This window comes from Arachis ipaensis, chromosome B4, assembly GCF_059453495.1.
Source record: "Arachis ipaensis isolate K30076 ecotype BB chromosome B4, ASM5945349v1, whole genome shotgun sequence".
In the NCBI taxonomy this organism is placed as follows: Eukaryota; Viridiplantae; Streptophyta; class Magnoliopsida; order Fabales; family Fabaceae; genus Arachis; species Arachis ipaensis.
This window is the reverse complement of record NC_142439.1, coordinates 14,411,756-14,483,844: the sequence shown is the minus strand read 5'-3', so window position 1 is coordinate 14,483,844 and position 72,089 is coordinate 14,411,756. Positions and strand designations below refer to the sequence as shown.

General features: G+C 32.6%; 3 protein-coding genes and 1 non-coding gene across 4 annotated transcripts; 1 reads left to right on the top strand and 3 right to left on the bottom strand.

The window, feature by feature from the left end:
• The first annotated feature begins 3,531 nt into the window (after positions 1-3,531).
• LOC148566729 (small nucleolar RNA R71) lies at positions 3,532-3,639 on the top strand. Its single transcript, XR_015882634.1, has one exon. It is a non-coding gene; the product is annotated as a small nucleolar RNA R71 (small nucleolar RNA).
• Positions 3,640-21,353: 17,714 nt separating this feature from the next.
• Positions 21,354-22,834, bottom strand: LOC107636048 (uncharacterized). Its single transcript, XM_016339583.1, has 5 exons — positions 22,633-22,834; positions 22,390-22,578; positions 22,128-22,290; positions 21,579-21,951; positions 21,354-21,473 (listed from the first exon to the last, which is right to left on the bottom strand). Exons 1-5 carry the CDS (start codon positions 22,832-22,834, stop codon positions 21,354-21,356), a joined length of 1,047 nt encoding a protein of 348 aa, XP_016195069.1.
• Positions 22,835-31,568: 8,734 nt separating this feature from the next.
• Positions 31,569-32,084, bottom strand: LOC107638873 (uncharacterized). Its single transcript, XM_021120816.2, has 3 exons — positions 32,073-32,084; positions 31,726-31,993; positions 31,569-31,621 (listed from the first exon to the last, which is right to left on the bottom strand). Exons 1-3 carry the CDS (start codon positions 32,082-32,084, stop codon positions 31,569-31,571), a joined length of 333 nt encoding a protein of 110 aa, XP_020976475.1.
• Positions 32,085-54,347: 22,263 nt separating this feature from the next.
• LOC148566728 (uncharacterized) lies at positions 54,348-56,877 on the bottom strand. Its single transcript, XM_088485841.1, has 2 exons — positions 54,752-56,877; positions 54,348-54,648 (listed from the first exon to the last, which is right to left on the bottom strand). Exons 1-2 carry the CDS (start codon positions 56,512-56,514, stop codon positions 54,348-54,350), a joined length of 2,064 nt encoding a protein of 687 aa, XP_088341967.1. The 5' UTR covers positions 56,515-56,877.
• Between the last annotated feature and the right edge of the window lie 15,212 nt (positions 56,878-72,089).

The following is a 72,089-nucleotide window of genomic DNA, read 5'->3' as shown; positions in this document are numbered from 1 at the left end:
TCCTGGTGCTCCACCCTTAGTTGTCCCATGTTGGAACTTAATTCTCCTAGGGAGGTGTTGATTTGCTCCCAATAGTTTTGTGGAGGAAAATACATCCCTTGAGGCATCTCAGGGATTTCATGATGAGGAGTTTTCTCATGCTCTTGTCCATGAGTGGAATCTCTTGTTTGCTCCATCCTTTTCTTAGTGATGGGCTTGTCCTCATCAATGAGAATGTCTCCCTCTATGTCAATTCCAGCTGAATTGCAGAGGTGACAAATGAGGTGAGGGAAGGCTAACCTTGCCAAAGTAGAAGACTTATCCGCCACCTTGTAGAGTTCTTGGGATATAACCTCATGAACTTCTACTTCCTCTCCAATCATGATGCTATGGATCATGATGGCTCGGTCTATAGTAACTTCAGACTGGTTGCTAGTGGGAATGATTGAGCGTTGGATGAACTCCAACCATCCCTTAGCCACGGACTTGAGGTCATGCCTTCTTAGTTAAACCGGATTCCCTCTTGCATCTCTTTTCCATTGGGCGCCCTCTTCACAGATGTCCATGAGGACTTGGTCCAACCTTTGATCAAAGTTGACCCTTCTAGTGTATGGGTGTGTATCTCCTTGCATCATAGGCAAATTGAATGCCAACCTTACATTTTCCGGACTAAAGTCTAAGTATTTCCCTCGGACCATTGTAAGCCAATTCTTAAGGTCTGGGTTCACACTTTGATCATGGTTCTTGGTGATCCATGCATTGGCATAGAACTCTTGAACCATTAAGATTCTGACTTGTTAAATGGGGTTGGTGAGAACTTCCCAATCTCTTCTTTGAATCTCATGTCGGATCTCCGGATATTCACCCTATTTTAGCTTGAAAGGGACCTCGGGGATCACTTTCTTCTTGGCCACAACTTCATAGAAGTGGTCTTGATGCACCCTTGAGGGGGAATCTCTCCATCTCCCATGACTCGGAGGTGGAAGCTTTTGCCTTCCCTTTCCTCTTTCTAGAGGTTTCTCCGGCCTTTGGTGCCATTAATGGTTATGAAAAAACAAAAAAACTTTAGCTTTTACCACACCAAACTTAGAAGGTTGCTCGTCCTCGAGCAAAAGAAGAAAGAAGAGAGTAGAAGAAGAAGAAATAGAGGAGATAGAGGGGGCTTAGTGTTTCGGCCAAGGGAGAGAAGTAGTGTGTATGTTGTGTGAAAATGAAGGAGTGAAGATGGGCTTATATAGGAGTGGAGAGGGGGGTATGGTTCGGCCATTATGGGTGGGTTTGGGAGGGAAAGTGGTTTGAATTTGAATGGTGAGGTAGGTGGGGTTTTATGAAGGATGGATGTGAGTGGTGAAGAGAATGGTGGGATTTGATAGGTGAGGGGTTTTTGGGGAAGAGGTATTGAGGTGATTGGTGAATGGGTGAAGAAGAGAGAGAGAGGTGGGGTGGGTGGGGATCCTGTGGGGTCCACAGATCCTGAGGTGTCAAGGATATCTCATCCCTGCACCAAGTGGCATGCAAAAATGCCCCTTTCTACCAATCCTGGCATTAAATGCCAGGCTGCTGCCCATTTTTGGTGTTTAACGCCAGCTTCTTGCCCATTCCTGGCATTAAACGCCACTCTGGTGCCCATTTCTGGCGTTAAACACCCAGAATGGTGCCAGACTGGGTGTTTAACGCCCATTCTGCTACCCTTACTGGCGTTTAAATGCCAGTAAGTTTCTCGTCCAGGGTGTTCTGTTTTTAATTCTATTTTTATTCTATTTTTGCTTTTTCAATTGTTTTTGTGACTTCACATGATCATCAACCTACAGAAAACATAAATTAACAAAAGAAAATAGAAATTTAACATAGATAAGTAAAAATTGGGTTGCCTCCCAACAAGCGCTTCTTTTAATGTCAATAGCTTGACAGTGGGCCCTCATGGAGCCTCATAGATGTTTAGAGCAATGTTGGAACCTCCCAACACCAAACTTAGAGTTTGACTGTGGGGGCTCTGTCTGACTCTGTATTGAGAGAAGCTCTTCAGACTTCCTCTCCATGGTTACAGAGGGATATCCTTGAGCTTTAAACAAAAGGGAGTCTTCATTCACTTGAATGATCAATTCTTCTCTGTCAACATCAATTACAGCTTTTACTGTGGCTAGGAATGGTCTGCCAAGGATGATGGATTCATCCATACACTTCCCAGTCTCTAGGATTATGAAATCAGCAGGGATGTAGTGGCCTTCAACCTTTACCAAGACATCCTCTACAAGTCCATAAGCCTGTTTCTTTGAATTGTCTGCCATCTCCAGTGAGATTCTTGCAGCTTGTACCTCAATGATCCCTAGCTTCTCCATTACAGAGAGAGGCATGAAATTTATTCTTGACCTACAGAGCCTTCTCAAAGGTCATGGTGCCTATGGTACAAGGTATTGAGAACTTTCCAGGATCTTGTCTCTTCAGAGGTAATCTCTGCCTAGTCAAGTCATTCAGTTCTTTGATGAGCAAGGGGGGTTCATCCTCCCAAGTCTCATTACCAAATAACTTGGCATTTAGCTTCATGATTGCTCCAAGATACTTAGCAACTTGCTCTTCAGTAACATCTTCATCCTCTTCAGAGGAAGAATACTCATCAAAGCTCATGAATGGCAAAAGTAAATTCAATGGAATCTTTATGGTCTCAGTGTGAGCCTCAGATTCCCATGGTTCCTCATTAGGGAACTCCTTGGAGGTCAGTGGACATCCATTGAGGTCTTCCTCAGTGGAAATCACTGCCTCTTCCTCCTCTCCAGGTTCGGCCATGTGAGACGTGTTTATGGTCTTGCACTCTCTCTTTGGATTCTCTTCTGTATTGCTTGGGAGAGTACTAGGAGGGAGTTCAGTAACTTTCTTACTCAGCTGACCCACTTGTGCCTCCAAATTTCTAATGGAGGACCTTGTTTCAGTCATGAAACTTTGAGTGGTTTTAATTAGATCATAGACTATGGTTGCTAATTCAGAATGGCTCTGCTTAGAATTCTCTGTCTGTTGCTGAGAAGATGATGGAAAAGGTTTGCCATTGCTAAACCTATTTCTTCCACCATTATTGTTGTTGAAACTTTGTTGAGGCCTCTGTTGATCCTTCCATGAGAGGTTTGGATGATTTCTCCATGAAGGGTTATAGGTGTTTCTATAGGGTTCTCCCATGTAATTCACTTCTTCCATTACAGGGTTCTCAGGATCATAAGCTTCTTCTTCAGGGGAAGCTTCCTTAGTACTGCCTGGTGCAGCTTTCATTCCAGACAGGCTTTGAGAAATCATATTGACTTGCTGAGTCAATATTTTATTCTGAGCCAATATGGCATTCAGAGTATCAATCTCAAGAACTTCTTTCTTCTGATTTGTCCCATTATTCACAGGGTTCCTTTCAGAAGTGTACATGAATTGGTTATTTGCAACCATCTCAATGAGTTCCTGAGCTTCTGCAGGCGTCTTCTTCAGATGAAGAGATCCTCCAGCAGAGCTGTCCAATGACATATTGGATAGTTCAGACAGACCATCATAGAATATACCTATGATGCTCCATTCTGAAAGCATGTCAGAAGGGCACCTTCTGATCAATTGCTTGTATCTTTCCCAAGCTTCATAGAGGGATTCTCCTTCCTTCTGTCTGAAGGTTTGGACTTTCACTCTAAGCTTGCTCAATTTTTGAGGTGGAAAGAACTTTGCCAAGAAGGCATTGACTAGCTTTTCCCAAGAGTTCAGGCTTTCTTTGGGTTGTGAATCCAACCATGTCCTAGCTCTGTCTCTTACAGCAAAAGGGAAGAGCATAAGTCTGTAGACCTCAGGATCAATCCCATTGGTCTTGACAGTGTCACAGATTTGCAAGAATTCAGCTAAGAACTGATGAGGATCTTCCAATGGAAGTCCATAAAATTTGCAATTTTGTTGCATTAGAGAAACTAATTGAGGCTTAAGCTCAAAGTTGTTTGCTCCAATGGCAGGGATTGAGATGCTTCTCCCATAGAAGTCAGAAGTAGGTGCAGTAAAGTCACCCAGCACCTTCCTTGCATTGTTGTTTTCGGCTGCCATTGCTTCTTCTTCTTTGAAAAGCTCTGTTAGGCCCTCTAGAGAGAATTGTGCTTTAGCTTCTCTTAGTTTTCTCTTCAAGGTCCTTTCAGGTTCAGGATCAGCTTGAACAAGAATGCCTTTGTCTTTGCTCCTGCTCATATGAAAGAGAAGAGAACAAGAAAGTATGGAATCCTCTATGTCACAGTATAGAGATTTCTTGAGGTGTCAGAGGAAAAGAAGAATAGAAGGAGAAGATAGATAGAAGAGAATTCGAACTTATCAAGAGGGATAGAGTTCGAATTACATATTGAGGAGGAGTGTTAGTCCCTTAAATAGAAGGATGTGAGAAGAGGGGAAGAATTTTTCAATTTAATAGTAAAAGATTTTGAAAGAATTTCGAAAAATTGATTGAGATTTTCGAAAATTAAGTTTGGGAAAGAAATTAAGTGATTTTGAAAAAGATTTTGAAATTAGAAATTAAAAAGATATGATTGAAAATTAATTTTGAAAAAGATGTGATTGAAAAGATATGATTGAGAAGATATGATTGAAAATCAAATTAAAAAAGAAAGTTTTAAAATTAAAGTTGATTACTTGACTAACAAGAAATTAAAAGATATGATTCTAAAATTTAAAATTTGATCCTTTCTTAATAGGCAACTAACAACTTGAAAATTTTGAAGTAAATCATTAATTGTAGCAGAGATTTTCGAAAATAATAATAATTAAAAAATGGAAAGAAATTGATTTTGAAGAGATATGATTGAAAAGATATGATTTGAAAAAGATTTGATTTTGAAAAATTATGAAAATTTGAAAAAGATTTGAATTAAAAACAAAATCTTCCATCTAGTGTCCTTCTGGCATTAAACGCCCAGAATAGTATCCATTCTGGTGTTTAACGCCCAAAATGCTACCCTTTTGGGCGTTAAACGCCCAGCCAGGTACCCTGGCTGGCGTTTAAATGCCAGTTTTCCTTCTTCATTGGGCGTTTTGAACGCCCAGCTTTTTCTGTTTGATTCCTCTGCTGAATGTTTTGAATCTTCAATTCTCTGTATTATTGACTTGAAAAGACATAGTTTTGAAAATATTTTTGAATTTTTGATGATGAGAAACAATAAAAATGCAACTAAGATCAAATGAACAATGCATGCAAGACACCAAACTTAGAAATTTTGTATTAGAGGCTCTAACAAATTGAGAATGCATAAGAAAAATAACAAAACACAAAAAAAAGAGAATTTAAAGATCAGAGCAAGTAAATCATCAAGAACAACTTGAAGATTAATGAAGAACATAGTGCATGTAATTTTCAAAAATTAGAAGAATAAAGGCATGCAATTGACACCAAACTTAAGACTAGACACTAAACTTAAACAAGAAACATAAAATATTTTTAATTTTTATGATTTTATAAATTTTTTTGTGATTTTCAAAAATTGAGTGGAAAAGAAAATAAAGAGATTCAAAATTTTTAATAAGAATTCCAGGAATCATTGCAATGTTAGTCTAAGACTCCGGTCCAGGAATTAGACATGGCTTACTAGCCAACCAAGCTTTCAGTGAAAGCTCCGGTCCAAAACACTAGACATGGCCAATGGCCAGCCAAGCTTTAGCATATCATTACTTTCAACAGCAAGATTGATAGATATCAACAAGCTCTTGTGATGATAAGTTGAAACCTCGGTCCAATAAGATTAGACATGGCTTCACAGCCAGCCAGACTTCAACAGATCATCATGAAACTCTAGAATTCACTCTTAAAAACTCTGAAGAACAAAATAGAATTTTTTTTAGTTTTTGAATTATTTTTCGAAAATAAAAAGTAAGAAGCATAAACATAAAATAAAATTACCTAATCTAAGCAATAAGATGAACCGTTAGTTGTCCAAACTCGAACATTCCCCGGCAACGGTGCCAAAAACTTGGTGCACGAAATTGTGATCATCAACAATGGCGCCAAAGGACTTGGAGCTCTCAAACGTGAATCACACTTTGTCACAATTCCGCACAACTAACCAGCAAGTGCACTGGGTCGTCCAAGTAATACCTTACGTGAGTAAGGGTCGATCCCACGGAGATTGTCGGCTTGAAGCAAGCTATGGTCCTCTTGTAAATCTCAATCAGGTGGATTCAAATGGTTATGGAGGATTGATAATTAAAAGATGAATAAAACATAAATTAAAGATAGAGATAGAGATACTTATGTAGTTCATTGGTAGGAATTTCAGATAAGCGTATGAAGATGCTTTGTTCCTCTTGAACCTCTGCTTTCCTATTGCCTTCTTCCAATCATTCATACTCCTTTCCATGGTAAGCTTTATGTTGGGCATCACCGTTGTCAATGGATACTTGCCGTCCTCTCAGTGAAAATGTTCTACGCACGCTGTCACCGCACGGTTAATCATCTGTCGGTTCTCGATCATGTTGGAATAGGATCCATTAATCCTTTTGCGTCTGTCACACGCCCAACAATCGCGAGTTTGAAGCTCGTCACAGTCATCCCTTCCCAGATCCTACTCAGAATACCACAGACAAGGTTTAGACGTTCCGGATCTCAGGAATGGCCGCCAATAATTCTAGCCTATACCACGAAGGTTCCAATCTTAGATTAGAAACCCAAGAGATACACATTCAAGCTTGTTTGCATGTAGAACGGAAGTGGTTGTCAGCCACGTGTTCATAGGTGAGAATGGTGATGAGTGTCACATAATGATCACATTCATCATGTTCTTGGGTGCGAATGAATATCTTGGAGAAGAAATAGACTTGAGTTGAATAGAAAAACAATAGTACTTGTATTAATTTATGAAGAACAGCAGAGCTCCACACCTTAATCTTTGGTGTGTAGAAACTCCACCGTTAAAAATACATAAGAACAAAAGGTTTAGGCATGGCCGAATGGCCAGCCTCCCAAAGAGGGTTCAATCATCAAAACATGATTCCAAGATGATCAAAAGATGAAAATACAATAGCAAAAGGTCCTATTTATAGAAAACTAGTAGCCTAAGGTTACAGAAATAGGTAATTAATGCAGAAATCTTCTTCCGGTCCCACTTGGTGTGTGCTTGGGCTGAGCATTGAAGCTTTCACATGTAGAGACTTTTCTTGGAGTTAAACGTCAGCTTTTGTGCCAGTTTGGGCGTTTAACTCCAGCTTTTGTGCCAGTTCCGGCGTTAAATCTCAGGCAAAGTATGGACTGTTATATATTGCTGGAAAGCCCAGGATGTCTACTTTCCAACGCAATTAAGAGCGCGCCAATTGGGCTTTTGTAGCTCCAGAAAATTTACTTCGAGTGCAGGGAGGTCAGAATCCAACAGAATCTGCAGTCCTATTTCAGCCTCTGAATCAGATTTTTGCTCAGGTCCCTCAATTTCAGCCAGAAAATACCTGAAATCACAGAAAAATATACAAACTCATAGTAAAGTCTAGAAGAGTGATTTTTATTTAAAAAATAATAAAAACATAATAAAAACTAACTAAAATATACTAAAAACATACTAAAAATAATGCCAAAAAGCGTATAAATTATCCGCTCATCAATGAGGCCATTTAAAACCCGGTTAATTAATAAATAATTAACTCATAAATTATAATTTATTCTAGGAAATAAGAAATGTGATTTTTATGGTTCAATATGATAGAGAAAATTAAAACAAAAATTTCGACACTAATTTCAAAAAATTTGGCCCAAGAATGGGCCGAACTGGACGAACCGGATCCGTATTGGGCCCAAGGCAGCCCAAAACACTTAACGAACACCCTCTCACCTCTCTCAATCATCAAACACACTGCAAACAGATTGGGCAAGGGAAGAACACAATTCCCAAACTCAAACCCTCACTTGATCTTTAAATTTTTGTAATTTTTGATCTGGAGCTTCGATCGCGGCACCGTTTGCGGCCATGCAACCGCGGCGTCGAGCTCTAAAAATCCCATAAAGTTATTTAATAGGTAAGCTACGAATTGATTTCAGTTTTCCAGCCCTTAATTTTGAAATTTATTGGGTAAAAGTGTTGAGATTTTAAGCCCTTTGATGTTATAGAATCCAATTAGCTTGAGAAAAATGCTTAATCTTGCCTCTTTAGTCTGTGGATACGGTAAAAATTCTCAACCCTTATGAAATTCTTGATTTATCGTGTATGGGTATTGAGTTGTTATGTTTGAATGTGATATTGTGGATTAGGTAGTATATATATATATATATTGGAGCTTGATTGAGGTTTTGGGAAGTTTGGAAGTGGACTTTTGGTGCTGGAAAATCTATTTGGGAGGTGTTGAGCCTTGAAAGCTTGAGGAAAAAGTGAAATGGAGGTGTTTTGGGTTGAGCGGAGAATCGGTTAAGGTATGGTTTTGGTTTTCTGTATCTAAAATGTAATGTAATGTGAAAACTTAGGCTAGTGACCCTAAGATAGGGATTGAACTGTTGATGTTGTTTGGTTAAAAATGATTATGTATGCGGGTAATATCCTTGGAGATTTTGTATTGGTGCACTTGTTGATGAATATATGAATTGTTCAAGATATTGATTGGGTTGTGTATGATGATTGATGAATTTGAATTTGATATTGAATTGGATATGGATATTGATGAGTTATATTAACGAAAATTTTGATAAAATTACAATTTAATAATTTAAAAATTATTAAAGGGTATTTTAGAAAAAATAATTTAATTATTAAATTTTTTAAAAATATTTTGGTAAAAATACAATTTAATCAATAAAAATAATTTATTAAAGAGTATTTTGGTAAGCAAAATTTAATGACAAAAAAATAAACTTTTTGCTAAAGAGTATTTTTGTAAAAAATACTTTATTTTTTCTTGAAAAATGAATAAAGTTAACATTAGTTAACACAAAATTTAAAATGGATTAAAGAGGAAGTTTTTTAAAAGTTATAAGAGAGTGGAATGTACATTTTACAAATAGAGGAGATGAGAGTATCATTTTAGCATCTCTCAGGAGAGGGGAGTGGAATTTAAAATGGTTTGTTTTAGTGTGTTCATTTATTTTTTATTTTATTATAAAATGGTTATTCCGGTTAAACCTATAAACTAATGAACTAGTAGCTAGAGCGGTTCGATGGCCAGTTCGGTTTTCAAAACCTTGGTTTATATCGTCGGATTGGAACGACACAAAATCTGATGGTAAATTTATTATCGGTGGATTAATTTTGTTTTTTGCAGATAAATTTGACGACACTCGACGTTTTTCCTGTAGTATATTTAAGTCACGTATATTAATTATTTTCTAATTATGATTATATATATTCATTCAATGATTTTTTATTCTTTATTATTAATATCATGCTATGATGCACGGACACAGGACACGACACTATATGAGACATGCCGACACACAAACTTTAAAATCTTATAAGAAACAGGACATGCATATATATAAAATATAAAGTATTTTCTATATAAATCATAATGATATTTTGATATTTTAATGATACTAAATCATAAATTAATTTTTTTAGTTATTTTTAATATTTTATTTTTATTATATAAAGTATTTAAAATATTTTTGTTTAATAAATAATATCATATATTATTTCTAAATTTATTTCAAGAATTCATATTAAAAATAAGGCTGAACATGCTGACATGTGATGGTATTTAAGTGTGTTCAAGCGTGTCTAGAGAAGAATTTTTTATTTTTTTTTTCGGACACAGTTGGACATAACAGACACGCGTGTCGAACGAGTGTCCATGAGTGTCGTGTCCAAAATGTGTCCGACACGTAGACACGACAATTTAGCGAAGTCTCTGTACTTCATAGATTGTACGTGTAATTTTCATAAATCATGGTAATCTTCATAAATCACACTGGACAATAAAATTTTAATTATAGTAATTAATTTGATATATTAATGCTAAATTAATCACACTGGACAAATAAATTTTTAATTAATACTAAATTAATTTCATATATATTAATTATAGTTATTAACTTAACTTTTTTATGCCCATGATTATTTTTTTATATATGTAAATATATATTATTTGACAACTAAATTTTAACCCAATGATCCTATTAGTTATATGTTAGTGAAAATTTAACTCAACTAAATATATCATATTGGATAAGTAAAATTTTTAACTTTACAGTTGATAAATTTTAACACAACTATTAACTATTCTATACAATGTCAATAAAATTTTTTAGTACAATTAATAGTATTATATAAGATTTAGTTTTTGTTTGAGTAATAATCTAAAATATTATTTATTATTAACATATTTTTTAACTTAATTATTTTATTTTTTATTAGTTATAATGAGAGTCAATAAAAATAAAAATAAATTTAAAAATTGAAAAAAAGAAACTTCATATTAAAAAATTTAAAAATAACATAACAAAAAATAATTGATGTAATATATAAATTGAAGTAATAATAATTTAAAAATTTCTAAAACTAATATAATTCAATGTTAATATTAGAATTAAATTATTTAAATAATATTTAAACTATTCTAGACCTTAGACATATATTAGAGTCACTCTTGTAACAACAACCAACTAAAATAATGTTATCAGTTTGAATATTTAGAATCCGTACAAATTTAGACCATCTTCTTGTTAAATAAGTTTTATCATCTGCTATTTATAATTATGTACTATGACAAAGTATAGAATAGCCACAGTGAGCAACTAAATTGACATTTATGCCCACCAATGGCATTGCGTTGACGCACGAGAAGGCTAATGGTAATTTCAAAAAAAATTTTATAATATGTTATAAAATTATTTTTTATTACTTAAAATTTAAAAGAAAAAAAATTTAAATACAGTACCAACCTTTGAAATTGCATCTCCAAATCTAATACAATTATTTGAAAACTGAACCTAAATTGAGAAAACTCAATCTCATTATATGCTTAACTTTAAAGATTTTCTGGTAGACATAGAAAATATGGAGGGAATGATTGGAAGCCATTGCTCAATAAAAAATCGAGCTCCTTTAAAAATAATCTAATTTTACCCATTTTCTATTAGGTTGGTCATAATATATGAGTAGATTCAACCATTCTTAAATAAAATAGAGTTCATTGCCCCTTTGTTAAACTCTTACAACCATGTAATTAGAACTCGAATCAATGAAACAACTCGATGTGGTATTTGATAGATGTCACTACAACAATATAGATTATTTTTGAGGGTTATATGTGTCAAAAAAATTAAAAATCGTCAAAAAAAATTTTTTGATACTATTTTAATTATGAAAATATGTTAATAAAAGTTTTGTCAAAAATAGTATTTTTAACATATAAGTAATTATGAAAAAAACTTAATCTTATTTTGATAAATATTGGCCGTCAAAAATGTTAGAAAAATTTGAGAATATATTTTTTGTGATACTTATTAACCATAAAAAATACTATTTATTTTGACACTTATTGACCATAAAAAATTCTCAACAATTTTTTTTACAATTATGAACCGTGAAATATACTATATCTTGGATATTTTTTGACAATTTTTTACTATAAAAAACTCAATCATATTTTTTTTGACATTCATTATTATAAAAGTTAAGGTTTCACCTGTTATTTATTTTTAAATACAAATTACTATAAGAATAGACAAAACAAAAATTCTACCACTATGACAAGAATATGCTTTCACTTTATCATACATAATCATTGTATAAAATCAAACAAGAACTATGCAATTTTGATCATTGATCATGATTCAAAACTAGTACAAATAGCATTCCTTATTTAGCATTTGACAAGTATATCAACAACAATTAACACCAAGTATCAAAACCAATACTCAATATCATAATATCATATTAATGTTCTTTTTTGTATAGTGCTATATGAATCACACATAAACTCATCAAAGTCTTGAGCATTAATCAAGTGAAGTAGGATTGTTATCACTTTGAACTATAGGCAACCTTCCATCCAATAGTTTCTCGTTGCCATATGATCTATATTTTTCTTCAAATCTTCCACCTCTATTTTAGAGTCTTCATATATTTTTTTCTGTGTAACACCCTACCATACAGAGTCTTATGCTTAAGTCATAAGTCAGAGATGGCAAGGTATTACGACCTCTAAAAATTAAAATTTAGTACATATAGTAGTGTGAATAAAGATTATAACTAGGAGCCTTTGAAGAAAAAGGGGTAAAACAAAATCGCAACTCGAGAGTGCAATCCTCCGATCGAAAACGCGACGAACAAAGGATAAACCAACGCGAGATTATATATATACAAAGGAGTGTCAAAAACATGAATATCAAAACTCATAATCCGGTTGCGAAGATAACCGGTCCGAGCATAACAATATATATAAGTAAATAAAATAGGAAACCCCAAAGAAAACCCAAAGGGACATAAATACAAGAAAACCTACTCTCCAAAATCCCCTCTAAGAGGAGTCATCACAGTTTGTATTATTCAGTGTAGATAAAGGTATCTAAGCATAACATATATACCAAAAATAGAGACCCAAGAACAAAGGATCTTCGCTAATCCAGAAGTCTCCAGCACGTCTCAGCGAGAAGCCTCACGTCCTGCATCTGAAGAAAACCACAAAATCTGCATGGGTGAGAACCGGAGGTTCCCAGCATGGTAACAGTTCCCACATATTTAACATGTAATATCAGAGGAAAGCCGAAGGCAATCCTAGAACTTCCACCAGATAAATCAAAGCTTATAATCAGACTAAGCCAAAAAGGGCAACTGACTAAAGATTCTTCAGTCTAACTGATACTTCCCTTTCCAAATTCTTCACACCTCCCAACCACCAGCAGGAGTATAATATGGCAAACACAGTTATATCAGACAAGAGATATACAAATAGGAACAAATAAGGTATTTAGACAATTTGCAAGTAATATGCAGTCAATTAGACAATCTCAAACAAATCACGTAGTATGAAATATGATGAATGCTTGTCCCTAATGGCTAATGATATCATCTATCGGTTATATAGCCAACCCGACAAGTCCTGGTAGCTAACCATTGGACTGTCCCTCTGTCGCGCATCCCCAACTCGAGTTATACTCAACATAATCGTGATCATAATCATGATCCATATCCAACACCCAAACTGGTGTATATTCACGGGGGCAAGCTCATCCGAAACTTTCATAGTGTCCGACCACACTTACGACATAAGGTCAGCAGAGTATCGAGTCTCCACCTGGAGCACGTGGTGGCTAGCCACTGCTTTCACCCAGGAAAACTCGTACCTTAGATAGTGGAAGTGCAACATTCATATTTCATTCAATAGCATATATGCATTTATACTCGGCCATAATCAATAATGGCTCCGCCGTAACTCGGCAACACACTCAGCCATCCGGCTCACGGTTCAATCCAGAACCAGCCAATGTATCAACAAATACAACCTATCGGCTCATGGCTCATACAGCACTTCCACCGCCATCGTCCATATCTCATATAATCATCTTTGATCATCATTGATCATAACTTTTTCCCTTGCTTCATTCGCAGGCTACCATATTCCCTAGCTCTTTTCTCACTGCTAGCCATATCATAATGATTTAAGACATAAGGGGTGAGATCAGAGGCTTAGAAGTATGAAATTTGGCTTTTAAAACTCAAAAATAAACTTTGGGATGAAAACAGGGCCACGCGTACGCGTCCTTCACGCGCATGCGTGGATGGAAAAACAGTCAAAGGACGCCTACACGTCAGCCACGCGCACGCATGGGTACGTTTGTGCCACACGCACATAACTGGCACAGTCCTCGCACAACTCTCGGGAATTTTAGCTGGGCAACCATTTTAGCACATCGATGCGTACGCGTGAGCCACGTGCACGCGTGGATGGCGTTTTTCCGAAAACAACACATGCGCGTCAAGCACGCCTACGCGTGGGGGTCATTCTGCTAACAATTTTTCTAAGTTAAAAACTACAGAATACACAGATTAAACCCCCAATCTTTCAAGGGACATAACTCCTCCATTTTAAATCATTTTTCGCCCGTTCTTTGAACGGTATAACCACCCCGAATCCAATTTCAATTCTAAACAAATTTGGCACAGAATGGGAATATGGAGTTTAAGTTACGTCCCATTAAAGTATGCCCAAAAACCACATTTTCATACAAAACCACAAAGTGCCATTTTCAAACAAACCAATTTCATCCTTTTTAGAATCAACCAAAACATGTCAATTTTAACCCTTTTTGAAATCAATCAAAATATACCAAAGATCAACATCAAGCCTCCTCAACTCACACATTAACACTTTACCACAATTTACAAAACTACCATCCAACCATTTTACCCACTTCAATCAAATGGCTAAATTACCAACACATTAACATGGCATACATCATTCCTCATTCCAATTTCCAATAATACCATTACCAATTAACCAACATTTCGTATAATCACTACCATGCTCACTCTCAACATGGTTATATTCATAATTCAACCCCAAACATTCATCACACATATATCACAACATGCATTTTTCTCATACATCACACCATCAAGGCATCAATATACATAATCACGTATATGACCACATCATATATCTCAATCATTCAACAACATCAACAATTCAATGCCTATCTTAGGGCCTCTAGCCTAAGTATTTTCTACCACATTACATTTTAGATACGAGAAACCGAGACCAAACCTTAGCCGATTTTTCCCGCTCAACCGGAGCACTACCAAACCACTTGTCCACAAGCTCTCAAGGTTCCAACACCACCAAGAACAGATTTTTCAAACACAAATCTCCTTTCCAAACTTTCCAAAATCACCAATCAAGCTCCAATATACATATATAAAATGCCTAAGCCACAATATCACACCAAAACACAAAAGCTCAATACCCAAAACCACAAATTTAATATTCTCACTAGGGTTTGAGATATCTTACCTCTTTCAAGGTTCAAGGAGACAAGATTAACCTTCTCCTTCAAGAGAGTTGGGTCCTATAATATCAAAGAGCCCAAAATATCAACATTTTCACTCATGAAATTCAAAAATTAGGGATGAAGAACTGAAATAATTTCGTAGCTTACCTCAAAAATAAAGTAGTGAGTTTTGTAGAGATCTCCGCAGTGAACGCGTGGCCACAAACGGTGAGGCAATCGGAGCTTTAGATCAAAAGTTATGGTGGTTTGAAGATCAAATGAGAGAAAGAACTTGAGAGAGTGTTCTTCCCTCTTGTGCCTCCATTTCAGCGTGTTTAGTGTCTTAGAGAGGGGAGAGAGAGTGCTGAAATGAGTGTATTAGGTTTAGTTTAGTTGGGTCAAGGGCCCACTATGGGTCTGGTTGGCCCAGTTTGGCCCGTTCGGTCCAATTTTGGTCTGATTTCTATAAAATTGGTACCGAAATTCTCGTCTCAATCTCCTCTATTATATTTAGCCATAAAAATCACATTTTTGGCTTTTTAGAATAAATTCTTATTTATGGATTAATTAGCCATTAATTAACCGGATTTTACATTCTACCCACCTAATTGGGAATTTTGCCCACAAAATTCAAATTCAATTACCTGAGAATAAGTGCGGGTAATCAGCTCGTATCTTCGACTCTAAGTTCCCAAGTGTGTTCTTCCACACCGCCTTGACTCCATGCCACTTTGACTAATGAAACCTCTTTTCCACGCAACCGTTTGATACTAGTATCATTAATTTGGACTGGAGCCACTGGAAGCGTCAAATCTTCTCTTAACTGAACCGATTCAGGTTCTAACACATGGCTAACATCAGGGGTATACTTTCGAAGTTGCGACACGTGAAACACGTCGTGCAGGTTTGAAAGATGAGGTGGTAGAGCCATCCGATACGCCACCGGTCCAACCCTCTCCAGGATCTGAAACGGACCGATGTATCGGGAATTCAACTTCTTCGCTTTAATCACCCTACCTACTCCTGTGGTTGGAGTAACGTTAAGGAACACATGGTCTCCTTCCTCAAATTCTAAGGGCTTTCGCCTCTGATCGGCGTAACTCTTCTGGCGACTCTGCACCGTAAGCATCCTATCTCGGATTTTCTTGACTTGTTCAGTGGTCTCAGCTATTATCTCCGGCCCCAACAAGCCTTTCTCTCCCGCTTCATACTAGCACAGTGAAGATTGACATTTTCTCCCATACAAAGCCTCATACGGAGCCATGCCAATGCTCGCATGGTAGCTATTATTGTATGCAAACTCCACTAACGGCATATATCGATCCCAACTCACTGGTTAGTCTAAAACACAGCTCTCAACATATCCTTTAGTGTTTGGATTGTCCTCTCGAATTGACCATCTGTTTGAGGATGGTAAGTCGTACTTAAGCTTAATCGGGTTCCAAAAGCTTTCTGAAATGCACCCCAAAATCTCGAAGTGAAACGAGGATCTCTATAAGAGATTATAGTAGCAGGTACACCATGAAGTCTCACAATCTCTTTTATGTACAACCGTGCTAGCTCCTCAAGGGTGTAAGTCATCCGAATAGGTAAAAAGTGAGCCGACTTCGTCAGTCGGTCCACAATCACCCAAACAGCATCAAAACCGGTCCTAGTCCTTGGCAATCCCGACACAAAGTCCATCGCAATGCTGTCCCACTTCCATTGCGGAACCTCTAAAGGTTGCAACATCCCAGAAGGTCTTTGATGCTCAATCTTTACCTTTTGACAAGTTAAGCACTTTGAGACATATTCCTCCACATTATTCTTCATACCCGGCCACCAAAACATCGCCTTTAGGTCATGGTACATCTTAGTACTCCCCAGGTGAATAGAAAAGCCGCTCTTGTGTGCTTCTTTTAGGATATCTTACCTCAAGGTGCCAACATTTGGTACAATGATCCTATCCTTGAGATATCTTACCTCTTCCAAGGTTCAAGGAGATAAGATTAACCTTCTCCTTCAAGAGAGTTGGGTCCTATAACATCAAAGAGCCCAAAATCTCAACATTTTCACTCATAAAATTTGAAAATTAGGGATGAAGAACTAAAATTATTTCGTGACTTAACTCAAGAATAAAGTAGTGGGTTTTGTAGAACTCTCCGCAGTGAACGTGTGGCTGCAAACGGTACGGCAATCGGAGCTCTAGATCAAAAGTTATGGTGGTTTGAAGATCAAATGAGAGAAAGAACTTGAGAGAGTGTTCTTCCCTCTTGTGCCTCCATTTCAGCGTGTTTAGTGTCTTAGAGAGGGGAGACAGAGTGCTGAAATGAGTGTATTAGGTTTAGTTTAGTTGGGCCAAGGGCCCACTATGGATCCGGTTGGCCCAGTTTGGCCCGTTCGGTCCAATTTTGGTTCGATTTCTATAAAATTGGTATCGAAATTCTCGTCTCAATCTCCTCTATCATATTTAGCCATAAAAATCACATTTTTGACTTTCTAGAATAAATTCTCATTTATGGATTAATTAGCCATTAATTAACCGGGTTTTACATTCTGTACATTAAAGCTTTGTTTAGAGATCAGAAAATATGAATGATCTAGTGGTGAAAAAATTTGGCAAAATTAAAAATTACTAATGAGTTTCTAAACATTTCAATAAAATTAAGCCACAACTCTTAATTAAGTCATTAGACCTATTAACAACAAATTCAAAAAAAAAATGATCAAATGATGAGTGGTCGGATGTAACATGAATTTAGTCCTTGGTTTTTGCTGGTTTTAGGGGGATATGGTCGGTTAGTTTCTAGGGCTTAATTAAACAACATTATAGTCACTGACTTTAATTTCTTTTGTTTTTTATTTTTCCTAAAAGACCAAAATATATGTATTCTGATCTTTTTTCTCTTAAAATGAACATAAAAATAAAAATGAATATTACCTTCCATAGCTCTTAATCACACTCATTTTCTTTCGAATAAAGCTACGAAATCAACGTGTAACTCTAGTTTTATTATCAGACATGCAAACATAGCTTTAGTCTCACTTAATCAATAGGATCCACTTAGTGAGTTAGAAATTAGTTGTATTTCTAAGACAATTTTTCTTTTGAATACAGTTAGAGTGATACTTTAAATTAATTAATCAATTCCTATTTTCTAGAAAAATATAAAACCAAAGAGAGAAAAGAACACTAAAGAGAAAAAAGAAAACACGACCGCGCTTATTAACTGAAGATGAGTTAATTACTAATTAACATAACCTTCCCCATTGAAGGGAGAAGTATACTACTGTTTCTTTAAAAGAATAGCAAAATTTCTCTTATTAACTGCAGCAACAACAACAACAAATTTGATCACAAAAAATAGCAGAGGCAAAGAGGCAGAGCAGAAAAGAGAGAATGCGTAACAGAAGCACAAGTAGAAGCCTATTTGTTATAGAACACTACTTAAACAAGTCATGAAAAATGTTCCAATCCTAATATTTTACATTATATTATAGTGACATTGTGATTGTAAACTCTTATTATAACCATATATGCAATGGATCTCACCGCCGGAAAAGGAAAATAAACTCAAACCAGTATGGTATTCATATTTCTTAAAAAAAATATTGAGAGCGACGAAAGTGTAGACCTCAGAATAATTATAGTTAGATGTGGATTGGGAGCCATAGAAAATTACTTGACAGGCAAAGAGATAAGTGAGAATTGACATTAACTCCTCCAAAGTAAGTATGAATATGTCACTTAATACAGAGTCATACATAGCAAATATAGCAAACATAATACAGAATTTTCAGCATTACCGAACAATAATAAACAAGAAAAATGCATTCTAGAATACTATAAATGACCTTAACGATTACAATTCACATAAATTGCAGCTGAGGGAACAAATGTGATCATGAATATATATATATATATATATATATAAACTCTCAAAGTAAAGCTAGATACTCCTATTTGATATGAACCTGTGGTTTAGGAAAAGAACAAACACATGGTGTGCAAAAATTAAAAAGAAAAAAAATGAAGGATTAGAAGTTAAATTAGATAAAACATAAAATGAATAAAACTCTGAAATAGAACAAACAATAGCATTGCATCACCAAGTAACAATTATCTTTCTCTTATTTTTTTATTATGAATAAAAAAATAGAAAAATCAAATGAGAAAGAGCAAAAACTTTACCAAAATTACAGATCAATTTACACAAATCAAATATGAGGAACAAATTCAAGAGCAATTAGATATGACGAACAAATAAAAAGTACGAATTATAGAACAGCTCAATAAGAATCCAAATCAGAAAATATAAATTAGAGAATAGCTCTGAGAATCTGAACTTACCTTAATACGTATTAGTAATAAGAAGCTTGAATAAAAAAATTTTGAAATCTGAACATCAAAACAAAAATTAAATCAGATTTATGAAAGAATAAAAAATTTTGAGAGAGGAAAAAGAAATACCTAACAAGACCAAGTTGATTTTAGAGCTGAAGAATGAGATGAGATCTTGAAACAGCAGAGTAAAGTGAGATTTTGAATATGAAGAATGAGTAGTGGAATTCAAAACTGAGAGCCGGAGCTAAAGAAAGAAGAGGAGCAGGGTGATTCCAAATTTGACGGAAGGGAAAAAGAGGAGCAGGGTCGTCGACAAGAGAAGAAGAGGAATAGTGGTAAGCTAAAAATAAAGACCGTAAAAAATGAACAATAATTCTTTACGGTCAAATTATTTATCAAAACAAATATGATAATTTGACATTTGTAATATTTGTCAAATATATATATTAATTTTTACATTTAATTATGATTGTTAAAAAAAAGGTGTTAAAATAGCTCTCTTTTCTTGTAGTGTGTGGTGCATTTTAAACAATCACGTCAAAGAACAATCGTGTCATAACATTAAACGAAAAGAATAAGTTTGAGTAAGAACAATCATCAAATTATCAAAAGAATAATAGAATGACAACATAAAAAATATCATAAAAAATTTTAACTTGTACCTTAAAACGATCAACTTCAATGAAAAATAAATAATACATTCTTATTCTATGAAGTAGTCAAGAATGAATAACAAATTAAAAACTTAAATAAAATATTTTGACTCTTAAATCTAGATTCATAAACCACAAAAAGAAACACTATATATACCTTTTAATAGCACGAAGAAATTAATTATTAATTATAAAAATTAATTATTGATATCAACATCAACTAGATATTAATAGAATACACACATGCATAATAGAGAACATTAACAAAGTTATTAATGTTAATATCACATTTATGGCTAATTATCTTTGATTAAAAATTATATTATAATGATTGATAATTAGGATGATTGAAAATATTAATGATTAGCAATTAGTATAATTGTGTATTAAATATTGATTTCATATAATTATAAAAGAGATAATTTTTTAAAATAAGTTGAGAAGAGAGAGGTATAGATAGTGGTACCAGAATACGCCACGTTAGCATTCTTCGCACCATTGTAAAATAATACTAGTGTATGTACCCGTGCAATGCACGGGAAATATTTAATATTTTATCTATATCTGAAGTATTTTTAACCAAAGTACTCTTCAACACATTAAATTTTAAATCAAACTCAATTTATATCTTTTTATTCATGTGAATAATAAACAATAGTACATAACAAAGAAGTTCACAAAACAATTGGATTAATTAAGGAAAAAGTCATAATATGCAATAAATCAATAATGTCTTAATTTCTATGATAAATTGTGCGTAATTTTTTTTGTCTCCAATATTGATTGTTGTACATCTATATGTTGTATTTTTGTTCTTGTATCAAATAAAATTTAAATGTTATTTATCTAATAATTTATATCGAACTACAAAAAAAATGAAATAACACAATTCACAACAAAGAGATATCAATTGATTAAACAGTACATGATCATCGCAATTTACTAAAGACTTCTCTATACACAATATTAATCGTGCAATTGATTAAAACCTTTATCCCTTATTTGCTCTTAACTCTTGAAAGTGCCACATATAACTGTCCATGTGTAAAAATCGGTCTTGGTAAAAATAGACTCACAGTTTTCAACGTCTGTCCTTGAGCCTTGTTGATTGTCATACCAAAAGATACTATCAATGGAAATTATCTTCTCTAAACATGTAGGCGTGTACCATTGCATAAGCCATTTGACTTATCTATGTTCCTAAGTAGCATTACTAGAACACAAATCTTAAGTGTGAGCTTATGAGGTGGAAGACCAGAACAATTAAGAGCATTTATTACTTTTGGACCAAAGAATTCCATGTGGCTTTCCATATTACTTTCATCAACACAAAGATTATCTGAACTAAGATACACATTTTTATCATCGTGAATAATTGACAGTAGTTGACCATTTATCTTGTCAACAATATCTATGGTCGATGCTAGTATGTTCGATCACTAAAGTAATTGCTTGACTGATAGCTATGCACCAAGCTCAGAAAAACAAAGTCGATTTACTCATCAAATGCCTATTCAGTATCTGGAACTATCATATCCATAGGCATCTCAATTTCTGACTCTCCATCTAGATTATCTCTTAGTAGGCCATCACCAACTTTTAACAACCAATCACCAAATTCCTTGATTTTCTGTTGGTTTTCATTTTTGCATCTCATAGTTAGCCTCATGCTCCTTGACAGTCATAGGACTTCAGCAAACTCCCAAAGGTACGAAGAATTTATGGTTGCATGCACTATATCCTGTCGAGATCCTCGTGTAATTATAGGCAATATTTGTCTAAAGTCTCCACCGAGTACAACTATATTCCCTCCGAATGGACGCTCACAATTAGCAATTGATGCATGCGTTATAATATCTCTCAAACATCTATCCAGTGCCTCATAACAATACCTGCTAAGCATAGGTGCCTCATCCCAGATTATTAAATCTATCTTTATCAACAATTTGGCAAGGAGTGAGCCCTGTCGGATATTGTACATAGAATTTTCTTCTACAGTTAAAGGTATATTAAATCTAGAGTGTGCAATCCTACCATTTATTAGGAGAAGCGGTGCTATTCCATTGGAAGCCACAGTAAGCACTATTTTACCCCCTAATCTAACTTTGCTGACATTAAATTGTAAATGAATATTTTACTACAACCACCATGACCATAACGGGAAAAAAATCTTCCCTCGGATCCATTCACAGCCCTCATAACCCTGTCATACGCTTTCTTCTGTCCCATAGTCGCCATGCACAAAATCAATGATGTTAAGGTCTCTAATTGACGTCTGTCATACCTGAGTTCCTCTATTATTAGTCGTGCATCCTGCATTGAATAGTTACTACCAGAAGGGATTGACATTGGAGGATATTCTTGCAAGCTCTTTCCATAAGAATGTATGATATCTTCTATATCTGACAATATAAAATTCATGATATCCTCATCAAACATAACTAAATCTATCACAATTTAGAAAAAAGCTAGGTCAACAAACTATATCTATCCATAAGATATTATTTGAAGTTATGAAATATATAAAGAAGATAGTAGCATTATACCATTCATGTTCAAATTCCTTTGACGTCGATGTAGAATATCATCTAAAAGTTGCAGCCAACAATTCTCCCAGACAAAGTCAGGTCTTGAAAGACTATTTGATACCAGTAAAATTGCAAATAGCCTCTTCACATGTGATGCAAATGCCCAAGTTTCTGCTTCATTTAAGGAATCTATAAACTCTCTATCATCTTGCAACAACCAAAGAGTAAAACAGGCATCCTAAAATGTATCATGAACTACACCATTCATCGTCTTTATGTCTTCAAAGTTAGTGTAATCCATCTGAATATTCAGTAGAAGGCGAAGGTAATAGTCTTCCCCACTTCTTGTAGGAACATATGTCAATCTACCAATAGAGAATCCCCTTTTTCTTGGTGTCCATATTTTCCCATCTCTTTGCCAGACAGACTTTGTAGGAAACTCAGAATATGTCAGGGTGGTCATTATGCATATTCCTTGTTAGCATCCATCCAAGCAAGAAATATGGTATTTTGGCTCTCTACCTTGTCAACAACGTCCTCTACACGTTCTAGATTGTGATAAATAACAGATTGTTCACCAGGTAGATGGAATGGTAGAGGAATGACAGTAAGCTCTTTGATTTGGATTTCATAACCAAACAACCTTCAAGCAACCTCACATGCTGATATATACCTACAATCATAGTAGCTCCGAATCTCATCCACAACTCGTATGCTTTGGTTAGATTATGGTTCATAAATGGTTGCAGTTACGCGATCATTTCCCTTTTGCATATACTTGACCAAATACTTGATTGCGCTCGTTTGGCATGTGTACTCCACATTTAAATGACATGCATACTTTAACAACAGTTTACCGTTGTAGGGAACAATGTAAGAATTATCCAAGTGGACCTCCTTTTTCTGCATTGTTCGCCCATCATCTCGCTTTCTATACTTTGGAAACCCAACTTCATCAATAATTTTTCTTTGTCTAAATTCTTTGGGAAACATTTTGGTACAATGGCCATGTGTCATGCAAGGAGAATTGACATTGTACAGACCATATGACCCATAAACCATATATGTCTGCACTGCCTCGTATAGATCCTTATTACTTTTAGAATAAGAAATCTCAGCTGAGATAAAGCGATCTTTGTCATCAGGTGATTGCAGCCTAAAGTCTGGATGCATGAATAACAATATGTATGCATGGGAAAGTCCCCTTTTTTTGAACTCAACTGTGCGTACATCTACATATTGAATCACTTAGTTAGTCTCCAAATAGACACACACAGTAGATAAAAAAAGCAAGCATTTGATGATTTATATAAACACATGCAAACTTACATTCTACAATGCTTCCAAATATCTCACCTTCCTTCAAGTCTCGGATGAGGTGATCCAACTTAATTTTGAATACCCTGCATAGTATATCTGGTTTATCTTGAGCCTTTAAATCCATTTTATCAACTTCTCATGTGATTTTCTCCCACTTAGGATTACACGTAATGGTTACAAAGTAGCTAGGATAGCCAGCATACTTGCATATAGCAAAGGCACCCTTGCAATTGTTAATCGTATACCTCAGCCCACCAGTAAAAGTGCTTGGAAGAACAATTCTCTTTCCTGTCTGTGCAGCATCTACTTGACCATTTATAAGACTTTATTGGAGCCTTGTATATTTATCAACATGTAACTTCTTTTTGTTGAACTTGTGCCAATTTAACCTATCAAACTCTACCATGGTGTATGAATCAACCAAAAATTGTTAGAAAAGTATTCTCGAATTCAAAAGAATAGGAGACTCATGAATTTGATGTTAAATTCTGTAAGCAAAGAACCGTTGTATGGATATGTCATCTTCTTCAGGATTTCTTCTACCTGGCACCTTACGTGAGACAGGAATCCCTTTCCTAAAATCATCTTCTCCATATGAAAAAAGTAAAGGATACTAAAGAGCTAAATATTGTCGATGTAGGACATCTATCCTTTGTAGTCTTTTCGTCTTTGTTTCAATAACTATGTCTCTGTCTTGTGCCAGCTGTTCAACATCACCCACAATTAGTGTAGCAACCTCAGAAGAAGTTGGCAAATCATATCTCCTGCCAGCTCAATTTTGCCTCTTAATTAACTTCAACTTTAAATCTGGTATTCTTCCATTACCATACTTGTCTCTTGCGTACCTAAATGTCCGTGCCAAAATGTTGTGAGAGTCCATCATTTGCTTTATTTGTGTGACTATTTTAGCATCATCCGAATTGATTTCATTCATGTTCTTATTTCAGCAAGCATATATCATAATTAGATATTAAAAATTTATCAAACATAGAATGGGTTGATGTACTCTATATAAAGAATAATACCTTATAGTTAATAGTCTATTATTGATCTCATTTTTTGTATCATATATATACAACTATGCAAACTTTGCTTACAATTTTCCGGTGGCAATAAAATTCCAATTAAATGGTAATTCTCACCACCCAACTTGAAAACAGGGGGTGTTTTCCCCCTATTAATCTGATGATCTACTTTTTTAGCCATAGACGTGAAGTTGAACATTGCATTAAATGACCTGATGTTCTTCAAAAAGTGTTGACTTATAATATCTTTACCACTATGGAGTTGTGCCAGTTCTGGTGGTGGATGTCATAATTGTGGAAGCTCCACTTTTTTCTCCATACAACATAAACCAAACTTCAGTTGTCTGTACTTATTCGTTTTGGCCAACTGTTCATCCGACCACATTCGTGCTTTACAAAATAAACACTCAAAATCAGGATCTTCAATGTCAAAAGCTGTAAGTATAAATTTAAACATATTTATTGTAGTATATTGTCATATTAATTATAATTGTTAACTTATCAAGTAGTATGAATTTTAACCAAAAATTACTTTGCATTGAAATAGCACCAGGAACACCTGAGCAGAAAAATAATATTTTGTTGATTGAATACATACATAGACTAAATTCAAATAAATGAGTAACAAATTAATAGAAATGATTGTTAATATGCATACCAGTAATTTATCATTATCATTGAGTGCATTATTATTGATAACTTGATCCAAATTAGAATCATCATAGCCATTAATACGTATAGTTAATAACGGACGGTGTTAGTACATTGTCATAGCCACATGGTAGCTGAACAAATACAAAAATAATACATGTTACATTCGTAATCAATTAATCAATCATAAACATGATTTCTATACACTTCCATAAATGTGGTAATGAGTTGATAATTTTCATCGCACACACTTGCACCAACTTGTGATAAATTAGCTCCCATAGTTTCACTGTTGTAGATGATCTGACATCACGCACTACCAAAAATGGTCTGTCGATGGTAAATGAAACACTAAGTAATTTATAATGCAATAAATTTGAAAACGATCAAAGTAGAGAGAAACAAAGATATATATTAATAGGCCAAACCTTTCATTTGGTTGGATACAGTCTAAATTGGAAATATTTTGGCCAACATGTATCTCATTTGTATGTTTATCTGATATAATCTCCACGTAAATATCAATCAATAAATGTCAAAAATATAAATTCAAATAATATCAAAGGTATTGTTTAGAAAACTCTCATAGTTTAAAAAGACCCCTCTTTCAAGTTGCATAGGTTGAGTAGTCGAACCGTCTTGATGATCATTGACCTCTACATTTGAGAATAGGATCATAGGATTTCTTGCTACCATTTTTACTATGCGAGCTCCTTGAATACGTTTTTTCCAGGCATAATTTTGTTGCTATTTTTGAAAGTAAAATGTCAAATGCAAATATATTTGTTAGAATATTGAAACATTTGAAATAAAACACACATTTAAATATAAGTCATTAATGACTTAAAAATTTCATCTTTTGGATCACATACAACCTTCTTTTGATGTCTAAATCCTTTGAATTGCCATTAATCACCGTGCTGCCAAAAGTTGACCTATCTCGTATAGAAGGTCTTAGGCAAATACTCCCTTACGATAGACCTATCATACAAATTTTGAAAGACCTCATATTTTATACACAAATAAATTCCCTCTTTTTTCTCATTTTCGTAGAACTTGATAGTTGGCTTAACATGAATAATGTCGAAGAAATTAAACACCAATTAATATCACATATCTTATAGGATATATAATTACTCACAATTATTTTCAATTCATATCACTTTATGATTCTTGTCAATACGACCAGTGCTATTCGAACAAACTATCACAAACAACAATAAATATATTAAAAAATAAAAAATAAACAACACATATGGATAATGTAGACTAAATCATGGTTTCTTATATGATATATCTAAGGATTAAGTACTTTTTTCGTTCTTAACGTCTTGTGTCAAAATCAAAATCGTCACCGACCTTTTTTTCTTATTAAAATCATCCTCAATGTTACAAAACGTTATAAAATTATCCTTTAACAGAAATTTCAAATTAAACAATTATTCAACAATCATTAATTTCATATCCAAAATTAGCAACAACAGAAATTAAAAAAATATTAGAAAGAAAAAAAATGATGTTTATGTTCTTCAAAAATTAAAAAAACATAAAAAAAGAAAGAACGAAACCCTTGCCAGCGACAGTAGAGACAGAGCAGGTGTACAGTAATAATGGGGGAGCAACGAAACCCTTGCCCAGCGACAACGGAGCAGTTGAAACTCTAACGATGACGGCACAGCAGAACATAGCATGACGGGAGAGGAACCAGAGCCCAGGTCCCGCGATGGCAAAGAGAAAGCCCGCGGATGCATAGAGAAGATGATGGGAGCATTAAATGGTTGGCCTAGCAGCGACAGAGCGGCTGAACCCCGGCGTCGGCAATGATGGGAAACACCAGCGACGGTGGCGTGACAAGCCCCAGCAGAGAGAAAGAGAGATGACGAACGACAAGGCCATCGCAACAAGTGCTACAGCCACAACGCGACAGCGGCAGCCGCCCTCTTCCCTACCGTCACCTCCCTCTTCTTCCTTTCCTTTTCTTTCTTCTCCCTCTTTTGTTCCTTTTCTTCATTTTGATTTTTCTGTTTTAGGTGGAAAGGGGTGGGGGTAATGGGTGGGGTGGGGTGGATAGTGATAATAAGAAAGGATTTTTATGTCATTTCAAAAATTATTATAGATAAAAGGATGATTTTATAACGTTTGTAACGTTGAAGATGATTTTAATAAGAAAAAAGGTTGGCGGCGATTTTGATTTTTACCCAAAATGTTAAGGACAAAAAAAGTACTTAACCCTATATCTAATTTACTATTAGTTAGATCTAGCAAAGGTGTCCTAGTGGTAGCATGATTTCTCGCTGGTAGGGCATTCCGGCGTGTGATACAGAGAAATATTTTCATTTCTCATGATTTTACCACTCTTATTATGAACAATGTTGCTCGAACAAATTATCACAAACAACAACAAATATATTTAAAAAAATATAAAAAGCAACATATAATTATATTGTCGATTGAAAAGTTATCATTATTTCATTCCAAATGTAATATAATATTGTATTATTACATTTAAGTCGTGTTTATTTTCTTATTTGTTAAAATTTTTGTATACAAAGTCCTAATATTGGAAGATGAATTTATAATTTTTTAAATTACAAATAAATAAATATCTTTAATATTCTATCTTAATTTTAATAAATTTCAGTATTTTAGTTGAATTTGTATGTGATAAAAATTACCTATAACTAATACTGGGAATAAAAATATTGTTATGATTGAAATTAAATTTACTAAATATAAATGGTATTTCAATTTTCTAATTGTATCCATAGTTATAACAAATTATATCATTATACCATGCTGATCAATTGGAGAGGTTTAATTAGTAACCCGTAAACAATATTATGGATTGAAAAGATAATAATTAAAAAGCGGATGCCTGGTTCAAGTTATTACGCAAACATAATACTTAGTTATACTATATTTAGAATCAACTTAGATTGATCGAATGATTAATTCACCCGTCTATTTAAACAAGTGTTGAGAGTTTAAATCCTGTCGCAGAGTCAGATTGGGAAATACTAAGTATTTCAATTGATATAATATCGCGATGTAAGTATTTGTATGGAAAATTGTTAATCCTTTGTCAAGAATTCATCCGAAATTACCGTTCACATATATTGACGAAGACCAGTTGTCATCTCCAATAGTTATTAAGTAAAGACCTCTATCAGGAGTACTAAAATTCTGATGGAAAAGTATATGGAACCAACTAATAATCAGCCAAGAATGGAACAACATAGTTAATTATAATTAATTTAATTTTATTAATTTATAATTTAATTTGTTTTTTAAATTATTGTTGACAACATACAAAACATGAGGGAAGATACGATAGTCATAGGAGAGAATCACGGAAACAGATGCGCTGAGCATTCAGTTTCACTACCCTGGGTTACCCTTTCTAACTAGCGCCGTCATTCTTTTTCTCTCCCCCAAGAAGCATAGCCGCCTACCTCCTCCACCGTCTTCACCCAATCAATCAAGCTGTGTCGCCGTCGTCACTCTTCAACCGTGGGGGCCGCTTTTCATTCACTAAGAAGCCGCCGTTGGTGCAACACGTCCCTGGATGCCTTGCATGTATGTCACGTTGATCATCATCACTTGCTTGAGACCGTCCACATCAAATGATATAAACCGGGACTCCGTCCTTGCTTTTCCTCGGTGAGTGCCGCTTTTACTCTAAAAAGAAGAAGTGGCCGTCGCGGCGCAAATATTCGGGAAAAAAATTCTCCATGGAACGCTCACTTCCGGAAGGGGAACCGAATAGCACAATGATCAATGCTAGTGAAGGCAATGATGAATTGAATGACGATGGCGTTGTTAATTAAGAGGGTTCCTTGGTATGTTGTATGTTGTATATGTTAGTCTTGAATTGCATGATGTTATATGAGAACCTGAAGTGTGAATGTTTCTTTTCCATGTTTTTTAGATGTTTCTTAAATTTATTTCTTTGAAAAAAATGTGGCACACCGACGTTGCTAGTGGACATATTAATAAGGTATGATTGAAATTGAATACATTGGGTTGTGGAGAAGGCTATGCTTAGCTAATGTCATTGATACTAAAAATTCCAATAGAGATAGACATAGATAGTAGATATGGAAATTAATTGGGTTGTGTGGAAGACATGTAAGATCTATGTTGGAAAAGACAAAATTATTGGTAGTTTATATTGCTCCTAAATGTGCGAATAGTCCAAGATCCATTTCAATCTCACTGTGTTGTCCGTCTATGTCACAATGCATGCAATCAATCACATGTTGTTAATGATTCATTAATTCCAAATAGAATTTTTTATTAAAATGTGTGTTGTGAAGGCTTCTTATTCATGGTAATTAGATGACTAGTTTTTGGAAAAAATTGGAGAAATAATTTGTTTACTTGAGATAGTTATAAAGTCTGATTGAGTGCTATATGTGTTTCCATTTATTTGTTGATATGTTTTATTGGATTGCTTCATTATATAGTAATGGTCATAAGTGGATTAAAGTTTTGTCCCGATTGTCTTTAATTGAAGGTCGACGAAATCACCGATGCAATGGTGACGAGAAATGATGAGTTGGATTTAAGACGCGAGGTTTGAAGTATTTCTTATTGTGTGTTAGCACGTTATAGTTACCACTTTGATACTATCTTTAATTTGTATTTGGTTCTATGAATTGGCTTTACAGTTGCCGGATCATAGTGGGCTCAGTGAAGAGGAAATCCCAGTCATAGGAATGAGATTTGATTCGCTGCATTTGGCACAGGAGTTTTATGCAAGTTATGCAAAGAAATTGGGGTTTGTAACTAAAGTCAGGAACACGAACTTCGACAAGATGCGGAAGGACGCAAAGATACCCATTAATCAATCTCTTCACTGCACTCGAGAGGGTTATCGAGAATCTCGTGTTAAGGCAGCAACTAGGTCAAACAGAATAACAGCCATGAGATGCAAAGCAAGAATGTATGTCTTGCTGGACAGGGAGAAGGAATGTTGGGTTGTGTCTAGGGTAGAATTGAGGCATTCTCACCCCCTGTTCGGCTGAGAAAGTTGTCCACTATCATGAGTACCGGGAGCTGACCATGCATGCCAAGTGCGTCATTACGGATAATGACGAGGCTGGCATAAGACCCAACAAGACGTATCTAGCACTGGCAAATGAAGTTGGTGGGTCTTCAAACCTGGGTTTCTCAGAAAAGGATGTCAGAAATTACATTACAAGCAATCTCCGATGCTCCGATGACAATGCGAACTTCAATGGGATGATGAATTATTTCGTTCGAATGAAGAAAATCAATCCCAACTTCTTTTATGCCATAGATGTTGACGATGCTAATAAATTTAGGAGCGCACTCTAGGTAGATGCAAGGTGCAGGGCTTCGTATGAATATTACGGAGATGTGGTGTCGTTCGACACCACGTACAGGAGAAACAGGTCTGTATAATTATTGGTGAATTGCAGGAGCAGTTATCTGTTAAATTTGTCATGTTACCTTACATTTGCTTTTGATGTATTCTCAGGCATGGTCTACCGTTTGCATCCTTTGTTGGTGTAAACCACCATGGGAAGTCTACTCTTCTTGGCTGTGCTTTACTTGGCAGTGAGGAGATCCCTAGTTTCGAGTGGGTGTTCACGCAGTGGGTGAGATGCATTGGGACTACGCCAAAGGGGATCATCACTGACCAGAAAGCGACACAGAACTAGTGACAAGAAACATTCAGATGAAATTATACACCGAAGCATCCAAAATTAGTAGACAAAGATTCAAGTAAATCATCAACATATCAGTAAATATCATATAAATAATAGTACTAGAGACTGAACTCTCCAAACTAATGTAAAGCAAATTACTATTATACAATTTATTTCGTTCACAAAACAACGGCATACTGAATTTGGTAATGGTCATTGCGTCATACCAGCATGACGAACATGCAGCCTTCATACGTTTTGTTCCCTTTCAGCTTATACTTTTCGACTGCCTGGTCAAACCACTTCATAGTTTCCAACGGCCAGTTGAATCTCTGCAGATCAGAAACATCTAACACGGCGTAGATGTGCCATGGAGAGAGAACCTGTTGAGTGGTGGGGCACAGGAACATTTTCATCACCACCAGTAGAAAGTATCTCCTGAACTCCATCCTATCTGATTCCGTGGCCATTGGACAACTGTAAACTAAATCCCGAAGCCCGGTTGTTGTCCGTCTATGGAACCTTTTTAAATGGCCACGTGGGATGGATTACTCTCATCGAGAGCTGGAAATGGATCCCCTACAACATGTTCATGTGTTATTGCATGGTAATATTTCCATGCCCAAAGATATTTATGCCAGCATGCCTATGCAAGACTAGGTAATTAAGATATCGGAACTTACCTTGAGACGGAAGGCCGAAGACCTTCCCGATTAACTCAGCATTGAGGCGGATGTTGCCTATGTCGAGTACAAAAGTTCTCTGCTTTACTTGATACGACTCAGCCAGGTGAACCATGATGGCTTGCTTTACAGACCAATTTGGAACATGCCTCAAGAATCCAAATCCGATCTCATCAATCTCCGCAAGCTTCTCAACGGAGTTATTTTCAGATAGCGTTCTCATCATGTTATGTATGTAGCTGGGCGAGCATCGGGACTCTAACAATTTCTATTAATTGTTAGACAAACGGTAAGTCACACATACGATAATATGAATGGTAATCTGCGAATGGTAAACATCATGTTACCTTTTTTCCCATGTTGGTTGGTTTTGCTGCAAATCAATCCTGCTACGGTCTCACAGAAAACATCCCCTAAACCTTTAATGGAAACTGCTGTACAAACATCATAGGCAACATCAGAAGAGTTCTCAATAAAACATGGTTGATGATGCAACATGAAACCCACATCAATTAATACCATATCAAACTAACATTCGAAGTAGTAATTCTAACTACAGAAACATCCATTCGCTAGTTATAGCAATTCAGTAACATCCAACAAAGTGGTTCCTGAAGCTAAACATAGATTACAAAACAAGAATAAACCATTTCAAATTCTACGTTCTAGGTATCTAATAAACACCAAGAGATGTAGTAACACCACCAACAAATATTGGTGAATCAAATTTACTTGTTGGTTGTTTATAAAATCAGTTCAGACCCAATCTCAATTCGAAAATAAATCACAATTATTGTTCTTTTAATTAGCTTGAGTGACTAATATTTCAATATACATATTCTTAATTTATTAAGTGCACGTACATATATGGAAATTGAATCCTTGCAAAGAACCGCTTACAGTTCAATTTGAAAAATGCATACCATAAGAAATTTGCAGTTGTGTCTATTTCAGGTACAAATGATCAGTGCACATAAATTTACGATAATAATATTTGCAAATGAAAATTAAGTTGTACTGAACAAATAAAATCATATTTAATATCAGTCATCACAAAACTCAGCTGGCTATGTTCCACCAACATCATGAGCTCACTGTATGTATAGTAAATAAAGCTCATCATCTATAATACAAGTACAAATTATTTAATCTTTATATAGGCTTAACTCTGGCAATTGATGAATTGCGTAAATTTTATTGGTGAAAAAATCAAATTTTCTTGCTGGTGGTTTATAAAATCAGCTCAAACCCAATTCCAGTTAGAAAATATATCACAATTACCATTGAAGTACCTATCTTACCCCCAATGAATTTAAAAAAAAAAAACACTTCTTAACCAAAGATAACAAATAAGCCCATAGCATAAAGCTCCAAGGAAGAAACACCTTTCAATAATAAAACATGTATAAATAAAGACATGGTCTTTAAATATATGTTCCACTTGGTAAAGAACTACATACACCCAAAAAGGGTCAAACAGTAACAATTTCAGAAACAACAATAGCACCATTCACGTGTTCCTCATCAGCTTCTTTGAATTATCATCAAAGTTCTAATTTTATGTTTCTTAGAAACTTACAAACTCCAACAGATTTCATCTAAAACCTCGTATAAATGTGTAATCAGAAAATCAAACTTTTTTCGATTGGATTTTATCTATTAAGAACAGACCCAAATTCAATTAGGGATCAAGAAAAAAATTACCTGTGATGAAACTTCCGAATAATAGGAAAAGATGCAGCTAATACTCTTGACAACCACCAGTGATGCACCGAGGTTATATTACCTGAGCAAAACCAACATAGAAGAAACACCCACTCAATTAAAATTCACCATTACCACTACACAGAAAACCATGTCCAATTCTGTTTTCAAAATATGCATAGGAAATCAGAGGAAACATCTACCATACTTGATAATTGGTGAGACGATCAGAAGATGCTGGGCTGGAGAACTGGAGGAACACCAGCGGAAGGCGCAACTGCAACAGGAGGCTTCCGATGCGCCGGGTATACCTGCATGCAGCTGCAGAGTTCCCGGAGGCGCGGAGGCGCGAGGTGGGTTGAGGCTTCAGCACGGGGTTGCGGAGGCCGCAGAGGACAGGGAAGAGGGTTCCGCGATTTTTCCGGTGGTGTGGCACGTGTGAAGATGTTTTTGAAATTTCTGGTAAAACAGTGAAAGTAGGGTTTTTGATGAGGGTTATTCTAGTTTACCGTGGGTTACTTTTTGGGATGTTGGAGTCAATTGGGCTTTCGGTTCCAAACCCAACTGTATTTGACTGATTCTTGGCTTATAGTGTAACACCCTCACTACCAGAATGTCACGCTTCCGGCTGCGCCACTCTGATAGCAAGAAGTATTACGACTACTTTATATACTTAATATTAAAATAGAAGCCTGTGACTCGACACTGTATCGCTGATTTTTTTGAAAACCGAAAATAAATATTTTATCTTAAAACAACAAGCAGGTATAGATTCATATACAAGACTTCTTATATATATAACTCCTATCCCTCTTACAAAATTGTAATAACAAAGACGAGGAAAGAAAATAATCTAATTAACACAACAGCATATAAACCAAACACAGTATAACTCTTCTTAATGCATCTTCATCTAGTTCCTGAAAAGGTAAAACTGTAGGGGGTGAGAACCTAACCACATGGTCTCACCACAGAGTTTCAAAGTTGTCATAAGAAGATATTTAACAAGAAAATTGTTTTCAAGCCCAGTGACTATCATTGCCTTATGAATCTTTTAAAAGCCAATAGGTAATTGTTCAGAACCTTTTCAAAGAAATAATGTTCAATCTTTCAGAAATCCGAAACCTTTCCTTTCTTATAAGAAAATCTCAATCAGAAACCCACCACGCAATCAAACAACACAGTCATTAATTCAGCACCAAAGTTCATTCTCAAACGTAGCACGCCAGGACAAACACAGGAAAGACAAACAAGGAAAACACAAGTAGGTAGCAGTTACAGCAAATAGTTCAAGTAGCAGTTAAGAACACTTTAACAATTAGGCAAACCAAAACAAGTTCAAACTCAAACAAAGCATACAAATGCATATGATGCATGCCTGTCCTATGGCTGATGAGTCTCATCTGTCGGTTATCCAGCCAACCCGACAAGTCTGAATTGTCCTTAGACTGTCCCCCGACGTGCATCCCCAAGAGTCTATGCATAGCTTTTTCTCAAATAATCAATATTGCTCAATGGGGGTAACATTCCCGGGAATTTATATAGTGCCCGGTCACACTTACGTCGTAGGGTCAACAGAGTATCGAGTTTTCAACCTGGTACACGTGGTGGCAAGCCATGGTACTTTATCCAGGGAACCTCGTATCTCAGATAAATCAAGTTTATAAGCCATATGAATAATTCAAAGATCATATCTCAACATTCTCAAAATTATCATCATTCATCAACTCAAATCTCATTTTCAATTTCATTCAGAAACCATATTTCAAAGAAAATCCTCACCATCCTTCTTTCCATTCCGTTCATTAACGATACCAATTCAAGACATAATTCCTTCTTTTAAATAAATCAATATTAAAACATATAACGTTTAAAACCAAATCTTTTTAAATAATTACTTCAAACAAAACTTCCAATTTTATAAAATTTCGGCAGCATTTCTTCTAAAACTCGGACTCTGCCACCCTTTTCGGGTCCCATCCAAATATTTCTCAAACTCTTTCTCAACCATTTCCAAATCCCAATCACTTTCCAAAATTCAACCGGTTCCAATATCAAATTATTTTCAAATCGAATCAATGTCAATAATAAATCTTTTTTAAAATCAAACCAGCTTCCAAAATCAATTCATTTTTCATATCTCAAATCATTTCCAAAGCCGATTCATTTACATTATCAAATTAACTTCAAAACCAAAACGAAACCACCTTTCATAATAATTAACTAAATAACCTTTCAAATCAATTTCTTAGTTACAACCGTACACCACTCAATCAATCAAGCAACCAGTAACTCAGTCGAGCAAACAACCACATCCACAAGACAAACATAATCACAGAAGTATGTTTTTCCCGGTAATATCTATTTATAACAACTCTGTAATATAAGATAAGTTTTAAGAAAACCCCTACCTTAGTATTGAAACTCAGAAATTGAAACTGCAGCAACTGGAACTGCAACAGTAGCAACAACATGAACTCCCCGTTATAACGACAATGACCACAACACCAAGAAAAGCGGTGGATTCAAACCGATCAGAGCGCAACAAGAATGGTACTGGAAATTCCAAGTTAAAGCAAAAGCTCATAATCAAAACAACGGAACAAAATAGAAGCAAGACAAATTCAAGAAAGGAAAAGCCAAAAACCAGATTGGTACTAAGGTAGTGTTACCAGCGGATTTGAGAAGTTTCGGAAGTATTTCTCCGGCGACGGCGAGCTCTGGCGAAGGCTGAACAGATGTCAGAAATGAGTAGGAACATTGGCGAGTTGCAGCAGGACCAGAACCAAAACAGCTGGGAAAAAGCTTGCAAAGGCGGCGGTGACTTCGGTTGGCACCAACAACGGCGGTGGAACCTCTAGCAGTGATGAGAACGGCTGTCTCCTTCCTCTCGTGCTCGTTCTCTCTCTCGGACGCATTTCTCTCTTCCCTACGCGAACTCGTCTCTCTTCGCGGCGCGACATGGTGGGAGCGACAACTGTGACGCGGTGAGCTTCCCTCCTTCTCTCTTCTGCCGCGTGGCTTTTTTCCCTTTTGCTCGGCAACAAGGGCAACGGTGGTAAGCTCAGGGATGGCGGCGGCCCCACAGAACGGCGACGACAGTTGGGTAGAGCGCAGCGACAGCAGCAACGCGACCTACCAGTTCTAGCGCGTCTTCCTCTTCCATCGACGCTGCCTCTCTTTCTTAGATTTCTTCTCCGTGCATGTGAGTGTGCTTCCTTTGTTTATGAGTCGGTGAAATGCAGAGAGAATGAAAAAGGGGTTAAAGCTGCTTAGCGTGAAAAGGAAAAGGGAAGAAGTAAGTGATAATTAACTCCCAATCTTTTCTTAGTTAAAATCAGAACCAGAATTGTTAAATCTAGTTATCATAACAATTATTAAATAAAATGAAGTGCTGTGTCTTGTTTATATTTCCAAAGCATCAGCATTAAAGCATTCAAATAATTTTCTTACGGTTGAATAAAGTTTTATAAAACAAGCTATTTATGATTTAAATAAAAAGTAGGATAATAATAAAAATCAAATTAAATATAAAATATCCATCTTTAAAAATACCTTCTAATTAGTAATTTTTAAATAATTTTCAGTTAAATACTAATTTAGTAAAAATTAGAGATAAGTAAATTAATTCTCTTTTATTTATAAAATAAGGTTAAAAATCTATATATTAAAATTAAAGCATACAAACTATTCATTATTTTTTTAGTTATAAGAACTCTAAATAATAAATAAGGGTTTACTCAACTTTTATATAAAAATCTCTAAAAATATAGTCTTAAATAAATCATAAATAATTTATTAATAACTTTTAAAAATTTAGGAGTCTTACATCCTACCCCACTTATAAAAATTTTCGTCCTCGAAAATTAACTTAATACGTAAAATACTAAAACAGTTTTGAATACTTTACTTTTGTATATTTTAGAAAAGCAGAGGTCATGGCGTATTCATGTATATAATTATCTAAATACCAAATATTTTGCAAAACTTAGGTGTAAAGAAAAAAAAGTGTGGTCTAAAGCATAAATTACAAGATGGTTCAAAACAAAGATGTCACAAGAAGTGCAAGTGTTCTAGTTAGGCCTTTGCTAAAACAAATGGGTATCTAGAAGGCAAAAGTTTGAAAACAGGCTAACGTAAACAAACAAGATAACGTCTGCGCACAGACCTCGTACCAACTTCAAAACTTCCACTTCCTAACTCCATCAGTCACTTCATAACTCCCTAACCGACGATAAACCTAACATCTGCAAACCCTTCTGCGAGAAAGGAAATTTTCACAACTCCTCACAACGTCGTACACTTACCACTTCACCTTCCATATCCATAAACACATCTTAAGGAACAAACGTATCATATTACTATACTTAAAGGTCACACGTGACATTAAAACAATTTTCGAGTTTATTCAGAAGAACACAAAACCTTATAAAAGAAGGACAACATTCACAAGAGTTTGAAAGAATTGTTGAGACCACAAGTAAACAAGGATGTACAAGCAATGAAGGGTGCTAAAAAAAGAATCAACTGACAACTACAAGGATAACTCTTGAATCAAAGAAATTCGATAGGATCAAGAAGAAGAAAAACAGCGCATTAGAACAAACGACGCATCAAATTACGTGGCGCGATTAGAACACATAAACCTATACCGCCTGATTAAGAGGAGCATTGAACATTTTCAAAGATTTAAGGATTTATGTCGTGCCCAAACAATTCTTCAAAGAGACAAGCGCGAGTATGTTCAAAGAGATAATCTCAGTAAAAGAAGAATAAGCGGCAAAGATAAGATTCATATGAATTCGGAAGGAGACATAGGATTACAACTAGGCAACAACGTACGGGCATGAGAAAACGTTTCAAAAAGAGTTATTTTGCATCTTAACAAGAGATATTGAATTTAAGAACTTTAAAGGAAACGAGAAAAGGGTAATCATTAATTATTTCAAAATAATCTAAAACCAAATCATAGAAGTATAAAATTCACAAGAATACGAAGGAATGGTTTATGTCACCAACAAACTAGAATGATCAAAGGTCGTGAAGTATGTCAGAAGAAAGATTCGAAATACAAATAGGAAAGAATTTTGATTTCAAAGAACTCTAATAGAAACCATAAAAGGGAACATGGAAATTATTTAAAAAATTAAAGAGAATTAGTAAAAACATAAATATTGCGTCATATTAAAACAATTTTAAGTCAAACTAGATTATGCAAGATTTGTGAAATGAAAACTAGTTAGACTAAGGGTAAAATATTTCATCGAAAACCTTAAAAAACATTTTACGTAATGAAGTAAGAATTTGCATAAAAACAAGAGCAAGGTTGGTTAGGAATCAAGTTGTAATCCTAGAAGTCAATTCTTGAATCTCATGTCCAAAGCAGTCACCAAAATAATCATCGGCAGCCAAATTACAACCTTGTTTTTAAAATATCAAATGAACTCGAAATTGCACAAACTTTATTTCTATACGACTGTTTTGGATTAAGATTTTTACTAAACTAAAAATTATAATTTTTTGCTTACTCCAGTTTCGAAAATGGAAGAAAAATCATGACTGATCTGCAATACTTAAAAACCAGAAAACGGCAGTAGCATATGATATTTAAAATTTAATATAAAATTCAAGTTAAATCCAATTACCTTCAAAATTAATATGGTTCAACTTCACTCATTCAGGTTTCCTTTCCCATTGATTCCAGGTCAATATCATTTTTAATGAAGGAGTTATGTAACTTAGAAATTGAGTAATTTTATGCAGAATTCTGTTTTAGAAACCATTGAACATAAGCTCTTCCAAGTTCCATAACTCACTTATTAAAACATGGAAAATCCTGAAATTTAAATCATATATACTACATATACTCAATTTTCACCACCAATTGATTTCATCTCAATATCACTCGAGAATTAAAGATTATAAAGTTTCAAATTTACTTACTTAGAAAATAGAACCTGATTTTTACTACATAATACATCTTATTTCAAAAATTCATATCTTTAAAATCATAACTCAAACAATTCTGAATTTTTATGGAATTAAAATAATAAGACTAAAGTTTCATTTAAAATTGGTTTCATTTCGAAAGTCAAACTGAAGAATTTCTAGTAAAGAAAACAAGTTGCTGTTGTATTAAACTTTTTGCAGAAAAAATCAATTTTAAAATCCACAATTCTAAAATTCACCATAAATCATAAACTTAACGGAAAGGTTTCAAATTCACCAATGTGAAATCAGAATCCGATATCCTCTTTCTTTTTCGTTCAATAATCAATCCTTTTTTCTTTTTTTTTTTTTACCATATTTGTTTAGTATCGTACCTATTTACGTCACTCATTATACTCCTAAAATTCTCTTGTAATACAGTTGGAGTTAATTCTTTATATAAACCAAAACAAAATTGAACAAATCAAAATATTATCTAACTCATATATATAAAACCATTAATTATAAAATTTAAAATTTCCTATTTTATGCCCTGTAGTTATTTCCTTTTATATATAAATTTATATTCTGATCTTGAATTAATTATAACTTTTAAATTTTCATATTTTACACCTGTAATTATATCCTATTTTAGCTTTGATGTTTATTTTCCTGTAATATCTTTTATTTTCATATATATTTTATATTATTATAGTTAGACAGCTATCATTATTTCTTTATATATTATTATGATTTAATGTCATCATAGCATTGATATATATATATATATATATATATATATATATATATATATATAGTTCTTAAATTAGTATATTCTAATTATTTCTTTATACGTATTTTAATTGTAGTTCTTAAATTAGTACATTTTAATTATTTCTTTATATATATTTTAATTGTAGGATTTAAATTAAAATGTTAGGTTTTGATTTTAACATTAATTAATTAATAGAATTGACGTTAAAAGATATTTTTATTCAATCTTAATATTGGAAACTAAATTCATAATATTCTTTTAGTTATAAATAAATACTTTTAATATTCTATCTTAATCATCATTATAATATTCTACGGAAGGTAACATTCTGGCGTCAAAAACATTGACATAGCATATTCTGGTGTCGGTCTGCATGCTTCTCTTTTCTAATTATTTTAAAAAAATATCTTTATTATAATTATATTATAATTAATATTTAATGAATAATGTACAATTATATTAATTTAAAAAATATTTTTATTATAATCATATAAAATCAATATTTAATACATGATTATAATACCCACGTTAAGAATGACAAATTCATATTGATATTAATTAATAATAATAATAATATAATAATAATAATTTAAAAATAATTCTCATTCATTATAAAAGAATTTAAAAATAGAAAAAAGTTTGGTAACCAAAATTTTTCAGCCATAATCAGCTAAAACTTTTTATATTTTACTTCATTTATATTACTTAATAACAGTTTTATTTTTTACTTTACTCTCTTATCATTCTACTTATCACCGTTCATTCTACTTATCACCGTTCTTATCAAATTTGCTAATTAATGATATTAATTAGAAAATCATATCCCTTTTTATTAGGTACTATTGTAATCAATACTTAATATTCTTTTTTATAATTTAATTTTTATATATAAAAATACAATAAAGATTAATAATAATTATATTTTAAGAACGGTAATTATAATGATTTATTTTAATTCACGTATATTTCTAAATTTTACTATAATTAGATTTGAAAAAAAAAGTCAAATACCTAAATTAATCTATTCAATTGACAAATTTATTCATAACATCCACAAGTTCATACACATAACATCCATAATTAAGTAAGATACACATAACATCCAAAATTTTATATTAATAACATCCATAATTTCATACTCATAATATTCATAATTTCATACATATAATATTTATAATTAACAAATTTTTACAATTAATATTACCAAATTTTAAACTATGTGTCTTGTTATATATTTCAAATTATCTTACATGTACATCAAAGGGTCATAATTTTAATATTTTTTATTTACTATTCATATGTATACTTATTTATTGATTTTAATACGACGAGTTAATAATTATTTTTTAAATTTTATTTTTTTATTTTAATTTTTTTATTTTATAATAGCCTATATATAAAATATGAGTTGTATACCAGAAGTTGTTAAATTCTCTAATTTAACATCCATATTTTTATAAGTATAATATTTATAATTTTATATATATAATATCCATAATCAATAAATTGGTGCTAATTTATTATTATTTATTATTTTATTTTGCAGGTAATGAACTAACAATTTTAGATATTTTTAATTTTCAATAAATAAAAATTGATCAAATTTAAAATATTTTATTTTTTATAAAATGTATTGAGGTGATTTGAGTTTTTTTTATTTGAAAGAAAAAAATTATACAATTATAAATACATGTAATAATAATGAAAGAGAAATTTTTGCAATCTGATTCACATTAAATTTGGAATTAACTTTTTGTATAATTAAATAAGGAAAGATAATTAATGATAGAAAGAAATTAATTGCGTCAATTAAATTAGGAAAGTGATTCACACTCTCTTATCAAGGCAAATACTATTAGTCATATACCTTTATTTATTATCTATAATATTTTGGTTACGTAGCATTGCCCTTAAAAATAATACACACTTTAAGGACAAATTCATATTGATATCAATTAATAATAATAATAATAATAATAATAATAATAATAATAATAATAATAATTTTTTGACGGTACACACATTATATTCTAAAAAAGCAAAACATATTTTACAAAGGATTAAGATAACAATAATAAAAAAATAAAAATTAAAAATAAATTTATAATTGTAATTACTATAAATTTAAATTAATATCAATAATTAATTTCTATTTATTAAAGGCTATATATAGTGTTTCTTTTGTGGTTTGAGTCTAGATTTGAGAGCTAGAGCATTTTTTTTAATTTGTTACTTTTCCTTGACTACTTCATAGAATAAGAATGTATTTTTTCGTTTTTCATCGAAGTTGATCCTTTTAAGGTACAAGTTACAACTTTTTACGATGTTTTTTTATGTAGTTATTCTATTATATTATTCTTTTAATAATTTGATGATTGCTTTTATTCCAACTTATTCCTTTCGTCTAATGTTCCAGTATAATTGTCTTTTACCGTAATCGTTTACAATGCACCACATCCATTAAATATCTTCTCGAGTTGTATTCACTGATTCGGGTTCCAATTACATAGATGTAGGCGTTCAATCATCCTTCAGTAAAATAGAGTTTAGTGTCCCTTTGTTAAATGCTTACATCCATGTAATTGGAACCCGAATCAGAATATAACTCGAGATAGTATTTGATGGATGTGCTGCATTGTAAACGATTGCGACAAATGACAATTGCACTGGAACATTAGACGAAAGAAATAAGTTTGAGTAAGAACAATCATCAAATTATCAAAAAAATAATATAATAGAATGACTACATAAAAAAACACCATAAAAAATTGTAACTTGTATCTTAAAATGATCAATTTCGATTAAAAACGAAAAATACATTCTTATCTCTATGAAGTAGTCGAAGAAGAATAATAAATTAAAAAACAAAAATTTGCCTCTGATATCAAGACTCATCAACCACAACAGAAACACTATATATAGCCTTTAGTAGATAAGAATTAATTATTGATATCAATTTAAATTTATGGCAATTAGAATTACAAATTTATGTTTAATTTTTAATTTTTTATTATTTTTATCTTAATCCTTTGTAAAATACGTTTTGCGTTTTAGAATATAATGTGTGCCGTCAAATTATTATTATTATTATTATTATTATTATTATTATTATTATTATTATTATTATTATTATTATTATTATTATTATTATTATTATTATCGATATGAATTTGTCATTCTTAATGTGTGTATTATTTTTAAATTTTTGCATAATGAATGAGAATTAGAATTATATCAAATAATATAATTAAAATGATTAAAAATATTTATGATTGACAATTAATATAACCATGGATTAGATATTAATCTTATATGATTATAATAAAGATATTTTTCTAAATTAGTATAATCATATATTATTCATTAAATGTTAATTGTAATATAATTATAATAAAAATATTTTTCTAAAATAAATTTAAGAGAGATAGGCATGCACACTGACATTAGTATGTGTCACACCAGTATTTTTTGTGCCAAAATACTACATGTTGTAGAATATTATTATAATGATAATAATTGAAACATATTGAAATGTTAGGAGTAAAACTAAAACCAAACGTTAAGGATAAAATTAAAATAAAACATAGATTTTGAAGACAAAAATAGGATATATTATTCAATAATTTTTTAAAATAAAATTATATTTTTTAAAATAATTTTTCATAATTTTGATTTTTTAATAAAAATAATTATTATATCAAAGTGAGTCTCAAATAAAAGGAATATAGTTTAAATTTATTCCAAAAATATCTTTATTATAATTATATTACAATTAGTATTTAATGAATAATGCATGATTATACTAATTTAAAAAAATATTTTTATTATAATCATATAAGATCAATATCTAATGCATGGTTATATTAATTGTCAATCATAAATATTTTTAATTATTCTAATTATATTAATTAATATAATTCTAATTTTTATTCATTATGCAAGAATTTAAAAATAATACACACATTAAGAATGACAAATAAATTTAGGAGAGATAGACATGCACATTGCCATTAGAATGTGTCACACCAGTATTCTTTGTGCCAAAATACTATCTGTTATAAAATATTATTATAATGATAATAATTGAAACATATTGAAATGTTAGGAGTAAAACTAAAACCAAACATTAAGAATAAAATTAAAATAAAATATAAATTTTGAAGACAAAAATATGATATATTATTCGATCAATAATTTTTTCTAAAATAAAATTGTATTGATAATAACTTTATTAAACTATATTCTTTTTACTTGAGACTCACTTTGATATAATAATTTTTTTTATTAAAAATAAAAATTATTTTAAAAAATATATTTTTATTATATAAAAATAAATTAGATATCTCTAAAAATATCTTTAGTAATATCTTTAATAATTACTAACAAATATACGATTATGACAAGTAATTAAGCATTATATATTTTTATAAATGAAATTATATAAATATTTTTTAAAGTGAGTCTCAATAAAATGACATATATTTTAAGAGTATTTTTAATATGATTTTTATAACGCGTTATTTTGGAACAACTACCTAATTTTAGTACAATAATATATTTTTAGTCTATATTATGAAGATTCAATTAAGTTTTATACGATTGTCAAAAACTTAATGCAACTATTTTTTTTTTATTTTTATTCAGATTTGAGACAGACTAGGTAACATAATAGAGTTGGTGGTCTTGCTCACATATAAATATTACTTTAACTTTTTATATTTGATAATGATAAACTCATAAACAAGTGAGCAAATATCATACAGAAGTAAATAACAATATTAAGAGAGGAATTTAGTTAATTAATTAAAATTTAGTTTCTCATTTTAACAATATTAAATATTTTACCTATATATATTTAATATTTTATCTTAATTTTATTATATAATATTTTACAACAGGTAGCATTCTAGCGTAAAAAATATTGACGTGGCGTATTTTGGCTGTTCTATATATCTTTCTCTTCTAAATTTATTTTAGAAAAATATCTTTATTATGATTATATTACAATAAGTATTTAATGAATAATTCACGATTATATTAATTTAGAAAAAAATTTTATTATAATCATATAAAATCAATAGTTAATGCATAATTATATTAATTATCAAGCATAAATATTTTTAATTATTCTAATTATATTAATTGATATAATTCTAATTCTCATTCATTATGAAAGAATTTAAAAATAATACACACGTTAAGGATGACAAATTTATAATAATAATCATTTTAATTTGATGACAAACACATTATATTCTAAAAAAGCAAAACGTATTTTACAAATGATTAAGATAACAATAATAAAAAATTAAAAATTAAACATAAATTTGTAATTTTAATTGTAATAAATTTAAGTTGATATCAATAATTAATTCTTATCTACTAAAGGTTAAAATATAGTGTTTTTTATGGTTTATGAGTCTAGATTTGAGAGTGAAAGTATTTTTTTTAATTTGTTATTTTTTTTTATTAATTCATAGAATAAGAATGTATTCTTTATTTTTCTATTGAAGTTGATCTTTTTAAGGTACCATTATAATTTTTTATAGTGTTTTTTTAATGTCACTACAAGACACACGGGAAATTGCGGCGATTTTTAACCGCTACAAAATAGCATACTAGCGGTTCGGTAACCGTTGCGGGTTATGTCATGGAGATTTTATTTTGCGGCGATTCTAATGAACCGCTGGCACAACCGCCACAAAATAGGATTAGATTTTTTGCACGGTTTCAATTTGGCTAACAGGTTTTTTAAAAAAATTGCAGCAGTTTGTAAATCGCTGCAATTTTGAAAGCAATTTTTTTTAAAAAAATTGTATATTGTAGAGGTTTATAACCCCCACAATTTTCACATTTTTCCCCCTTTGTATAGAACTTCATCCTTTGCTCTATTCTTCTCACACCAACACCATCACACAAGGGACATACTAAGTCATGATAAGAACTTTGCCCATCTGTCCTTAGTTTATTTGAGGTCTTGTGAAAATTTCAGGGTCTTTTTGGCTTTGATCATGTGAGGGCTTCATCACCAACTTAAATTTTCTAATGCAACCCAGAAAAACTCAAGAAGACCCTGAATCCTAGAACACGATTCATGCAACAATTCACTCTCCAATTGGGATTGTCTGTGTTGCAAATCGTATCACATCAGTCAACACAAATCATAAACCACAAGATTTATACAATTATGAAACATAATGCTAAGTTCTAATTTTGTAGTGCAAGTTTAGACCAACTCAACCACCATTAGTTTTAAAATCACAAATAAGTTGGAGGTTATAAAGCAGAATAACCATTTGTGCAAAATTTTACTTCTAGTCAAACTCGACTCTTCCCACACCAAAAGTGAATTTTACAGTGACCAAGCATGCAATAAAATTCAAATATCACTAAATCAGTACCTTGCAAAAATATCCAGCAAGTAAATTCCCATGAGAGTGATTTGGCTCCAAAAAGGAGATCAACTTACTCATCAACTGCTAAAAAAAATGAATAAGATCTTCTCAAAAATAGTGAGAAAAAATCATTTAGATATAATGTCTTACTTTCTCATCCTCTACAAGATTCGTGAGTATAACATCAACTTCGCAGGTGAATATCTCACAAGCAATAAAAAGGAACCTATTACAGAATAATAGAAAAATCATGTATCATTACAAAAATCTACCAAACAGGAATATAAAGCAATATCCAATCCAAGCAACTTACTTGAAAGTTTGCTTCTTTTCAGCATCCTCAGCAGCTTCTTCAATAATGTAACATATCAATTGTTCAACCTGTGCTTTTCCAGACAAATTGAAGTACAGCAGTAGACAACATAAAACCATTAAATGAAGAAAGAAAAACAACAATACCGCACCAATCATATAGAAGGTAACCTAACTGTCTTGGGGTGGGGGTGGAATAGACAAAACCATCAAGAATGACTAAGTTTAAAAGTGTTTTCAATAGAAATAATTTGAAATATGACTTAATGATGTCATTTCATCCATATTGAAACAAGACATAATTTGAAATGGGACTTTGTTGTTTCACTGTAACAATTGGTCAATCACACAATATTGTATCAATAAGGGACTAATTTATCTAGAACACAATTACACAATAATATCAAAAGTTTAAGAATGCGGAGTTAAAATCATAGGCAGTGAGAGACGACATTAATTAAGGAGTTTACTAGACAAAATCTGTGTCTTTTTCTAAGTGGTTGTTTCAATATGTGGTGTTGTGGATTGGGGAAGAGGGATGAAGAATCCACCTAAACATCCATAAAATACTTTTACCAAAAAAAATTACACTAAGATACTTCATTAACATCATCCTGGGAAAATTAATCAAAGCAGGAACAATAAATAACTGAAACTGTAGTATGAATTAAGAAAGTTAACTAATAACAGGGTTAATATAGTTATTCAATTTATCTTTTCAGTGTGTGTATTTTAGTCTTTAGTTTTCAATTATTTCATTGTAGACCCGTAATTACCAATAGTCTATGGTGTTTTACTATTATTATCATAGCAACCTTTCATCTAAATTATGTCACCAAGCGACATATCATAATGAAAATATGTTAATAAATAATCATGTTAATATGAACGGCTTTAATTATTTCAAGCAAGTCTCTTGCCATATCATTCCCACCCATAAGCAATATTCATAAGACAAAAGTAATTATTCATAAGCTGAGATCTTAAGCTGTCTAATGAATAATATTATAGTTCACTACCAGTTTCGTCAAAAGAAAACAAAAGCAGATAAAATGACTAAAACAAAGCCAAAAAATTCTAATAAGAAATTCATCCTAACAGAAATAAGAGTATTACAAATTTATAAGGCGAGTATTAAGAGCATTTCATTCTTGTATAATTTCATCTTCATCAAGTAGTTCTTCCAAAGTAAAATTGTCCCTATCCAAAATGGTCTCCACCTGCAATATATTACAATACATATAACAAATAATAAAATCACTAACAAATTGAAGTTAAATTGATTTCAGACTCCCAAAGAAATAAGGAATAAATGCAATCCAAATTTTAACTCTGGACTTAAGGTTGTAAGCTTTCCTACACCTTTGAGAAAAAAGATTTTATTTGGAATATCAAAGAAAACGTTAGAAATGAATTACGTCATTGTTAGTTGTGAAAATGAACCTTCTCATAAATTACAACGCAGCAGTTTATGGACATACTACTACTGTTACACTAATCATTTACGAACTCAAACATTTCTGAATTTATTCAAAGCAAATTGAAGCCAACAACAATATATTATCTTCAATTTTTCCACTTTGTATCCATGGTGATTGAGCAACATATGCTTTCTTACCACACACTTTTAGAGTTCCTAAACCTTGTGTGTCTCTACTAAAAATGGTCAAAAAATCTATTTGCCATTTACCTTCAATAGTAACAACAGAACGATCCAATTAGAAGACACAATTAAACTGAATTAATTCTTAACTCTAAACAGCCATAATTAAACTGAAGACAAAATCTAAATCAAAATCCTTAACTCTAAACAGCCACAATTAAACTAAATTAATCAAATATATAAACAAAAGATCTGAATTAAAATAACCTAAAAGCATAATCTGAACCAAGAAGATATATACAAATCAAGGCCCAAATAATCGCAATTCAGAACAGTAATGCAGAGCCATCAACCTTCCACCATAGAAAATAGTATTTCAAGCTAAAAAGTAATATAGAAGCAAGCTTTAGGAAGTCTACAAAGATCTTTCTTTGACAAGCATTGGGTACACCGAACACAAATGCGGGCGTGAACACAACTTTGTTACCCTGTTAAAAATAATCTATCTGCAATGAGTTTCTCATGTATACAAAACTTGAATTGTAAAACTCAACTAGTAAATTCGATTTGGAGGACATAGGAGTGAACAAGTTCAAGAATTTCTAAAAATTCATTTAGAAAGCTTATCGAAATCACTGCTTCTTCTTCTTCTTCCGCAAGAGAAGAACATCAGTCTCCTCATATGCATATTCAGGATGCAGGTGGTCACGAGGGACCTTCTCGATATCAAAAACCTCATCGCACATATCCCAGAACTTCTTGTGCGCCTCCGGAGACATCACCTGCTACCCGAGCAACACGACGCCGTCTTCGGACACCAGGGCTTCCATGGCAGAAATCAAGTGCTGCACCGACTCCTCGATGTAAACCAGGTCCGTCACCAAAACCACATTGAACGGCGGGTTAAATGCCTGGATCTGATCCTTATTATTCCAGTACAATACGGAGTGCTTCAGATTCTTGCATAGCACGGGCTTGTTCACCTTCAGGTTGCGCTTTAACGCTAGCATCATGGTAAGAGGAGGGGCTTGTGTGGCACGGGCTTGTTCTACATTTAGAGTATAGGAAAATGGTCGACGACGGTGAGAGGAGGTTGGGTCGGCAGCCACGCGACTCCATGGTGACACAGCGGCGCATGGTGGAGCAGAGAACAGGGTTCCACTCTCCTTTCACGGGTTCTCCACTATATATTTTGGGTAATTTGAACTTTTGGGTGAAATTGTATTAAGGTTAGTGACGAGACTACGTGGAATCATGCTAAGACAAATTGATTTTGCGTCACACTGAAGAGATTGGATGCCAATCACAGCTGTCTTGGCAAATTACAGCAGATGGAGAAATCGCAAGTAATTTGACGCCGCTATCTTTCATGTTTCTTGAAGTGTGTAGTCATTCTATTATATTATTCTTTTGATGATTGTTCTTACTTCAATTTATTCCTTTCGTTTAATATTTTAGTGAGATTGTCTTTTACCACAATCGTTTATAATGTATCACATCCATCAAATATAATCTCAAGTTGTATTGACTGATTTGGGTTCCAATTACATAGATGTAAGCGTTCAACCATCATTCAGTAAAATAGAATTTAGTTCCCATTCGTTGAACACTAAATACAATTCAAGATAGTATTTGATGGATGTGGTGCATTGTAAATATTTGCGACAAAAGACAATCGCACTGGAACATTAGACGAAAGGAATAAATTGGAGTAAGAACAATCATCACATTATCAAAAGAATAATATAATAGAATGACTACATAAAAAACACTATAAAAAATTGTAACTTGTACTTTAAAAGGATCAACTTCAATGAAAAATGAAGAATACATTCTTATTCTATGAAATAATTAAAAAAGAATAATAAATTAAAAAAAATACTTTGGCTCTCAGATCTAAACTCATAAACTACAAAAAATAAATAAATAAATAAATGCTATATGTAGCCTTTAGTAGATAAAAATTAATTATTGATATTAATTTAAATTTATGACAATTAGAATTATAAATTTATGATTAATTTTTAATTTTTTATTATTTTTATCTTAATCCTTTGTAAACGTTTTGCTTTTTTAGAATATATTATTATTATTATTATTATTATTATTTGATATAAATATGAATTTGTCATCCATAACGTGTGTATTGTTTTTAAATTCTTGCCTAATGAATGAGAATTAGAATTATATCAATTAATATTAATATAATTAGAATAATTAAAAATATTTATAATTGACAGTTAATGAAGATATTTTTTTAAATTAGTATAATCATGCATTTTTCCTGCTAATTATAATATAATTATAATAAAAATATTTTTCTAAAATAAATTGAGAAGAGATAAGTATGCATACTGACATCAGAATATGCCATGTCAGCATTTCTAGTGCCAGAATGGTTCTATTGTACAATATTATTATAATGATAATAATTGAAATATATTGAAATGTTAGGAATAAAATTAAAATCAAACATTAAGGATAAAATTAAAATAAAATATAAACATTGAAGACAAAAATATGATGTATTACACTCCTAGAAAACTAGTTATTACAGACGGATATTTCAGATGAATTTTATCCCACAGAAATATAGACGGAATTTCAGAGAAATATTTTGTCGGAAAACAAAAAAAAAATAAATTAGCATAAATTACAGACGAAAAAGAGAATCCGTCAATCATTCTGTCAGAAAAATTAATTTTTTTCATGGGAAATGGATACAGAGAAAAAATCTGTGTGTAATTAAATAGACAAAAATGTTGTGTTTTATTAAATTATTACAGACGGATTTTTCGTCTGTAATTTAAAATTTTCTGTCAAAAATAATAAGCTAAACCTATCATTTCCCGAGCTCCATTCACAGCACACAAATCAAAGGAAATAAACACTGAACTTCTAATATGTGTGTAATTGAACTTCTAATATGTGTTTGAAATAACAAACCCTAATTTCGATCCCAAATATCCAGATCGATTGAATTCCATGGCAAACCCTACACTACTAGAAATCGGGCTTTTTCGGACAAAAATTTTAAACGAAATTTATTCCGTCCGAATGACTTTTTCATTTCGGACAAATTTGAGACAAATGTTGAACAATTTTTAGTGGAGATATTGAAATAATATATTCTATCCTAAATTTGTCTAAATTTTGTCCCAAATTTTGGCGCCAAATTTTTTTTAGATGGCGCCAAAAATTTCATACAGATTAGCAACACATTTTGGACAAAAACTATAATTCGTCCGTATTCCATCTGAATATGCGCAATAACTTCAGACGGATTTGGGACGCATTTTGAAAAATATTAATTCTATCCTAAATTTGTCTATAATTAGTCTTAAATGCTTTTACTATAACTAACCCTTCGAAGTAGACAAAATTTTTTCCCACAAATTTGAGACAAAAATAGCATCATTTGTAAATTCCGTTTGAAAGTTCATCAATTTTCAAATAGATTTCAAATATTTATTAAAAACTTTTAAAATTTAGTATAAAAATATTATTTATATTTTAAATTAGTCTATGATTTGTTCCAAATATTTTTACTATTCTAAAATAAAGTTTTTTTTTCCTAAAATAACCTTAATTATATATAACTTATAAAAAGGTACCGTTTTTGTTTGCACCTTTCAACTCCAAAACCTCTTGTTCAAAATATGAAATAATCATCATACCAATTAACATCTTATTTATTATTATACATATTTTTTAAAATTGGATTAATAGGTACGTTAGCGCTTATTTATGCAGGCTTTTTTTATATAAATAAGTAAATAAAAAAATTAATTCTCATAATACGCATGCAGAGAAAGCTTTACAAGAATGCGCAGGCCATTGTTCGCAAAGCACCCGTAAAATGGATTTAGTGTCATCATCTCAGGAGAGGCGCACACGAATTGGAACTTCTGGTGGGGGAAGTCATTTTGTGCTGGCGCCAACGAAATGGGTACTTTTGGTGGGGTTACCATGAAATTTAGTTGGTTTATTTTTAAAATATATTTTTAAATATTTTAAAAAATAAAAAAATCATTTAATTTTTTATTAAGTTAATAATTTATTTTTATATAATATCAAATATGAAGTAAATTACAATCTTAAAATAATTAATTGAATCATTATAGATCAACCATTAAAATATAAGACTAGTAAATTATTATTCACCGTAACTCTTTTAATTCAGGTAGTACGTACTCAGTACTAAATAAAAAAAATTTAACAAATATACTTATTCAATCCTAAATTTTAGAACTAAATTGACTATATTAGTTTTTTTTTCTATCATTGTATATTATGTTTGACTTTTTTATATACTCTATCTTCTTTTTTTTTATTCTTTTATTTTTATTATACTTAATATTAAATTTCTCATACAAATTTTTTAAACCATCTTATATTTAATTTTGATTTTTTTAGTTACCTCATATTATTTTTTAATTTATTCTTTTAATTATTTACGTTATAATAATTCAAATTTTAATTTTTTAACAAATTTAAGATAAAGTGTATCAAAGAATTACATATATAAAAATTTTAAAAATAAATTAGAAGAGTGCTAGGGGTCAGCAGATTTTGTGATTTGTAACCATCAATTAGTCATCAGTAGTGTTTTTAATGGTGTAAGATTACATCTAATGGTGGACAATTACTCATTTTTCCTTTAATGATTAAATGCTGGCCAAATTTTAATAAAAGTGCTAGCTCCTAGACTTTCTCAATAAATTATATCCAATCTTCTAAAAAAAATAGTAAAAATAAAATATAATAAAAAAATCACGTAAAATAAAAAAGTCATATACTTTTTCATAAGATTGTAGTATATTAAAAATTTAAAAAAATACAAATAAATATATTTCTTAGTGGACTTTTTCATACTATTCATTTTGATCTTCATCCTCATTGTTCCGTCGTCGTCCTCGTCTTCATTCTCATCCTCATCCATATCTTCGTCTTTATCCCCAAGTGGCTCATCATCATCATCTTCTTCTTCTTCTTCTTCTTCTTCTTCTTCTTCTTCATATCTTGTACTATTGGTATCTAGTAAATCAACAGTAATGTCAATATCATTTGAGATATGATTGTTAGATTGATTTGTGCCATCTTCTTGATATGCAAAATCCTCCGTTGTTTCAATCTCAATCTCACCTCTTGCTTTAGTCTTGAATACAAACCACCATTCTGCTTTTTCCTTGGTGTTGCTCATTGGATGAGGTGCAAAATATACTTGAATTGCTTTATGTGCAATGATAAACGGATCATATTTACCATATCGTCGATTCTTTCGAATCTGTATGATTCCATACTCTTTGTTTACCTTTGTTCCTTTGCCAATTGTGGGATTAAACCATTCACATTTAAATAGTACAACTCTTTTTAGTGGTAGCCCAGTATACTCAACTTGAATAATTTCATTAAGCTGGCCATAGAAATCATTTTCATATTCACCATAACCTGTGCCTTTGACACATATTTCATAATTCTGAGTTGACTTTCCACTTGAGTGAGATCTTGTGTGAAACTTGAAGCCATTGACTTTGTAGATAGGCCAACATTTAACAATTCTTAAAGGACCCCATGCCAAGGAATGAATATTCGAATCTGTCACATTATTTAAAGGATCATGAACCTGTATTAAATAAGAACCAATAAATTAGAATATAATATGTCATCTACCAAAAATTGTGTGTACAATAAGACTATCATATCATGTTGACTTACATAATTTTTAAACCATTTTGCAAACTCCGCTTCAATAAATTGATCAACTTGTTCATCACTTAAAGTTATATGATCTTGGCGTATGAAATCCACAAAGATCCTATAGTACATAAATTTCAAATAAATTAAAATTATTAATATAAGAAAATATTATTAATAGTAAGAATATATATAGAAAGATAAATACTCACTCAATATATGGCTTTATTTCATCACAGTTTATTAGTATATGATTCATGGCTGCACTGAATTCTTTGTCATCTAAATAACGAGTTTTGCATTCTCCAGCAAAACAACCAGGCAAATTAAAAATAGACAAATTTTGCTCAACTGAATCATCACCTTCATCATTTTGCTTTGCGTCGATGCTAGTTTGGTTAAAATAGTACTCACAAAAGTAAGAAATCTCCTCAATTAGGTATGATTCAACGATAGATCCTTCAACATGTGCTTTGTTCTTGACCTTTTTCTTAAGATGATGGAGAAACCTATCATGAAAAAATTCATAACAAAAATCAAATAACAAATAGTTGACCTAATAAAATAGTAAAAAGAAATTTGAGAGTAAATATAGAGGTGTAAATAAGGTACCTCTCAAAAGGATACATCCATCTATATTGCACAGGACCACCAAGCAATGCTTCAAATGGCAAATGAATAGGTAGATGTTCCATTGAGTCAAAAAATCCAGGAGGAAAAATACGTTCTAGCTTGCATAGCACAATTGGAATATTTTCTTCTAGCTTATTTAGAACATCTTCTCGTAACGATGTTGAGCACAAATCTCGAAAGAATTGACTTAACTCTGTTATTGGCTTCCATATCTGCTCTGGCAATGAACTAAAAGCAATTGGCAGTAAACGTTCCATAAATATATGACAATCATGACTTTTCATTCCATATAACTTGCCCTCCTTCATGTCAACGCATCTCCCTAAATTTGAAACATACCCATCAGGCATCCTTAACTCTTTCACCCATTCACATATTGCCCTCTTTTGCTTGAGGGTAAATGTGTAGTTTGCTTTGGGTTTTATAATTTTACCTCCACTTTGTTCTGGCAGTTCTAAATTTTTTCGCTTGCAGTATAATGACAGATCCATTCTAGCCTTTACATTATCTTTAGTCTTCTCTTTGATGTCCATGACAGTATTGAATATATTATCAAATACGTTCTTCTCAATATGCATTACATCAAGGTTATGACGGATTAAATTATGACGCCAATAAGGCAAATCCCAAAATATGCTTCTTTTGGTCCAATTATGCGTACTTCCATATCCTTCTATCTCAAGTTGCTCAGCATCACTTATCTTATCATAATTCTGAACTATATACCATATTTGATCTCCAGTCAATCTTGGAGGAGGTTCTGATCTCTCAATTCTATTCTTATAGAATGCATCCTTGTTTCTTCTAAACATGTGATTATTTGGCAAGAATTGTCTGTGGCAGTCAAACCATGATGGCTTTCCCCCATTTTTTAATTGGAATGCCTTGGTTCGTTCCATACAGTATGGGCATGCTAGCCTGCCTGCTGTCATCCATCCAGACAACATTCCATATGCAGGAAAATCATTAATAGTCCACAACAATGCAGCTCGCATTACAAAATTTGACTTGGAATGAATATCATAAGTTAAAACGCCATCTTTCCATAGTAGTTTTAGCTCATCAATCAAGGGCTGCAGGTATACATCAATCCTGGTTTTGGGATTACGAGGACCAGGGATAATCATGGATAAAAACATGTAAGGAGTTTTCATGCACATAGAAGGAGGCAGGTTATACGGAGTGACAATTATTGGCCAACATGAATATTGTTTACCGGATTGACCAAAAGGGGTGAATCCATCAGCACATAATCCTAGTCTGACATTGCGTGGTTCTTGAGAAAATTGTGGATGTTTTCTATCAAAATACTTCCATGCTTTTGAATCCGATGGATGCTCAAGAACTCCTTTAAACTCGTGATCAAAATGCCATCGCATGTGAGATGCTGTGTTCATTGAAGCATAAAGTCTTCTTAAACGAGGTATAAGTGGTAAATAGTGCATTCGTTTCAAAGGAACTTGTTTACCCTTTTTACCTATCTTGTACCTTGGAGAATGACAAAATTTACATTCCTTTCTTAGTATATCATCCTCCTTGTAATACAGCATACAACCATTAATGCAACAATCAATTTTATTGCTTTCCATGCCAAGTTTCGATACTAGCTTCTTTGCTTCATAAAAATTGGAGACAAGTAAGTTATCCTTCGGCATCACTTCTTTCATAGCTTTCACGAAATCATCAAAGATTTGTTGAGATACATTCCCTTTAGCTTTTATACTCAACATTTTAACTGCCATTGATCATTCTGAATGATCAATACATCCCTCAAATAATGGGCGCTGAGCCGACTGTAATAAATCATAAAATTTTTTAGCTTCTGCATTCGGAGGCTCCTCCATGTTTTCTTCAAATTGACTCATAAATTCTGGTCCAGCAGCATCAACCACCATAGATTCATACGAATTTCTTATTGGCACATTAGCATGCGGAGAAGAACATGTACCTTCTTGATTATTATCTTGATCTAAATTCAAATGCAAAGGACTCTCTCCATGTGAATCCCAACACCAGTATCTTGGCATGAAACCATATTTATATAAATCTAATGAAACCTCATCCGGAGTTAAGAAAATCTTATTTTTATGTTTGTTGCAAGGACATCTAAGTACACTGCCTTCAAGTACAAATTGAGGTTGTTTTGTAACTATATCAATAAAATTTCGAACGCCATTGACAAATTCCTGTTGTAATTCTCCTCGATTTGGCAAATTTCTATTGTACACCCACTTTCGATGTTCTGGAATTTCCATATCTACATATAAAATATATTAAAAATTAGATTAATTAAATTATATTTTTATGAGATAACCAACTATGAGTATAATTAATTTAATGTTACAAAATTATAATATTATATTTTGATAAATAATAAATCATGTAAAAAAAATGTACCACACTTCACCGATAATTTATATTACTATTAAAAAATTAGTATATCATACTATTAAAATGAACTATTTGTAGAACCTATGCACAATTACTCAAGAGGGGGGGGGGTGAATTGAGTATTGCAATAACAATGAATCTTTTTGCGAAAGTTAAAGACAATATACAAAAGTGTTATTGTACTAGTATTTTTCCAAGAGCTTAACTCAATTGCTAAGCATTTATAAGGAGCTTTTACTTTCCAATAGACACCAACTCAAATAAATTGATCAAGCTTTTCACCAATCGGACTTAAGCTATTTCTTAAGTACTTACGAAGCTACTTTTCGATCACAATTTATTTGCTCAAAGGTAAAAGACAATAATATAGAAGAGATGAGTTTGGAGAGATGCAAACGCTATTTAGAGTGGTTCGGCACAATCCTTGTCCTACGTCCACTTTCTTTCTCAATCGCTATTGAGAAGTTCCACTATTGCCAAGCTTCAAGGTGCTCGCGCAAAACCTTTTACAATCCGAGTCCTTAGTTTCTAACACCTCACGGTATATGATCACCACTCGTATACTAACCCACTCCACTTAGAGATACCTCCTCTAAGATTTGCCTTGAGTACTTAGTATACTTCTTTGGTATCCTCACCGACTATAGTGTTTATAACTCTTGACTCAACCTTGGAGATCACACTCCAATTTACAAAGTGTTACAAGAAAACAATTCTCAAAGAATTGTTGAGATGAAATGAGTACTCTCTAGAAGAGTGTATGATTACAAGTTTAGCACTATTGAACCAATTGATATTGCTCTCTCAAATTGTGTATTATAACACCTTTAAAATGTGTAGAATGAAAGAATATGAACAAGATAGTTTGCAAATACTCACGTATTTGAAATAAGGCTTTAATCCATCTATTTATAGACTTCCCAAACCTTAGAAACGTTTGGGAGTTAATGGGATGGAGCCGTTTTGTTAAAACTAGCCGTTTTTTATGTTTTTGAATCATTTGCATCGATGCATAACACTTTGCATCGATGCAAATGTGTCTTTGAAGCTGAAATTTGAATTTTCAGCTAGGTTGCATCGATGCAAACATCTTTGCATCGATGCAACAAGTCGTTGCATGCTTTGCATCGATGCAAGATGAGTGTGCATCGATGCAAACCTTAAAGAATGGCTTAAAATCACTTCAAACTACTTAGGATTGATCTCAAACTTGTTGGAGTCAATTCCTATGCTTTTGTACCTTTGAAAACAAGTTTTTAAACCATTTGGCTAGCATCGAATTGCAAGATGTGCATCAAAACATTTTGTGAGTGTGTGTTGAGAGATTTAGCAATTGGTTCTTAACAAGAAGTTACCTAAGTCCTAAGACACTATACTTGTCTTCAAATGTTGTGGACTTGAGTTTCTTGTTGTTGTTGTGTTGCTTTCAACTCTTCATTCCTCAACGTTGAATGTTGGTTGATCTTTCAATATGCTTGTTCATTCAAGTTGTTTGTTGGTTTGTCTTTCATGTCGTTTGTTGGTTTGTCATTCATCAAAACCTATGAATACAAACTTCGCATACAAGCAACATGATTTACACTATTTTACTATAATTTTTTAGGAAAAAAACTTAAATGTATGTGTTGAAATTTATAATATGAAAAAATGATAATAATAAATAAAATATATACTAATTTTAAAAACACAAGGTAAAAATTACACAAAGTCAAACAAAATAATAATATTATTCTATAAAAAAATATATATCGATAATAATGATAAAAAAATTTATATCAACAATGAATAATAAAAATTCATGTAAAAAATTATAAAAATATACTTCAGTGAACATAAAAAAATTTTAAAAATTTTAAAAAAGTCTATGCCCATCCTTCAAAATCCTGTGTCCATCACTGTCCTTCGTAAAAGAGTGGACACAAAAGTATAAAAAACTGTCTCGGATAGATATTAAAAAAATTTTTATTCTTTATTCTTTTTTTTATAAAAAGACACAAATAACTTTTTATCTTAAAAATTATTAATTCAACTAAACAAGATAAAGTAAATAAAGAACTAATCGGTAAATAATAAATTATTAATAATGAAAAATTATAATAATAAACATTAAATCACATAATGATAGATATTAAAAAAAATTTTACCTATGTACGGATTGTTAGATGGATCGAAAATTTGCGATTTAAGACAATTTGTCTTATTGGAACGATGGGGTGAGTACTTATAAAGATACTCCAACACAGAATATATTTAAAAAGTATATGTGTGTGGAATGAGTAATATAATTGAGGAGTCTTTAACACCTCTTTATATAATTTGAGACAATAATTATCTTATCTTATTTTATCTTATCTATCTTATCCATTAATATAAAATATGTATTTAATTATGTTGATCTTCTAAATATTTAGTTTTTAAGATTATTATGTAACAAAAATTTAAAAACATAATTTAATTCAAATACTTTAAAATTAATATTAGATATAATTTTTTAAAATATCTATCTTTTAAAAATCAATATTCCATAACTTATTTTTGGATATTTTCGTTATAATCTTTTTTTTTAATTTAAAAGTAAAATTTAGATATAATATTAATTTTAAATATTTTCGTTATAATCTTATCTTTTTTAAAATTGATAGTAAAAAGTAGATATAATATTAATTTTAAAATTTATTATATATAGTTATTTTAAAGCCACTTATTTACCTGCGCCAAAAATCCAAAATTTTTAATCAAGACCGCCATTTGGGTTCCAGGGATTTCAGATTTAGAGTACCTTCTCCCTTCTCATATCACAGCTAGGGTCACTTTCTTCTGCGTGCTCTGCCTCCTGCTTGTGGCCGCCGGTGATCTTCCGGGACGAACGCTAGGCAAGCCTCGGACCTCACACCTCAGGCAACCTCCACGCTCGTGCGTCGCGCTCAAGGCTACAACCCCAGTCGCTCACACTGCTTTGCTCACACCGTTCTGCCTCCTGCATGTGGCCACCTCTTCCGGTCTTAGCGCGCCAGTAAGGGAAGGCTTCCGTGCAGGTAGTTAAAGCCTGGGATCTGGATAGCGAAGAGAAGAGTTTTGCCCGACAAGCGAATCATAGAAAAAGCACTTCCCTAATTCTTGACGTGAGAAAGGAAAAGAATCTGGTAAGTAGAGGTGAGTGGGGTGTCTTCCATAGAGGAGGAATGCTCCACCGATCTATACATGCTTTTATTTTATTTTATTTTGTTTCGTATCTTATGGTGAATGAATGTGTTTTTTTTGAAGTTTTGCTTTCAGTAAAGAGAAACCAGCTCCCTGGATTCTTTTGAAGTTTTGCTTTCAAAAATTGTAAATGTCTATTTTATTTTATTTATGATTTGTTATTAATTTATTATGATACTTCAATGAAACTATAATTGCTATGAGCAGACTGAATCATAAGTTTTGTATTTCCGAAGCTTCAAATTGATGGTTTTATTAAGAGCTTTTGTCACAAATGGCTTTCCTGCTATCAATGTATTCTGTTTTCAACTGTGTTAACTGCTTTTATGATACTTATGTAGATAAACCTGTAAAAAAAATGTAGTACCTTACATATGAATTCTTCATTCTTTTGCACGCTTATCTATTGTCAACTGTTGATTTTCTGTGGTATGAGTCCTAAAAATATAATTGTCCCTCAATAATTGTTACATATGAATTCTTCATTCTTTTGCACGCTTATCTTCTTTTTTTAGTCTGATACTGCAAGTGTAAAAATTCCTGAACTTGAATTGGAATTGGCAAGTGGCACAAATTATTTTATTTATGCCAAAAGGTCTTGAAATGTATTGAAATGGAGAGCAAGTTAGAGATAATTTATGCCAAAAATATTATATGCCAAAAAGAATGTTTAAGAATCTATTGAGATAAAGTTTGAAATGGAGAGAGTGGCAGAGTACAAATGATAAATATTTTTTGTAAAAGTTTAGGAAGAATTTATCTTTTTAGTTGTGTTTATCTTTTTCTTTTATAAGAAAAAACAACATATTAGGAACACATAGAAGAACTATAAATTATTAAGTTGTTGAATAAAAAATACTTTAAATTTATTAATAATAAAAAGAGTTTTGTTATTAAATCATATTAAATTCACAAATTATGAGTTGTTCGTACAATAATTTTATACTTTATTCATCCGGTTTTGAATCTATAGTTTTGAATCTATAGTTTTTTAAAAAATACTTTAAATTCACACACGACGATTAAGTGCTTCAAGCTGCCTACCATGCTCTACGTCAATCCGTTGGATGTTTTGGTTGATGGATTGTAATTCTCTCATTATATCAACCAAGGAGGGTGGTTCTTGAGCTTGAGGTGCTTGTGGAGGAGCTTCCTCTTGAGGACCTTGTTCATCAACATTTCTTCTTCCCATTTTGTTGAGAATATGAGTGTTGATACAAGATTGAGGTGGTACTTCCTTGGTAATCTCATTTGATACATCAATACCAACATAATCAAAGACTTTAGACCATAGGCAAAGGAATCCTAATCCACCATTCCTATCCTTCATCTTGAGCCTAACCATATGTTGTATTATAAAGTATGGCCAATTAATCTTAATTCCATTCATCATAGCCCACATGACAATCAAATCTTCATCATTTACATTCGCATGCCCGGATATTCTAGGTTGCAATACATAGGTGACTAGATATAACAAAGTTCTATGTTCCGCACTCATTGAATTGCAACTAATTTTGGAATGAGCTCCTTGTACAAGATTGAACAAATGCATGGCATTGTCCTTTGAATAACCCCATTCATCAATTGGGGTTTTACCACCTTGAAACAAGTCACCTTGATTTGGCAGCTCCCAAATGGTGGCTAACTCATCACCATCTAGCCTATAATCCTTTCTTCCTATCTTGAAGAATAATGTGAAACTTGATTCATCTTCCTCATCAATCTCAATCATGAGTGTACTATAGGCTATGGCAACTAAATCCGGATAAAATTTACTCTTAATTTGAACAAAATCCATGAGACCTTGATGAACTAGAATAGCCTTAAGAGTATCAAAGTTATGAATGACAAGAAGGGTCGGATCCAAATACCTCGGAGGAATTTCCTTTCTTCCGGCGAGCCTTGCCTCATAGAATTGAAGATCTTCATTAGAAGTAAAGTACCTTGCCAAAGGATGATCATTTGGAGGTGGAACCACACTTGAAGAACCTTTTGACTTCTTGACGGTTCTCTTGATTCTAGGCATTGTGGATGATTTTGTTTTATGGGTTTTGTAGAGGAGAATGTGGGGACTTCAAATATGTAATTTGTTTGTAGTGGGTATCTAAGTTTTGTGAGTTGTATGAAGCTATATGTGAGCTTGTTTTGGAGGTAATGGAGGTTTGGAGGTGGAGATATGAGTTGTGAGGTTGAAGATGATGAAAAAGTGGGGTTTTGTTGCTCAAAAATGCCAAATACACGTGTTTTTATGCAATTTGGTCGTGTTTGCATCGATGCAATGGGCTTTGCATCGATGCACATAGCACGTCGTGTGCTTTGCATCGATGCAAAGCTTGGTTGCATCGATGCAACATGCATCATTTTGCCCAAAATCACCAAATTTTCATCCTTTGGTGGTTCTTTCTTCAATCCTTTGAGTTCCATCATGTATATACTCATTTAAACTATTATAAACTTCAATTTGTTGATCCTCCATTGTTTATAATCTTCAAATACTTCAATCTACCTCAAGATTAATCACTCATTCATCAACTCATAAACCTACAAAACAATGGCTAATTGGATATCTCCAATGCTTAAGTTAGTAAGAGATACAAAAATAGTAATATCAATGCAATGAATTCAAACAAATCATATTAGATTAGAATCCAAGATACCAAGTTCATTTCGGATGTTAAAAAAACTTTCTTTACATAAAGGTTTAGTGAAGATGTCCGCTAGTTGTTTACTAGTTTCGACAAATTCAATAACCACATCACCCTTTTCAACATGGTCTCTTATGAAGTGATGTCTAATCTCAATATGCTTGGTTCTTGAATGTTGAACCGGATTCTTGGTTAAATTTATTGCACTAGTATTATCACATTTGATAGGAATGTGATCAAGCATGAGTCCATAGTCCACAAGTTGTTGTTTCATCCATAAAATTTGGGCGCAACAACTACCGGCGGCTACATACTCGGCTTCGGCGGTAGATAAGGCTACACTTACTTGTTTCTTGCTATGCCATGAAACAAGAGAGTTTCCTAGCAAGTGACAAGTGCCGCTAGTGCTTTTCCTATCCAATTTGCAACCGGCAAAATCGGAATCGGAATAACCAATCAAATCACAAGTGGATCCTTTCGGATACCACAATCCAACATTTAATGTTCCTAGGAGATACTTCATAATCCTTTTCACCGCACTTAAGTGAGATTCCTTAGGATTAGTTTGGTATCTCGCACACATGCATACACTAAACATGATATCTGGCCTACTTGCCGTTAGATAAAGCAATGATCCTATCATGCCTCTATACTTCTTTACATCTATGTTTTTACCTTGTTCATCTTTGTCAAGGTAGCAAGTAGTGCTCATTGGTGTGTCCATTGCCTTAGCATTGTCCATTCCAAATCTTTTGAGCAATTCCTTGCAATATTTGGTTTGGCCAACGAAAGTTCCTTCTTTTCCTTGTTTGATTTGAAGACTAAGGAAGAAGTTGAGTTCGCCCATCATGGACATTTCAAATTCACTTTGCATGAGGTTTGAGAAAAACTTGCAAAGTGATTCGTTAGTTGAACCAAATATTATGTCATCGACGTAAACTTGTACCAAAAGGATATTTTTGTTTTCAATCATGATAAATAAAGTTGTATCAACCTTCCCTCTTCTAAAACCCTTTTCTATTAAAAACTTGCTCAAACGTTCATACCAAGCTCTTGGAGCTTGGTTAAGACCATAAAGAGCTTTCTTGAGTTTAAAAACATGATTAGGATTTTCATAATCTTCAAAACCGGGAGGTTGTTCAACATATACTTCTTCTTGAATGAAACCATTAAGAAAGGCACTCTTAACATCCATTTGATAAAGTTTGAAGTTATAAGAGGATGCAAAAGCAAGTAACATCCTAATAGCTTCTAATCTAGCTACGGGAGCATAAGTTTCGTCATAATCAATGCCTTCCTCTTGATTATAACCTTTAGCTACCAATCTAGCTTTGTTTCTAACAATTGTACCATTTTCATCGAGTTTATTTCTAAAAACCCATTTTGTTCCTACAATTGTTTGATTACTTGGTTTAGGCACCAATTCCCAAACGTCATTTCATTTGAATTGGTTAAGCTCCTCTTGCATTGCCATAGCCCAATGTTCATCATCAATTGCGGACTCAATGGTAGATGGTTCAATTTGAGAAACAAAAGTACTATATGCAAATAAATTTCTAAAAGTGGATCGAGTTGTTACCCCTTTCGAAACATCACCAATGACGTTGTCTAGAGGATGATCCTTTGAAGTACGCCAGTCCTTTGGAAGTGCATTTATTTGTGCTTGTGATGGTTCAATTTCTTCAACTTGAACACTATCCTTTGTTGAGCTTGTAGAGGCTTCATTTAAATCTTTTTCTTTGTCTTCACCATTCAAATTTAGTGAATCAAAGTTTTCTATATTTTCATCAAAATCTTTTCTAGCACAACAACGGTTAGTTTCATCAAAAGCGACATGAATACTTTCTTCCATAGTCATGATGCGTTTATTATATACTCTAAAAGCTTTGCTAGTTAAAGAGTAGCCTAAGAAGATTCCTTCATCAGCCTTAGCATCAAATTTGCCTAAGTTATCTTTTCCATTATTTAGAATAAAGCATTTACAACCAAAGACGTGAAGGTGGGAAATATTTGGCTTTCTTCCTTTGTACAATTCGTACGGTGTTTTCTTAAGAATAGGTCGAATGATAATCCTATTCATAACATAACACGCGGTACTAACCGCATCCGCCCAAAAGTACTTAGGAATATTAGCCTCATTGAGCATAGTTCTCGCCATTTCTTCTAAATGACGATTTTTCCTTTCAACCACACCATTTTGTTGTGGTGTTCTAGGAGAGGAAAAATTATGCTCAATGCCATTTTCTTCACAAAAAGTTTCAAAAAGATTGTTTTCAAATTCTCCACCATGATCACTTCTAATAGATGATATATGCAAATTCTTTTCATTTTGAATAACTTTGGCTAATCTTTTGAATGCTCGAAATGCATCACTCTTGTTTGCTAGGAACAAGGTCCATGTAAATCGAGAGTAATCATCAACAATAACTAAAGCATAGTAATTGCCACCAAAGCTCATAGTCCTAGAAGGACCAAATAAATCCATGTGCAAAAGTTGTAATGGCCTTGTTGTTGAAACAATGTTTTTGGATTTAAAAGAGGCCTTTACTTGTTTTCCCTTTTGACATGCGTCGCAAAGGACGTCTTTTTCAAAATGTAGCTTTGGTAAGCCAATTACTAACTCTTTAGAGACCAACTTGCTAAGATGGTCCATGTTAGCATGAGCTACTCTACGATGCCATAACCAAGTTTCATCATTTTTACTAACAAGGCATTTCACATCATTTGAGGAAACTTCATTTAGATTAATCATGTATACATTGTCAACACGGTGCCCAATTAGCACAATTTCATTAGTGTCTTGCCTTTTTATCAAACAACATTTTGAATCAAAGGTGACTGAGTTTCCTTTGTCACAAAGTTGGCTAACACTAATGAGATTATGTTTGAGATCTTTGACAAGTATAACATTATCTATGGAGGTAGAAGAATTTTTACCAACTTTTCCAACGCCGATTACTTTGCCGGTGTTGTTGTCTCCATAGATCACGTTTCCTCCGTTTGTAGGCTCTATTGCGGTGAACTTTGATTCATCGCCGGTCATGTGTTTGGAGCATCCACTATCAACATACCAATTTGTATCCTTAGCTCCAACACGTACCTACAAAACAATTAAAATTGGGATTTAGGTACCCAAGTGAATTTGGGTCCTTGATGGTTAGTATGAGCATAATGCCCATAAGGTGCCAATCTCGTATCTTGACTACGAAAGTTTATATGTTTAATTCTAGTAAAGCATACGGGTGCTATATGACCTACTTTATTACAATAATGACATATGACATTTGGATTATGCATCCTATGCATGTTTCTAAATGGTTGCCTAGGTTGTTTCCTAAATGCAACATCTTTTGATCTATATGCATTGTGATTATAATTTCTAAATGAAGCATGTTGAGGAGGATGTTTAAAGGCTTCATTCTTTTTAGGCATGCTTGCCTTTTGGGCTTGCGGTTGCCTAATAGGAGTTTTAGTATTTTTAAATTTTCCTTTTTCAAAACCTAAACCTTCCTTATTATGAACATGCTTTTGGTTTTTCAACATTTTATCTAAGTTCTTTGAAGATTCATTGAACTTAGCTAAAGTGTTCTTAAGATTTGTAATTTCATTTTCATGCATTTTACAAGATTTGTATGGATCACTACTTGTGCTACACTTATCTTTTCCAAGATTGATATTCTCGTTTTTCAACATCTCATTTTGTTTTAAAAGATCCATATTCTTTTTCTTTAGGAGAGAATAATCTTGGGTAAGTTTTGTGTACACCTCAAGTAAGGCATCATATTCATCTTGTAAATTAAAAGAAGTGGAGTTGTCATTACTAACCTTTTCTTCGCTTGCCATTAAGCAAAGATTTGCAACCTCGTCGTCATCGGAGTCGGTTCCTTCGTAAGTGATTTGGAGTTTATCCCAAATCTCTTTAGCGGTTTCACATGTAGAAATCTTCATATAATCATGCTCGTTAAGTGCACAATGAATGAAGTTGATGGCTTTATCATTCATTGCCACTTTCTTCCAATCATCGTCACTATATTCATTTTCTCCTTTCGGTACTTGCTTTAAGACGGAGACTTCTCCTTCTTTAGCGCTTGTTGTCTTTGTTGGAATGTGATTTCCATTCTCAATCACTTTCCAAATTCTCACATCTTGAGAACGGATCCAAATTCTCATCTTATTTTTCCAATAAGAGTAATTTGTTCCGCTAAAAAGAGGAGGTCTAGCGGTTGAGTTACCTTCATTAGTGTTGTTGTTGTTAAAGCTTGTGCTTGCCATGATCTTTTCCCTTAAACGGTTAAGTCTTTCAAAGGGTTAAGCTCTGATACCACTTGTAGAACCTATGCACAATTACTCAAGAGGGGGGGGTGAATTGAGTATTGCAACAACAATGAATCTTTTTGCGAAAGTTAAAGACAATATACAAAAGTGTTATTGTACTAGTATTTTTCCAAGAGCTTAACTCAATTGCTAAGCATTTATAAGGAGCTTTTACTTTCCAATAGACACCAACTCAAATAAATTGATCAAGCTTTTCACCAATCGGACTTAAGCTATTTCTTAAGTACTTACGAAGCTACTTTTCGATCACAATTTATTTGCTCAAAGGTAAAAGACAATAATATAGAAGAGATGAGTTTGGAGAGATGCAAACGCTATTTAGAGTGGTTCGGCACAATCCTTGTCCTACGTCCACTTTCTTTCTCAATCGCTATTGAGAAGTTCCACTATTGCCAAGCTTCAAGGTGCTCGCGCAAAACCTTTTACAATCCGAGTCCTTAGTTTCTAACACCTCACGGTATATGATCACCACTCGTATACTAACCCACTCCACTTAGAGATACCTCCTCTAAGATTTGCCTTGAGTACTTAGTATACTTCTTTGGTATCCTCACCGACTATAGTGTTTATAACTCTTGACTCAACCTTGGAGATCACACTCCAATTTACAAAGTGTTACAAGAAAACAATTCTCAAAGAATTGTTGAGATGAAATGAGTACTCTCTAGAAGAGTGTATGATTACAAGTTTAGCACTATTGAACCAATTGATATTGCTCTCTCAAATTGTGTATTATAACACCTTTAAAATGTGTAGAATGAAAGAATATGAACAAGATAGTTTGCAAATACTCACGTATTTGAAATAAGGCTTTAATCCATCTATTTATAGACTTCCCAAACCTTAGAAACGTTTGGGAGTTAATGGGATGGAGCCGTTTTGTTAAAACTAGCCGTTTTTTATGTTTTTGAATCATTTGCATCGATGCATAACACTTTGCATCGATGCAAATGTGTCTTTGAAGCTGAAATTTGAATTTTCAGCTAGGTTGCATCGATGCAAACATCTTTGCATCGATGCAACAAGTCGTTGCATGCTTTGCATCGATGCAAGATGAGTGTGCATCGATGCAAACCTTAAAGAATGGCTTAAAATCACTTCAAACTACTTAGGATTGATCTCAAACTTGTTGGAGTCAATTCCTATGCTTTTGTACCTTTGAAAACAAGTTTTTAAACCATTTGGCTAGCATCGAATTGCAAGATGTGCATCAAAACATTTTGTGAGTGTGTGTTGAGAGATTTAGCAATTGGTTCTTAACAAGAAGTTACCTAAGTCCTAAGACACTATACTTGTCTTCAAATGTTGTGGACTTGAGTTTCTTGTTGTTGTTGTGTTGCTTTCAACTCTTCATTCCTCAACGTTGAATGTTGGTTGATCTTTCAATATGCTTGTTCATTCAAGTTGTTTGTTGGTTTGTCTTTCATGTCGTTTGTTGGTTTGTCATTCATCAAAACCTATGAATACAAACTTCGCATACAAGCAACATGATTTACACTATTTTACTATAATTTTTTAGGAAAAAAACTTAAATGTATGTGTTGAAATTTATAATATGAAAAAATGATAATAATAAATAAAATATATACTAATTTTAAAAACACAAGGTAAAAATTACACAAAGTCAAACAAAATAATAATATTATTCTATAAAAAAATATATATCGATAATAATGATAAAAAAATTTATATCAACAATGAATAATAAAAATTCATGTAAAAAATTATAAAAATATACTTCAGTGAACATAAAAAAATTTTAAAAATTTTAAAAAAGTCTATGCCCATCCTTCAAAATCCTGTGTCCATCACTGTCCTTCGTAAAAGAGTGGACACAAAAGTATAAAAAACTGTCTCGGATAGATATTAAAAAAATTTTTATTCTTTATTCTTTTTTTTATAAAAAGACACAAATAACTTTTTATCTTAAAAATTATTAATTCAACTAAACAAGATAAAGTAAATAAAGAACTAATCGGTAAATAATAAATTATTAATAATGAAAAATTATAATAATAAACATTAAATCACATAATGATAGATATTAAAAAAAATTTTACCTATGTACGGATTGTTAGATGGATCGAAAATTTGCGATTTAAGACAATTTGTCTTATTGGAACGATGGGGTGAGTACTTATAAAGATACTCCAACACAGAATATATTTAAAAAGTATATGTGTGTGGAATGAGTAATATAATTGAGGAGTCTTTAACACCTCTTTATATAATTTGAGACAATAATTATCTTATCTTATTTTATCTTATCTATCTTATCCATTAATATAAAATATGTATTTAATTATGTTGATCTTCTAAATATTTAGTTTTTAAGATTATTATGTAACAAAAATTTAAAAACATAATTTAATTCAAATACTTTAAAATTAATATTAGATATAATTTTTTAAAATATCTATCTTTTAAAAATCAATATTCCATAACTTATTTTTGGATATTTTCGTTATAATCTTTTTTTTTTAATTTAAAAGTAAAATTTAGATATAATATTAATTTTAAATATTTTCGTTATAATCTTATCTTTTTTAAAATTGATAGTAAAAAGTAGATATAATATTAATTTTAAAATTTATTATATATAGTTATTTTAAAGCCACTTATTTACCTGCGCCAAAAATCCAAAATTTTTAATCAAGACCGCCATTTGGGTTCCAGGGATTTCAGATTTAGAGTGCCTTCTCCCTTCTCATATCACAGCTAGGGTCACTTTCTTCTGCGTGCTCTGCCTCCTGCTTGTGGCCGCCGGTGATCTTCCGGGACGAACGCTAGGCAAGCCTCGGACCTCACACCTCAGGCAACCTCCACGCTCGTGCGTCGCGCTCAAGGCTACAACCCCAGTCGCTCACACTGCTTTGCTCACACCGTTCTGCCTCCTGCATGTGGCCACCTCTTCCGGTCTTAGCGCGCCAGTAAGGGAAGGCTTCCGTGCAGGTAGTTAAAGCCTGGGATCTGGATAGCGAAGAGAAGAGTTTTGCCCGACAAGCGAATCATAGAAAAAGCACTTCCCTAATTCTTGACGTGAGAAAGGAAAAGAATCTGGTAAGTAGAGGTGAGTGGGGTGTCTTCCATAGAGGAGGAATGCTCCACCGATCTATACATGCTTTTATTTTATTTTATTTTGTTTCGTATCTTATGGTGAATGAATGTGTTTTTTTTGAAGTTTTGCTTTCAGTAAAGAGAAACCAGCTCCCTGGATTCTTTTGAAGTTTTGCTTTCAAAAATTGTAAATGTCTATTTTATTTTATTTATGATTTGTTATTAATTTATTATGATACTTCAATGAAACTATAATTGCTATGAGCAGACTGAATCATAAGTTTTGTATTTCCGAAGCTTCAAATTGATGGTTTTATTAAGAGCTTTTGTCACAAATGGCTTTCCTGCTATCAATGTATTCTGTTTTCAACTGTGTTAACTGCTTTTATGATACTTATGTAGATAAACCTGTAAAAAAAATGTAGTACCTTACATATGAATTCTTCATTCTTTTGCACGCTTATCTATTGTCAACTGTTGATTTTCTGTGGTATGAGTCCTAAAAATATAATTGTCCCTCAATAATTGTTACATATGAATTCTTCATTCTTTTGCACGCTTATCTTCTTTTTTTAGTCTGATACTGCAAGTGTAAAAATTCCTGAACTTGAATTGGAATTGGCAAGTGGCACAAATTATTTTATTTATGCCAAAAGGTCTTGAAATGTATTGAAATGGAGAGCAAGTTAGAGATAATTTATGCCAAAAATATTATATGCCAAAAAGAATGTTTAAGAATCTATTGAGATAAAGTTTGAAATGGAGAGAGTGGCAGAGTACAAATGATAAATATTTTTTGTAAAAGTTTAGGAAGAATTTATCTTTTTAGTTGTGTTTATCTTTTTCTTTTATAAGAAAAAACAACATATTAGGAACACATAGAAGAACTATAAATTATTAAGTTGTTGAATAAAAAATACTTTAAATTTATTAATAATAAAAAGAGTTTTGTTATTAAATCATATTAAATTCACAAATTATGAGTTGTTCGTACAATAATTTTATACTTTATTCATCCGGTTTTGAATCTATAGTTTTGAATCTATAGTTTTTTAAAAAATACTTTAAATTCACACACGACGATTAAGTGCTTCAAGCTGCCTACCATGCTCTACGTCAATCCGTTGGATGTTTTGGTTGATGGATTGTAATTCTCTCATTATATCAACCAAGGAGGGTGGTTCTTGAGCTTGAGGTGCTTGTGGAGGAGCTTCCTCTTGAGGACCTTGTTCATCAACATTTCTTCTTCCCATTTTGTTGAGAATATGAGTGTTGATACAAGATTGAGGTGGTACTTCCTTGGTAATCTCATTTGATACATCAATACCAACATAATCAAAGACTTTAGACCATAGGCAAAGGAATCCTAATCCACCATTCCTATCCTTCATCTTGAGCCTAACCATATGTTGTATTATAAAGTATGGCCAATTAATCTTAATTCCATTCATCATAGCCCACATGACAATCAAATCTTCATCATTTACATTCGCATGCCCGGATATTCTAGGTTGCAATACATAGGTGACTAGATATAACAAAGTTCTATGTTCCGCACTCATTGAATTGCAACTAATTTTGGAATGAGCTCCTTGTACAAGATTGAACAAATGCATGGCATTGTCCTTTGAATAACCCCATTCATCAATTGGGGTTTTACCACCTTGAAACAAGTCACCTTGATT

Coding starts and splice junctions, on each gene's coding strand:
- LOC107636048 (XM_016339583.1), bottom strand. CDS start 22,834: ATGACCACCCTGACATATTCTGAGTTTCCTACAAAGTCTGTCTGGCAA. Junction 22,291..22,389: donor AAGGAATTTGAACATGAATG/GTATAATGCTAC, acceptor AAATTGTGATAG/ATTTAGTTATGTTTGATGAG. Junction 21,952..22,127: donor CTAATAATAGAGGAACTCAG/GTATGACAGACG, acceptor ATTTAATGTCAG/CAAAGTTAGATTAGGGGGTA.
- LOC107638873 (XM_021120816.2), bottom strand. Junction 31,622..31,725: donor CTTCGGCCTTCCGTCTCAAG/GTAAGTTCCGAT, acceptor AACATGTTGTAG/GGGATCCATTTCCAGCTCTC.
- LOC148566728 (XM_088485841.1), bottom strand. CDS start 56,514: ATGGCAGTTAAAATGTTGAGTATAAAAGCTAAAGGGAATGTATCTCAA. Junction 54,649..54,751: donor TGGATGTATCCTTTTGAGAG/GTACCTTATTTA, acceptor TTTTCATGATAG/GTTTCTCCATCATCTTAAGA.